The 60948-nt window shown below is 43.2% G+C and overlaps 2 protein-coding genes across 2 annotated transcripts; one reads left to right on the forward strand and one right to left on the reverse strand.

Moving 5' to 3' along the window:
* The first annotated feature begins 19854 nt into the window (after window positions 1-19854).
* Window positions 19855-32468, forward strand: Krr1 (KRR1 small subunit processome component homolog). Its single transcript, XM_051139655.1, has 10 exons — window positions 19855-20006; window positions 22805-22977; window positions 24019-24153; window positions 24405-24530; window positions 24612-24695; window positions 25792-25848; window positions 26635-26805; window positions 30667-30744; window positions 30832-30925; window positions 31904-32468. Exons 1-10 carry the CDS (start codon window positions 19922-19924, stop codon window positions 32044-32046), a joined length of 1146 nt encoding a protein of 381 aa, XP_050995612.1. The 5' UTR covers window positions 19855-19921; the 3' UTR covers window positions 32047-32468.
* Window positions 32469-32923: 455 nt separating this feature from the next.
* Window positions 32924-52928, reverse strand: Glipr1 (GLI pathogenesis related 1). The gene is made up of 6 exons (XM_051139699.1): window positions 52667-52928; window positions 48362-48601; window positions 40455-40564; window positions 35309-35394; window positions 33198-33224; window positions 32924-33103 (listed from the first exon to the last, which is right to left on the reverse strand). The coding sequence occupies exons 1-6, from the start codon at window positions 52838-52840 to the stop codon at window positions 32949-32951; spliced, it is 792 nt and encodes a 263-aa protein (XP_050995656.1). The 5' UTR covers window positions 52841-52928; the 3' UTR covers window positions 32924-32948.
* Between the last annotated feature and the right edge of the window lie 8020 nt (window positions 52929-60948).

Below are 60948 nucleotides of genomic sequence, written 5' to 3' on the forward strand. Positions count from 1 at the left end.
CTGCCATCTAAAAGTTCTTAATTGTATTTTTGCTTCGCACTGAAATAGGAGGACTCAAAACTCCCCAAACAAGTTCCTTTCCTAAGCGTGTAAGAGAAACAACAGGAGCTTAGTTCTTGCATGCTCTCCCTCCGTCTCGTTCCTCTTAGTCTTTTTATTTTATTTTTTATTTTATTTTATGCTTTAACCTTAAAAGCAAAACAAAACAACAGCTGCTTCCCTCTCTTACGAACTCCTTGCACTGGTTTCATTTCTGTTTTCTGTCAATTCTCATCTAATTTTGCATGAATCTCCTCTGGCCACTTAGGATGCGAGTCCGGCGTCTAGTCTATGTCTACTCCTGCCATGTAAGTTTAGTACAGCAGCTCAAATGCAGGAACTCAACGTTTAGAAAGAAAATCAGATGAGGATAGAGCATTTTTAAGTGGACGGAGTCTCTTCTTGAGAGTGGACAAATGAAGTCAAGGCATTTTGTCTCTGCAAGATGACCCCTGGTTACAAATATGATCAAGTAGGTTAAAACTCAAGCTGGGGCCTGGCGGTGGTGCACACCTGTAATACCAGCACTTGGGAGGCAGAGGCAGGCAGACGGTTGTGAGTTTGAGGCCAGCCTAGTCCACAAAGCAAGAGAAACCCTGTCTCAAAAAAAAACCAAACCAAACAAACAAACAATAACTCAAGCTGGGCCCCTGGATCATACAATCTGCCCTCAGAAATCCTTGCCTTGGCTCGGAATTTCAAGATCAACTTCAGTCTCTTCCAGAGTCCATCTTGCTCACTCTGGTCCTCATGAGCAATTTTAAGTTTCCTGAGAAACATCATGTATAAGAATGCATGAGGAAGAAATCTGTCTTGATATATCCTTTTTTTTTTTTTTTCTGTTTCTTTTTAATAAAAAAAAAAAAAGCAGAAAAAAACTTAACCCCATACATATCTATGTATATATAGGTATTTATTATTCAAATATATTATTGGACTCAATGAATCTTTAATTTAAAAGTTCAGTTTATGAGACATAAAGATAACAAAGCTAAGAATCAAGTTGAAGTCTGATACATAGTTGAACTCCAAAAATAGTACTTTCTTTAAATTTTTAAAAAAGATTTATTTTATGTGTATGAGCGTTTTGTTTGCCTGAATGTATTTATGTGTACTGTGCGCATGCCTGGTGTTCATCAAGGTAAGAAGAAGGCATCAAGTGACTGGGAACTAGAGTTATAGATGTTTGTGAGCCACCCTGTGGGTGCTGGGAACTGAACCTGGGTCCTCCTCAAAAGGAGCAAGTGCTACTAATTGCTGATCCATCTCTCCAGCTCTGTATTAGTTACTATGGCTGCAATGAAACACCATGACCGAAAGCAACATGGGGAGAAAAGGGGCTTATTTCACTGTAGTTCCATATAATGGTTCATCCTCAAAAGCAGTGAGGGCAGGAACTCAGCCAGGACAGGAACCTGAGGGCAGGAGCTGATGCAGAGGCCATGGAGGGTGCTGCTTACTGGGCAATGGCTTGCTCAGCCTGCTTTCTAATAGAACCTAGGAGCACCACCAAGGCTGGCACCACCCACAATGGCCTGGGCCCTCCCCCATCAGTCACTAATTAAAATGCTCTCCAGGCTTGTATACAGCCAGATCAGTTTGGAGACATTTTCTCAATTGATGCTCTCTTCTCTCTGATGGCTCTAGCTTGTGTGGAGTTGACATAAATGCAGCCAGTATAAGCCTCCAAATAGTAATTTCTATCAAGAGGAATCTGGAAATAGTTTTTTTTATAAAGAATTGCACCAAAGGAATTCTGGACACATTGAAAACTGATGAGACTGTTTCTGGGTACTTCTGGATCTTTGGTCTGTTGATAAGGTTTAAGTTTTAGTTGTGTTGAATTTTTATTTTGTTTGTTTGTTTGTTTGCTTGTTTGTTTCTGTCTGATCAACAAAACAAAAAACAAGCAAAAAGCTGAAATTTGTGTTGACTCAGTAATGTTCTATACTCGTGAGCAAGATGTGTTCAAGATGCCGATGTGTCCCTTTGAACAGGGTCCCTTCGAAAAAATCATCCCCTTAGTTCCCCCCTCCCCCCTCCTCTCCTTTATTGTCTTTATCCTGTAAGTGTTCTTATGGTCTAAAATGAATAAGTTAGGGAAGAAGACGGAGACACTTTAAGGGAATAAGAGAGAACCTTCTAAGAATAATTCATCAAGTCACAGGGTAGTTCTTTTAAAAACCATCACACTAAAGAATTCTTTACCAGTACGGACTACATCGCACACGGGCACTAATAAAACCGTCCCCTGCCTAATGACCAGCTGTTACCATCAGTAAGCTGATTGGAATGGACAACTCTGCGCAGCTGCAGAGTGCATTCAGGAGTGGTGAGCTAAACTGGCAGCTGCTATCTGAATTCTATAAATATTTTTAATTAAAATTTGCCTCCTGGATTTCAATTTGTATAATAGCAAGGAATTTCAGTTGGTAACTTTAGGGGTAAAAGGATAGCTTTCTCTTCAAAGGAGCCTCTTAACTCTTCCATTAACGATGACTATTAACGATAATGGTGGCATCTTGTCACCTGATGGGAAAACAGGCCACCTAAGGAGACACTTCCATGTACCCAGCCATTTCAAAGGTTCTTTGCTTTTTTTTTTTTTTTTTTAAATATCTGTATATTTAGACAAAAGTTCTGATTTTTCCATCAGAAATTCTTGGGAAAGTTGAAGATAGTGGATGGAATTATCTTTGATGTTTCTAAATGAGCTGGGCAAGTAAACACCCACCCCGACACACACACACACACACACACACACACACACACACACACACATGCACATGCCACACATACACACATACACACACCCTGACACACACACACACCACATACATACACACATACACACACCCTGACACACACACACATACACAGACACACCCTGACACACACACACATACACACCCTGACACATACACATAGACACACCCTGACACACACACATACCACACACATATACACATACACACACCCTGACACACACACAGACACACCCTGACACACACACACCCTGACACACACACATACACACCCTGACACACACACACGGACACACCCTGACACACACACCCTGACACATACACATACCACACACATATACACATACACACACCCTGACACACACACAGACACACCCTGACACACACACAGACACACCCTGACACACACACAGACACACACCCTGACACACACACCACACACCCCCTGACACACACACACACACCACATATACACATATACACACCCTGACACACACCTTGACATACACACACACACACACACACCCGCCATGCATTTTCTCACTTGAACTCCCCACTTCTGACTCATCAGACTCTTCCCGTGGATGATCCCCTTTTCACCTCATCAACCATGTGCTCTCGTGCTCTCTACAGAATAAATTTTAGTCCCTTCTCTGCACTCTGCCCTTCCATACACTCAATTTCTTTTTGTGGTTTTATAATAATGATGCAAAAATACCCTTTTATTGCCCTGCCTCTCACCTAAGGACGGGATCTATCTGAATTGCCCTAGGCACTTAAAGCTCTTTAGGGTGCACATACCTGCTTTCAGTCTTGCTAATCTCAGCTAATGGCCCCTACAAGCTCATTACAGAGTCTCACTTAAGACTTCTTTTGAGAAACCAAAAAGAAAAGACTTTTTCCATCTCACTTCTTGACTAAATCCTATCAGTTTCCAAGTCCTCTTCCTTTTACCTCCTGTTTCTCAATGCTATCACCTCTATTTTCATTTCTACTGCTAACCCCTTGAAGCGAGCAGGAAACAAGAACCTGTCTCTAGGTTCAGCCCTTCAACCTGACCATATTGCTCCTCAATTAAGACGTCGGTGGCTACCCTCTCTGGAGTAATGTTCAAATTTTTAGCATGGGTTGCAAGGTTCCTGAGTGAGCCGTGACCTCCAAGTTTCAATGCCAGGAAAGGAGAGTCACAGCAGGCTGGGAAAAGATTTCGAGGAACCACTGACAAATATAGCATGCTTGATTTACCAGCACACAGACCACCAGGCAGGCAGATGAAGTGTCACCCAGGCACATGGCAGCACATACAAGCTGCACACAGATGGGCACATGCACACATGTAGACTAGCACGCAGGCTACACGGATGAAGGTACACTGACCCATGGATTGACACACACAGGAAAATGAGCAAAGCAGGCACTTACCTCTGACCTCAAGGCCATATATGTAAAGAATCACACCAAACTGGCATATTGCCACAACTCTTGTGAGGAACAGTTATGTAACGGATTACAACTCTGTTTAGGTTGGGGGTCCCTGGACATCCAGTGTCAGCCATTTTGTGCTGATTCATCGTTCTCCTGGATGTCCTGCATTACCCATCTTGGCCCATGCAGGATAGCCATATCAGTATTGTGTTGTCTAAACATAAACTCATCTACATAGTTTCCTGTTCCCTCCAGGCCTGGTTTCGTTGGCCACTCCCCGCTATGGTTTGTGCCCAATGGCAGTGTATGTTAGTAGTTCCTTATATGCTAGCTAGCCTTTGAAAAATGGCTTAAAGTTCACATTAAGTGAAGTCTGCCTTGGATGCACCCTTCGTACCTTCAGGCAGAGGTGAGTGGCATCTTCTCTAAGACTATGAATTTTTTTGTCGGTGGTGGTGTGTGTGTGTGTGTGTGTGTGTGTGTGTGTGTGTGTGTGTGTGTGTTATGCTGAGGACACAGAACGATATGGTGGGGGGTGTGTGTGTGTGTGTGTGTTATGCTGAGGACACAGAACGATATGGTGGGATGTGTGTGTGTGTGTGTGTGTGTGTGTGTGTTATGCTGAGGACACAGAATGATATGGTGGGGTGTGTGTGTGTGTGTGTGTGTGTGTGTGTGTGTTATGCTGAGGACACAGAACGATATGGTGGGATGTATGTGTGTGTGTGTGTTATGCTGAGGATACAGAACGATATGGTGGGGTGTGTGTGTGTGTGTGTGTGTGTGTGTGTGTGTGTGTGTGTGTGTATGTTATGCTGAGGACACAGAACGATATGTTAGATGTCTTCCTGTATTGCTCCTTTTTTTTTTTTTTTTTTTGATACTGGGTTTCTCACTGAACCCAGAACTCATCGTTTCAACTAGACTCGCTGCCCCAGGGTTGACTTGTCTTTATCCTGCAGCACTGGAGGATGTTGCACAGCACAGGCAGCCATGCCTGAGCTTTGCGTGGATGCTGAGTGTGCTCAAACTCAGGCCACCTTGCTTCTATAGCAAGCATCCTTACCCACTGAGCCATCTCTGTGACCCTTAATCGTGTATAATCATTGTAACATTTACCAAAGACTCTTATAACCATTTTTATGAGCTCATGTCTCTAATTGTGATACTCCTTGAGCAAAAGCCAAGTCTAGCTTACTGCTGTTTCTCACAGTTACCATCATAGGGACAATTAAATGCAAAATTAAAACAAAGAAAGAGTTTCAAATATTAAAATTAAATCAGCAATTTGTAGAAGTCTTACCATTGAATAGGCAATTAAAGAGCATTAGACATTAGAATTTGTTTTAAAGTAGCCATTAGTTTTATTTAATGAGATAAACACTTCACTGAAGGCTAGAAAGGATTTGTGTGTCTTTTATTTACAGATGATATTCAGTCAAATTCATTTATCCTTGTGTAGGATGATGGTACACTGAACACATCTCTTATCCATCTAATTAGTTCCTCTCTCATGGTTGAAGATTTATGCTTTAAATATCTCCATAACATGGATGCGTTTTATAACATATCACTTAATATGCCTATTGTTGCAATATCAATAACATTTCCAATGCATTATTTGTGAAGAATTTTTATTTAAGCCGTTCTTCACCAAGGGACAAGACTTAGGTGCAAATTTAAGTAACTGGATATATATTTTAATAAGTACATAGCAGAGAATCTGCTTGCTTATACACTGGTCGGAGGTGCTTGCAGGCAGAAAAACAAAGGACCACGTGAAATGACACTCAGTCCAGTTTTCTGTATTCCAGTCATAATCAAACCTAATTCAGTAAGGGATGCCAAGTGTTCATCAGCCTACGACAGAATCTTCTCAGCACAAGGGGTGTGTCGGTGTTCTCCAGAGGAGTGCCAGTAAGGCTAGCATGCCATGAGGGGTTGCCTGATGGAGTCATCTCAAAAAGCCCATGAAGTAAGTGTGCTTAGTGTGCGTAGGAGATAATAGAAGGAATACATGAAGAACAAAGAACAGAGTGCTAAAAAGAGAGAAGTACAAAAGGGGGGAGCCAAATAAGGCTTCCAGAAATCAAGAGCATTTAGCCACCCTCAAGTGTGGGAGCCTGTTAGACAGACACAGATCTTTGGGGGTTTCCATATTCTGCCTGGGCTGTAATGAGACAATATGAAACCATCCTCACCGCCTCCTTTTGCACTTTCTGGTAAGCTTCTAGGATGCCTATGGCAGCTGGGGACACCTATTGGGCTCACGTTGCCTGGAGATTTACATTCCCATCAATAACGATAGTTATTTTGCCTTTATGGGTTAATTATAGTCAATTACAGCCTAAAAGTTCCAAGTATTGCCTGCTTATAAAGAACATTTTTTTGCTTTTTGGAAGATGAACATATTGATACAGTGTCACATTAGAACCCAGGCTCTATTTGTGGAATTAGCAGAAACACTTGAGACTTGGTGAAATGTATTGCTTGCTCTGGCTGTTTATCTTCCTGCTACAGTAATGTTAATTTTAATAAATAATTCAGTGGTTTAAATTTAAACCTGACACCACTGCTAACAGTCTTGAGAAAAACTAGTAAATAAATAAATCAGGCAATTTAAGGTCCCCTCCCCCAAAATGCGAACAATACTATAAACAAAACAAGACCCAGGAGATCTGGGTGGGCGTACAAAGCTGCTGGGGACCTTATGGTCTTAAAATAGCGCTTCCATTAGGATTAAGAAGGTGGGGGCTTAACTATGCCCTTTAGGCATAGGGTTGTAGGGAAGTGATTAAGTCATTAGGATGATGCCCCTATGGCTGGGTTCTGGTGCCTGTATGAGAAAGGGGAGAGAGAGGGGGCGGAGGGAGGGAGGAGGGGAGGGAGGGAGGGAGAGAGACAGAGACAGAGAGATACAGAAAGAGAGAGACAGACAGACAGACAGACAGACAGACAGAGACAGAGACAGGCGGCGCTATATAGATATGAACCGTCATGTGACGCCTCAAGGTCTCTGCCCCAGGGAAGCCAAAACCTTGAACCTGAACCTCCAAAATAGAAACTATTTTCTTTATAAAGTTATCCTGCATGTTGTAATTCGTTATACTGATAATCTAAAACAAAGAAATACACGAAGAAAATAAAGTGCTAAGGTTACATTGCTAAATGTGTTTTAGCCACAGATTGAGGTGGAGCCTCGGTTTCATACGAAAGAAAGAATCTCAGGGATAATACACATATCTAAATGTCCAAGAGCTGTTTTCTCCAAAGTAGAAATTACGTTCCATGATAGGCAGCTTTAAGCAGCATTATACTTTTTTCCATGTGTAGGTGATGTGTGTGTATGCATGTGGGTAGGCATGCATGCATGTGTACGTGTCCGTGGTGGAGACCGGAAGTTGACGGATCCTGACTTTTCTTTCTCAATTGCTCTCCATCTTAGGTGTTGAGTCAGAGCCTCTCTCCGAACCCAGAGCTTGCCACTTCCGCTAGTTTCGCTAGCCTGCTTGCTACAGGTTCCTCGGTCTCTGTCTCCTCTGAGCTGGCACCGCAGACAGGCACCATCCCAATCCAGCTCCGGGAATTCAAAGTCCTGTCGTCCCTGAGTGCTTAACCTGATGAACATCTCCCCAGCCGCTAACTTTACATCTAAAGATGACGTCATCTCAGCTTTAGACTCTATCTCTGAACCAGATCTAGCTTTTCACCGTTAACTTTCCAGAGGTCACAGTTCTGGGCCCCCGGGATCGTGTTTCTGTCAGATGTGTGGTTACGACAGTGCAAAGGGACCACGTGACGTTTGAACAGGGTCCCATCACCTCGGCACTGGACAGAACCTGCCAAGTCACTTCAAGCCCTGCTAGTTGTATGTGAGAAAAACCATTAAAACCTAGGCAATCAAATCATTCACTCCAGCGTGTCGCGGAGTGAGTCACCTGCTGCCCTCTTTTCCTCTACCAGTTGGAAGAGGCGGGTGCACACGACGTGTGTTTCTGTTGTAGTGTGTGCTCACCACGCGGAACGTGGGACTAAAGAGCTAACACCAGACTCTTCGGTTTAGGCTGGTTCAGTTTCTGCCTCTTCACAACATGCTCATGTGCAGGTAGGAGCTCTATGGGTCTCCTTAAAGGCTAGTGCCATTTGGGTGAGAAAGTTGTCATCAGATATATTTTTACAAAACGAATACATGACAGAACCGGTGGTTCCAAATGTGTCACCCAGGCCCTGGTTAAATGCAGGGGGCCACAGAGAGGGGACCAAAGCAAGAGAGAAGGACATGAGGGCAGGAGCGGGTGTTGTGTAAGGAGTGGAAGGCAGCTGGTGGAGAGAGGCTGACAAGACACCGTGGGGGGGACAAGCGTGGCTGGAATACATTATGCCCATGTGTGAAATCACTAACAAATAAATTAATAATAAGTAATTCTCCAAAAACTGTATTAAAATTTTTAAATGCTAACCAATGCCATGTAGAGATTGTATTTTTTCCCCCTCAAGTTACCAGTGTGTCCAAGGCTGTGTGTCACTGTGGTCACCAATAAAAGCTGGGTAAAGAGCCAACACCACACTAGTCTATGGAGGAGTCTCCCACTTGCCCCGTTTCTGACGTTCTCCCCACCTGTTTTCTCCACCACTTAGGAGCATCACAGTCCATCCTGCTGGTGTATCTACGAGTGAGGGAAGGAGATATTTCTAGGAAAATGTACCAGCATGAGTGGAGACATTGGTAGCTGGGAATGCTGTAAAGCCGGGAATCTTGGGTGGGAACTGAACCACCCTGACGTTCTAACTGGAGAGCTAGAAGGAGTAAGGCAGGGCCTGTTGGCATCATCCTCTGAGGAATCTCCACTGAGCTGTCCGGCTGGTGCGGCATGTGTAGCTAGTTTGCATAGTCTCCTGTCTCCAGACCGTAGCCAACTGGAGTCCACCGAGGGGGCGGAAAAGCGTTATTTCTGTCCCAGCTATCTTTGGGCTCTGCTGTCCGCCTTACATTTTTCAATGCCTTACTTTTCAGGTGCCATTTCAACGGCTACAGAGTTAAATTTCTGATTTCATCGCAAATAGAGACGTTGCTTAGGATCCAGAGGGTTGGAGAATGCCCGTGGACGACAGACTTGCCTGGGGAGAAAAGCAAGTGGCGAAGGCGACCAATGGCAGGGAGTACTTTGTTACCCAAGGTAAGACTGCGCTTTCCTAAATCTAATTGGAAACCCCGTGTTTAGTGCAGGATGAGTCACCACAGTTATTTCAGCGTCTATTTACAACACGTAAGGGCTCCCCCAAGTGGTGATAAAGAGAAAAGTCTAAATCCTCCCTCCCAGAGACAGACCTGTGAAAGGAGCATAGTAATTTTTAAATTTTAAAAATTGAAAAGTTTCCTTTTAAATTAAAGTCTAAGTAGGTGGAGCTTGACCTTAAGGCATAGGTTCACAACCTGTGTGTCTCGATCCCCAAAGACCGTCGGAAAACACAGATATATGCATTACAGTTCATAACAGTAGCAAAATTAGTTATGAAGTAGCAAAAGAAAAAAAATAGTTTTATGGTTGAGGGTCACCACAACACAAGAAACTGTGCTAAAGGTTCTCAGCATTAGGAAGGTGGAGAATTGTCCTAATCATATTATTGCATTGGTGTCATTCATTTCAAAATAACAGTCAGTCAAGCTTAGTCACTATATGCTCTGCTCAAGCCAAATAAAGTTTATACTTTCAAAATCATAACATCTCATTGAATATCTGTTGAGTTAGTCACCTAAGGATTTCTCATTTTTCTTTTTTAGAAAATATTTATATATTTATTTATTATGTATACAGTGCTCTGCCTGCATGTACACCTACCTGCAGGCCAGAAGAAGGCATCAGATCACATTATAGATGATTTTGAGCCACTGTGTGGTTGCTGGGAATTGAACTCAGAACCTTTGGAAGAGCAGGCAACACTCTTAACCTCTGAGCGATCTGTCCAGTCCCATTTCTCATTTTTCCAGTCTACAAACATGTCATAAACATAATGACACAATTGACCCACTTGTGATTTTTTTTATCGAATATTATCTTTTGTTGATTTTTATTTTTCAAAGTTTCCACTAGGTTTGTTTCAAGCCAGATCTCACCACATAACTTCTTGATAGTGTGAGATTTTTTTGGACAAGTTTTCCATAATAGACATTGCAAGACTGGCAAGTATATCTATATAATCATGTATGTGTCTATGCAGTATTGAACATTACATCTATAGGTTGTAAAAATAGCCTAAGATTTGTGGTTCCTTTGTTTTGTTTTGTTTTTCGAGACAGGGTTTCTCTGTGTAGCCTTGGCTTTCCTGGACTCGCTTTGTGGACCAGGCTGGCCTCGAACTCACAGCGATCCACCTGCCTCTGCCTCCTGAGTGCTGGGATTAAAGGCCTGCGCCACCACCACCCAGTATCTTAATCAAGGTCACATTACACTGAGTTGCATAGCTGGGATTCAGTTGCAGTTATCGGCCTATTTGCCGAGCATTTGCTCATTCAGCAAACACTTACTAAGCATGTGTCAAGGACGCGAACTGTCTGAGAAGATGAAGAAATGGGGAAAGGGAAACAGAATTCGTTCTTTCAAAGTCACTGATAACTTTAAAAGAATATGGGAGGACCTGAGCCCCATTGTGCGTGCCTATGACCCCTGCACTTGGAAGGCTGAGGTACGAATAGCCTGAGGTCAAGATCGGCCTGAGCTAAGTAGCCCGATGCTGCCAAAACAAAACAAGCAAACAACAAAACCCCAGCAAGCAGCAACACCACCAACCCAAACAATAAGACCAACAACCTCCCACCATGATGGAAGGACCACCATGAAAGACTCTTTGAGTGGGAGCCACTTTACTTATGAAAGAGGAATGAGTTTGGGGACTTTGCTCTGGCTTTTAAGAGATGGGTCTTGCTAAGTTGCCTGTGTTGGCTTCGTACTCCAGGGTTCAAACTCCTGGATTCACTCTCTCCTTTTGCCTCAGCTTCCCAAGTAGCTGCTGTCCCAGGTGTACCCCACTGCGTTTGCCTAGCGGAGTGGGTCTCCACTTAGAATTTTATCATGCCCTTTGGCTCAGAGGAAATGAGCACCAGCAACTCATTTACACCGTGAAACCAAACATTGGTCACATTTGGCGTAGAAGTTTACACTGTGACTGAAGGTGTCTGGCTCCTGGTCATCTTTCCTAGTTGAGGCTTCCTTTCTTTAAGCACAGCAACAGCCATCCCTCTCAGGAACTGTATTAATAATAGATAGCATGGGCCAACATTTCCCAATATGTCACCTCCAATCTTTACATGCCAAAGCTAAGAAGGTAGGGAAAAAAATCACGTTGTCAAATCAATTTCATCATCACTACAGCTACAAAACACAGAGTGGGAGGACACCGCTCACACCATGACTCATGAGTGTTTAACTAAAGTGCATACCAACCAGGGGTTATGACTTCTGCTTTTCTGCTTATTGGATTACTGTTGAGACCAGGAAGGCTCTCTTCTCCAATTCTCCAATGCCCTATGCTTGGCTGACTCTCTCTCTCCCCCTACCCCTGCTCTGTGTGTGTGTGTGTGTGTGTGTGTGTGTGTGTGTGTGTGTGTGTGTGTTTGTGTTATAACTGAATCCTGCCTACACTCTATTTTTTGGTACAGTAAACTTGTACTATAAGTGCCTGAGGCACAGTAGGCAATACATTTATCCAACAGATACTTTACTAGGCGTAAGTGACGTAGAGAAGAAGGATGACATAAATGCTCATTTTCTCACCAGAGATCTTAAGTTAGCATTCGTATATTCTAAAATGGACCCACTACTCCAAGTTACCAAAGTGTTAGCTTTTTTTCTCATTCCATTTCTCTGAAAGAGAAATTCGGTAATGAGAAGGGGCCGAGAGAAGTATTTCCCTACTGTAAACAGCAGTGTTTACAATAGACATTCTTATGTAACAAATATCCCATAATACAATGTTAAGACATTATTATGAGTCTTTACCATGTGAACTGGTTTAACACTGTGAACTAGACAGTTCCGCGTGGAGTCTACCAAAGTCATTGCCACCACAGTAAGGATGCATGGCAGCAGGCAGGCACGACGACTGAATCAGCAGCTGACAGCTCACATCTCAAACCATACCACAATCCAGGGGTGCAGAGAAGAAACTCGGAGTGGTATGTGACTCTGGATATGTCCAAACCAAGCCTCCCCCCCCCCCCCCCCCCCCCGCCACCCACCTGCACAACTGACACACATCTTCCAGCAAGGCCACACCACCTAATCCCACCCAAACAGTCAAACAGTGCCACAGACTGGGGACCATGCACTCAAATGACAGATGGCTCATACAAAATACCACCCATGGGCTGGAGAGATGGCTCAGCCATTAAAGCCTAGGCTCACAACCAAACCACCACCCACGCTATGCTTGTTAGTGTTTGTTGCCAACTTGGCATATCCTCTTGACGAGGGAGCCTCAACTGAAGAACTGCCCCAACCAAACTGGCTGGTGGCTGTATCTGAGAGAAATTGTCTTCCCTCACAACTGGCGTGAATGTCACTAGTCCTTTGCAGATGGGCCCAGGCTTTATGAGAAAGGTCGCTGAGCAAGCCAGAGGGAGAAACCTTACAAGCGTGCCCCTTGTGGTTTCTGCTCCAAAGCTCCTGCCTTGAGCACCTCTCCTGATTTTGTTTAGTGATGGATTCTGACCTGGAAGTTTAAGATGATGAAAACCCTCCCCTCCCAACTTGCTTTGGCCGTGGTGTTTATTACAACAGAGAAGCACACTAACACAATTACCAGGTTATCTTGTGGCTTCTATTCCAGTGTTGTATAGCTGACTATTTAAATATCTGAGCATGCTGAAATATTTCCAGTAGAAAACAAAATCATCTGGTATAATGAAAGACTATGATTTGCACCCCTATGAGCCCCCGGGGAAGGGGAAGACACTGTAATAAAATTTAGATTGCCCCAGAATTAAGCTGGTTCTTACTTCTTTTAAGCTTTGTCTTTGCATAAGCCATGGACTCTCATGCATTGATGTGAAAAAGTGTCAAAGGCACGTTGTGTACGTTGAGTGTGATGCCACACAGCAATACAGTAGTGGCTTGTGACAGGATAGGAAAATGGTTATCTTCATAAGTCCTGTGGTATCGGAAATGTTAAATCTGTGAGTTGAATTAGAGAACAAAAAGGATTAACAACACGCTTTTACCTTTTATTCTTTTTTTTTTCTTTCCTTAAGATTTATTTATTTAGTATGTATAGTGTTCTGCCTGCATGTGTGCTGCAGGCCAGAAGAGGGCACCAGATCTCATTATAGATGGTTGTGAGCCACTATGTGGTTGCTGGGAACTGAACTCAGGACCTCAGCAAGAGCAGCCAGTGCTGTTAACCTCTGAGCCATCTCTCCAGCCCCTTACCCTTTATTCTACACTAGCATTAAAACAACAACAACAACAGATCTGATCAATATTAGGAGGTAGCTAGGTAGCTGGTCACTATGTTGTTAGGTGTTGCTGAGTTTGTTTATGTAGATCTGGCCTGCATGAGTTAGTGTCTCTGTGTATTTTCACTCTCATGTGTAACTTAACAGCTGACCCTAATGAACATTTTTTTGCACCTTATCTTTAGGGTACCATGGATAGAGGCAAAGCCTTTCAGCTTTTAGCTAATGCCATCATTGTGCCCACTTGCCCTCTAGTGGCAAGAACCAGAGAGAGACATTGTTTGGGGGGTGGGGGAAGTTTCTCCCTCCACACACCCATCCAACGATGAGAAAGGTTTCAACGAATTCCTGTGCTTTCTTCAATGTTACATTCATTGTGTTTGCCTAAAAATTTATTAATTCTCACCCCCAAATTAACTGCTTAAAACAACAAACAGTCATAGAGGGAAGCTTTTGTCAGCTGTCTGGAGTAGTTTAGTGGAGAACTTGTTCCTGGAGGTTTCTCATAGGGCGCTGTAAGGGGCAGCTAAGGATGCTGCAGCCTGAAGGCTCCCATCGAGCGGCAGCATTGCGTCTAAGCTGTTGCACAGCATGGCTGACGTGACACTTTGGCTTCTCAGCTGTGAACCTCTCTACGGGGCTGCTGCTCACTCCTGTGGGTAGCTGGCTTTGCAAACTTGAGAGGAAGGAGGAAGAGAGACACAGAGAGAAGAGGTTGAGAAAGGGGAGGAAAGTCTGTATGTCACGGTGCCTCCGAAAGCCAGTCCGTAGGTTCATAGGCTAGCCATAGGGCCTCCTATTTACCCCTATGACTTTAAGTTAAGTTTTTTTGAAGGAGCCTCAAGAAGGATTGCTACGTGCAGTATCTAAGTCACACTGAAGTTCTAACTGTAGGATGTTGTGATTGTTCATCGAGGTTAAGAAGTCCCCCATTCTTTCCCGCAGAGCTCTAATCTCAGAGCACTTAGTGCTCATGAGACCAGATGTAGGCCCTGGACCACTCTTCCCACGATGCTTTAAGGAAGCAGTAAGTTGACACCTGATTGATTGGGGCCTCTTGAGAAGGATGCTTTTATGTGTTCTCAAATGTGTGCTTTTCTGGGGGAACAATCTGGAGACTTATCAGATCAGAAAAGGGACTAGTAAGCAAAAGTGGGTTACAACCACCATGTGCTTATAGGGTGTCAGGGTGACAAGCCTGAGTCTTCATGTCTCCCGGTGGGTTTTGGGCAACCAGACTTTTTAAGTGGAGAATTTGCAATAATGAAGTTGCACTGTTTACTAATACCATGAAGTGGCTTGCTTAAATGTGAATTCATTAAGTGTTTAAAATACATTCTGTAAAAATTTCATTTTCCTCCCAGCCATCTGTGAATACTCCCATCAAGGATGGAAGATGCAAATAAATGTAACAAATGATTAAAGATCTGCTTTCCCAAATGCTTAAATATTCCTCTCATGTAGTGTGTAGAAATAAAATACTGTAGTTTGTTCTTCTTGCATAAAACAATTCTCAGCAATATCAATACATCTCCTATGTTGCTGATTAAATCTTGAATATTCATGTAGGCATTTAAAAACCTTCTGCTGCTATGCTGCAACCTAATATTTAAAAATGTATTCCAGCTCTCCTTTAGGGAGAACGAATATTATAACTGCAAATGAAATAAAAGCTAGTGCTCATCAATAAGAACAAGCATAAAGAGAAAGAAAAACCTACTCTGAAGAAGTAGGCAGGGGTGTACTACATTTTCAAAGCAACATGAATGTTTTCTTGGTCGTAGAGCCTAGAGAGGCTAATATTCAAGCAGTGATGACTATCTTAAGATGCCAAGCATCTCCTGTACTTATAAGTCCCATTGGGTGGGCCAACAGAAAACTGAATCCCGTAAGATGGAAGCCAAGTGGAAAGAAATGGTGCAAGGTTGTCCACCAAGAAGCCCACCAGATGGATAGACATGTCAAACTGCCTTCTGAAATATGGACAGCTATTGCATAGATTAGTGCTGCTCTCAGCTGGCCGGATAAGGCTCTGTATAGTAGGCTGCAGCGGAGCTACTCATAGCTGGTCAAAGTGCCGAGACTGTTGAGTGTTCAGCCCTAAATAGGACACCTGTACCAATCCCCTCAAAGCCTGGGGGACGTCACAGAGGAGAAGCAGAAAGAGAAGAGCTGGAAGATAAGCAAGAGCCCTGTGAAAATTCTGTCTTTCAGATAGAACGTGGCCCTTTAACTCATGCACTCACTGCGGTTATAGTTTCCTCACACAATGCTTGCACAAGGTAAAGCCAAAATTGGTCAACATCCTAGCATGAAGCAATAATCGACATCAGATTAAAAAAAAAAAGTAAGGACATAAAGGTGGGAGGGGAACATGTTGGGGATGTCCAGGGAGAAGCTGGGGTTGGGTCTATTGGAGATACATTGTCAGTGTGTGAAATTGTCAAGGAAGAAATAAGAGGCTTTTTGAAAAGAAACCCAGCACAGTAATGAACAACTAATCCGGCAACTTGCTTTTGATACATGTTCTCCCTATGCAGATAGAAGACTGGGCACTGACTCTGACTGCATGGCGTTGCTTGCTTGAGATTAAAGCATTTACTGGCCATTTGTGATGGAATCCTACAAATCCAAAACCACAGAGATGCAGATCTCTATGACATTTGACATTGGAGATTAGTAGTTACTTGTTGTTGAGGGTTTGCAACTGGTCTTTCTTCTAGCAGTATTAATGTTGTTATTCTTCCTTTTTTGCCAGTCTGGTGGGCAGGAAGTGGTTTTTTTCATTGTGAAGTCTGGACATGTTTCCAGTAGTAGTGGAGATGAGACTCATTCATGAAACAGTTGCTCAGGTGCCTTCTTCTACCCAAGAAATGTAGATATACACACAGGAAGAATTGTAAAACCCTAAAATAGTCACGGAGAGATGGCTGGCTGACCCCAAGAAAACCAGGTGTAGTTCAAGCTTGAGGGCAGCACTCCTGCTTGCTAAGGAGTGGTCTCTTTGCTTGTTCTAGTCAGTTCTACTCACCGCTTTAACTGTAAACGCCATCCAGAGATACACTTACAGATGTTATGCCCAAATATTGAGAGACTCCCCGAACAGACCACTCAAGAGCTGAGTCCAAATGCAATGGCAAGGAAGCCTTTATTGCAGGTTCGAACCCGGACCACACCTCCTATGCACTGCTGACACAGCAGATGTTGGGAAGTGGCATTGAGTCTCAGTTGAGAAGGTTTTTTTTTTTTTAATAGATTTTTAGACAAAGAAATGGGTTTTACAGTATATAATTAGATGACATTTGGGCAGAAAAGCTGCAAGCAGGGAGTTACAAGCCTTGGCGTTTCGTGGTTGGATAATAGGTGTAGGGGCAAGTTGGCCTATAGAAAAGATTGGTTGAAGAAGTCATGGGAGTGTTAGGAACTTTGGCCTGGCTTCTCCTAATTGGTTGTTGCTATGTGCCAGACCACCTGCTGGTGAGCTTGACCAGCAGAGAGCATATTTGGACTTTCTCAAGGTGAGCTGATAGTGTTGCTAAGGAATATTTTTCTGTTTAGACTACTTTGTGGTTTTTCTGGAATCTGGGTTCAGCCCTTGGCTAGGTTTAACACAAAATGGAGTTTCTTTTTCAAAATGGAGTTTGTCTGGTCCTTACAGAGAGACATCTCAAGTAGTATTTGACTACAGATATGAGCATGTTTGGCCCAATTAAGTTGCCTGTTAATTTTTTTTTTTCTGTTGAATGGTCTATATCGCTTTATTCATTTTCAAACTAGTGATATCAAATCAGTGTGTTGCAGATGTTTTCTCAAATTTCACATCCTTTAATTTTGTTAAATGATTTGCTCTGATATAAACTCCCTTTGGGTGCCTGTTTGCATGTGAAAATCATTATGTAGACCTGGTTGGCCTCAAACTGAGACACTCCTCCTGCCTCACGCTCTCAAACGCTGAGACTGTCGACCACCATGGTCAGCAGCATTTTCCCTTTTTGTTTGTTTGTTTTATTTTGATTCTTTACATGTGTTACATTCTGAGGAGTTTCCCCTGTATCCACTCCTCCCAGCCCTCCCACCTCCTCTCTCCCCCAGATCCACTCTTCCCTCATTTCTTTTCAAAAGAAAGACCAGGCCTCCCAGAGATATGAGGGGAACCTGGCATAACATGCCATTTTCCCTTTCAAATTATTGATTTAAATGCTTTCTGATCAATGAATAACAGACTCACTGAATTTTAGATGAAAATTACACAAAACATGTGGATGCCATCAATCCTCATCATTTTGAATTTCTAATTTTCTTCTAAGTTGACCTTAGAAGACTTTTTAGTGTTTTTTGAAATACTGTTATGCTTCCATCTTTTAAACACAGTGTTTGGCAGAAGCTGAAGCCAAACCATCAGCCCTTTTCCAGGGAAAGGAACCCAGACCTACGTCCCCATATGTGAAAAACACTGATGAGAACGGCTCAAAGATCACTAATGATATTTGACTCAAAACTAGCGGAATGCATTTCAGAGGTTAATGATATAAGGGTTGACCATTATGAGGCATCAGTTTTTTTTTTCTTTCAAATTTGTTTAAAACTTAGTCTAAACCTTCCTAATGCTGCAACCCTTTAATACAGTTCCTCATGTTTTGGAACAAAAATAACATTATTTTTTGTTGCTACTTCATAACTGTAATTTTGCTACTGTTGTGAATCATAATGTAAAAATCTGTGTTTTCCCATGGTCTTAGGCGAAAAGGTTGCTTGGCCACTCCCAATGGGTCGAGACCCACAGGTTGAGAACACTGGCCTAAGCACGTGACCTACTATTCTCAGCGTCTCAGTTTTACTAAGCATATGCCAGCACTCTTCTTTCCTTTATCTGGCCTAGTGGCCCATGTGCTTACTAAATGTTCTTCGGAGACTGAGAAGAGCTTGGGTCATAAGAGGATATCCTATGGTGTTTTCAGACCCTGGTTACAGCTGTATTGCATGTCTCCACATCTTAGGATCTAATTTATTGAGTATATTTTGTGCATATATATATATATATATACATATATATATATATATATATATATATATATATATATATATATATTTTACTGACTTTATCCTAAGTCTTTTAAAGTTGAGATGTAAGAATAGTAAGCAATAAAGGACAATTTTAGTACCCGTGCCGCCCCTCCCCCCAATTTTGAATGTTGAAACTGGGTGTGTTAGTGCACACCTTTAATCCCAGTATTTTGGAGTCAGAGGCAGGCAGATCACTATGACTCTGAGGCCATTAAGGTCCACTTAGCAAGTTCCAGGACACCGAAGGCTATTGTGCTGAGAGACTTTGTCTCATAAAACCAAAATAAATAAAGTTGAAACGGTCCCTAAAATCAGTCTGGAAGGTGAGAGCGTTAAAATACAAAACACAAGGTAGGTTTTCAAATGGGCTAAAGAGTGGCAACAACGCATGCGTAGATTTTTCATTACTTTTTAATGTTTATTTTATTTTATTTTTTAATGTAAGAGTGCATGCCAGAAGAGGGCATCAAATCCTTTTATAGGAAGTCGGGAGCCACCATGTGGTTGCTGAGAATTGAACTCAGGACCTCTAGAAGAGGAGACAGTATTGTTAACCACTGAGCAATCTCAGTGTTTTGTTTTGTTTTGTTTTTAAGTAATTTTTTATTACTTCAATTTACCATTTCTATTAGATTCCTAACGTTTCTCAAACAAGAATTTTAAGCCGGGAGTGGTGGCACACGCCTTTAATCCCTACACTCTGGGAGGCAGAAGCAGGCGGATCTCTGAGAGCCCAGGCCAGCCTGGTTTATAAAGCGAGTCCAGGACAACCAGGGCCACACATAGAAGCCCTGTCTCGAAAATATAAATAAATAAATAAATAAATAAATAAATAAATAAATAAATAAATAAATCTCTCTTTTTTCTCTCCTTCTCTCTCCCCACTTCTCACCCCTCCCATCTGCTCTCAAGAAAGAACTTCTGTGCTGTTACAAGTAACTACGATTTAGAGCTTGATACAACAAAACTACAATTCCCAACTTGCTATCTACCTCGGCGGTTGCAATGCACCCTGGGAAGGAAGTGTCCCGTTTCCCCATTGGCTACTCATCCGTGTGCACAGAGACTGCGCAGATTTCGTCGGGATTTCACCGGAACTCATTTTGCACCTTAGACATTGTAGCCGGCGGGATTAAGGAACAGTTCCACTTCCTGTGCCACCGGAAGCAATTTTGCGATGGCATCTTCTTCTGTGGACGCGCCCGCCAAAGCAGCTCGAAAAAGCGACTCTCAGCAGCCGAAGCAAAAGCGTGAGAACCAAGGTGAGGCGGTGCGAGACCCGAAGCCTGGAGTTGGTAGATCTTGAAACGTCATTTTTATTTCCTTGGCTGCGCACTTGTGCTAAGCCTCCCTTAGACTGTTAAGTGCCTGCAGCGGCAGTTGCCGATCGGTGGGTGTTGACTTGTGCCGGCCACGTGTTTCCTAACTCAGTGCTTTTGCCAGGGGCTGACCCTGCCAAGTATAGCTGATGTGCGTTTTGTAAAAATACGAGGATTCAGAAACGGAGGAAGGCGCGGCAGTGCTTTGCTGCGCGCTGCGGAGGGAAAGTTGTTGAGAAGATGCGGATCAGGTGGGCTAGATAATCCTTAGGTTTCAATGAGGGAGAATGATGAAGAGGGAGGCACGCAGAAAGATGGGGGCTGAGCTAAGTGGGAAGTTTGCCAGAACTTTTATCTGATTGCTCTATTACTAGTTGACACAGCTTGGTCTTTAGTTTTGATTGCTAGTTTGATTTTTGCTGCCCTACTTTGATTGCTCTCTTGCGTTATAATGATAGTTTTGGGTTTTTTTTTAAAAAAAATCCACCATCATTATGGAAATGGGAATAGACCGTAAAGAAATGTATGTACGGTTTTGTTTTAGTTGTTGCGTAAAGTACGGCAGGGACTGTAGACAGACTTTTAGGAAGAGTTAACTGTGTTCCACAAGTTTCCCATGTGCCAGTCACAGATGATAGTTTCCTATCTGAAATCCGGAGTAACTAGTCCGAATCATTCAAGTTTTCTGTTACCCAGCGTCATCGGCCATTATCATATCGTTAGTTTTCAAGAGAATGCTTCGATTTTTGACTCTTTTCGAATCACAGAAGAATGAAAGGACCTTTATGCATGCTGTGTCTTTAGTTTCTCATTGGCTACTTAACCAAAGTGATATTTGTAGGTGTGATTTTATTCTTTCTGCTGCGATGTAATGTTGTTGCCTTGTATGAAACATCTTTAAATTCTCCCGTTGGTGGATGTTTGAGTTCTGCCCTCTGTTTGCTATTGTAAGCACCTTTGCGGCTGTCTTCTGATAATGTCTAAGACTTTCTGTAGGAACATAGGATTGGAATTGCAGGGTATCTTCAAGTGTCACGCTACCGGAAGGAGCTGTGCCAGTCTGACTAATAGATGAGGTTTCTCATTGTTCCACATCTATGAGTTTTGGAAATGTGCTGTTTCGGAGATAAAAAATTGCATCTGGTGGGGTGTGGTGGCGCTTGCCTTTCACTTGGGAGGCAGAGGCAGGCGGATAGCTATGAGTTCGAGACCAGCCTGGTCTACAAAGTGAGTCCAGGACAGCCAAAGCTACACAGAGAAACTCTCAAAAAACAAACAAACAAACAAAAAACAAAAGAAAGAAAGAAAAAGAAATTGCATCTGACTGTGTTTTTAATTGGACTTCCGGGGTGACTAGTAAAGTTGCACAGTTTCACATGTTTTGGGGGCCAATTGTGCTTCCTCGACTGGGAAAGAATCCTTTTCCTTTTGTCTGTTTCTGTGCTTTGGAAGGTGGTCCCAGAAACTTTACTGACTGATAGCACTTGAAGTGTTTACATTGGACAGTGACTCACTCATAATGAAATTGGAGTGACTGGTGTTTGCAGGATTTTAGTTTGCACTTTTAAAAAGTAGATATTGGAGAATGGATGGTTTATGAGACCTAATTCTTAGTCTTTTGAGCCAGAAATAGCAAAGTGGATGTGAGTGAAAGTAGAAAGCAAGTTTTTTTTTTTTTAAACAGGGATGATAACAAGGGCCAAAGACCTGCTTTGCAGACTGTCCACGTGGTGCCAGATGAGGCCTGTTTAAGCACAGATTTCTGGCCCACACCCCAGAGATTCTGATTCATTTGCTGGGATGGACCCCCATACAGCATTTCCAACAAACTCCCACCGGTGTGCTGACGCCACAAGTTCATAGATGGTATATTTGAGTAGAATCGATGTCTAGCTATTAGATTTGAGTGCTTTTTAAAGATCTGGGAAAAGAGCCGGGTGTGGTGGCACATGCCTTTAATCCCAGCACTCAAGAGGCAGAAGCAGGTGGATCTCTCTGAGTTCGAGGCCAGCCTGGTCTACAAAGTGAGTCCAGGACAGCCAAGGCTACACAGAGAGACCCTGTCTCAAAAAAGCAAAAAAAAAAAAAAAAAAAAAAAAAAAAAAAAAGATCTGGGACGAGGAGTTTTAAGAAGTGACACGGGCTCTACCGAGGTTTTTTTTTTCATTTAGGCTATTTCAGCTTTTGTCCCTTGGGCCTGTTCGTCCTTTTGGGTCGACTATCTTCTGTAAAGTAGAAATAATAACAGTGGTTCTTTTACTCATGAAAGATGTATAGCGGGGTCTTTGTAAAACTGACATCCTATCACAGAGATTGTTAATTGGCATTATACACCAGATCTACTTTTTAAAGTTTTAACACACAGGTTCTGTACCACAAAAGTCAGAAAGGTTATTAATATTAAAATGATAAAAGTTTGAACCATAATATAGTACATTAAACGTGTCTTAATAATTGCTGTCTACTAATACATCTGAGAGTGGATAAAAGGAGGTGCCCTTGTCCTTCAAGAACTTGTTCAGATGAGGCGCCTGCAGTGCATCCAGATGGTCCTCTATGGCATATATAGGCATAAGGACAATGGTGGTGCCAGAGGCATGGCGGCCATGATGCTCAGTAATGTAAGACCGGGGAAGAGGATATGAAAGCGTGCATTGGACCGCTTAGGAAGATGTGCACAGAGTGTGCACCCAGCGTGTGGAGGACCATAACACGTGATGTGTAAGTCCTTTCTTCTGTAGATGAAGCAGAACTCCTCACTGTTCCTGATGGTTGGAAGGAGCCAGCCTTTTCCAAAGAGGACAATCCCAGAGGACTCTTGGAGGAAAGCAGCTTCGCAACCCTGTTCCCCAAATACAGAGAGGCTTACCTGAAAGAGTGCTGGCCGCTGGTGCAGAAAGCCCTGCATGAGCATGTAAGCTTGTTCTAAACAGTCCGTGGGGGAGTTTGCTCTTGCTTATGCCTTTACTTGTAATGAACTGTGTGGGCGCTGGTTCAGGAATGCCAATGTCACTGGGTAGTTTGGCATTGAAATTATTGAAAAGAATTTAGGTAAGCTTTATCCTTACAGTTCATTCCTTTTTCATTTTGTGCACAATAAAGTCCTTTGGGAAATTCTTATGCTCTGAATATTTTAGAGGTTTCTCAAAGTGTCTGATGTCACCTGTGTCATCCACATTTCCAAATGCCTTTTGGAGGCAGTGATGGTGACCGTGTACTTGGCCAGTTCAAGCCAAGCCATGTTTCAGTTCTTATATTAAACCAAACGTAGCGACTCGCACATGTTTGCCTGTTTGTTCCCTGCCGACAAGTCTCTAGAGTGCTGTCGTTTTTATTCACCATAAAGCAGAATTCTTCTGAGCATGTCACGAGCCATAGAGGAGCATTTCGCTTTGCTCTGTTACAATCTAGCTCTTGGGGTTGTTAAAGTGCTTGCCCCAGAACCCACGTAAACAGCCAAGCATGGGGCAGAAGACCTAAAACTCACTGGCCGGCAGCGACAGCTCAGTTGGTGAACTGCAGGCATCCTGGGGAGCAACCGGATGACCTCTGGCCTCTGTATGCGCATAAATATGCTCCCACCTACACACAAGGAATTATGCTTTAAACATCTGGGTCTTGTTATGGAGAGTCAGTGCCCACCTTTGCTAGTTATTGTTTCTCTATGAACCTGTGAAGATTGTTTTGTATTTAGTCCCTTAACCAGGTAGAAAGAAATCTGAAAGGAAAATTCATTTCTCAGTCTTGGTTTCAGTTGCTTCAGTTTCTTACATCCTGCCAAGAATGAAGTTAATCAAATATTCATTGCTTGTGTTTAACTGGCCAGCTTACTGGGGGAGGCAGTTGAGAGGCTTTGGTGGTTAGCTTACCGGCACAGAGGCTCCCTGTTCGCTTGGGATCGGCTCTATAGGATCTAAAACAGAACCCACCTTTGCTTCTCTCTGTCTTGTTGTAGCACGTTAAAGCAACGCTGGACTTGATAGAGGGCAGCATGACGGTGTGTACAACCAAGAAGACCTTCGACCCTTACATCATCATCAGGGCCAGGGACCTGATAAAGCTCTTGGCGAGGAGCGTTTCCTTTGAGCAGGTGTGTGCCTGCGACATGGGGTTTGTGTTGTGTGCAGTTAATTTGGTGAGCTCTGGGCCAGTGAGAGACTGTTCAGAAAAAAAGGTGGGCACGGCCTGAGGGAAACTTGGGCACTTGTAACACTGTGACTTTCCATCTCTGCCGTCTTCCTTCCCACCCCCCACCCCCAGGTTTTCATGTTTGTGCTTATATTTTATTAGCCTAGGCTTAGAAAATTAGAATGTTGATGCATTTTTTTTCTCTTATAAAAGGCAGTACGGATACTTCAGGATGATGTTGCATGTGACATCATTAAAATCGGTTCTCTAGTGAGAAACAAAGAGAGATTTGTCAAAAGAAGACAGCGGCTTATTGGACCCAAAGGATCTACACTGAAGGTACTTGTCACTAGTGGGCTGTGAGCGTCTCTTTCAGTGGTCTTTCAGGACACTGAATTTGAATTTGCTGTTTTTGTGCAGGCACTGGAACTCCTAACAAACTGCTACGTTATGGTTCAGGGCAATACTGTCTCAGCCATCGGACCTTTCAGCGGCCTGAAAGAGGTGAGAACTATGATATTTTCACCATACAAAAGTGATATAACTTGGTTGTAGTCTAAGTGATCATTGGGTAATGTCTTATAATCAAAATTTGTAATTTTAGAATGTGCTTTGATTTCTCATTTGTATATTGTGTGCCACATAGCCTGAGGGTGTGCGTCATCACTCCTGGAACCTATGGTGACAACTGTGGAGACATCCACTTCTGAGTTAGGTCTGTTCCTTATCATCCTTCCCATGAAAAGGTTTAAAAGGGCAGTTCAGAAGCTGCCTCTCACCTAAGAGGCCTGCTGTCTATCCATTTGGGCAAGTGCTCTGTACTGGATTCTGAGCAGAGGCCTGCTGTTGTAGTACCGCATGCAACCAGCAGAGGTCAGGCTCAAGCCACCTTTTCTTTTAGTGTTTCCATGAACAACTGTTTGGAGATTCCTGAGGAGCATGTTTTCCTGTCAGGCCGTCTTCTGTTTTGAGCTGGATCTGGCCTGTGGCGTTTGCTTCCTTCTTGGGATGTCTTTTGTAGCACTTCTGTTGCCTCTTTCTCATAAATTGCCTACTCTTTTCTAATGGAGCAATAATAAATATACTATATACTTTAGAATTAAAAAATATTTTACTTATTTCTTACAGTAGATCTGAAATACAGTTTTAGTTCCATCTTACAGATATAAAGCTGAGATGGGAACATTAATTGACTCTTAAATGACGTGGCACTCCCAGGATTATTATTATAATAATACTCACTATTACATTGCAGTGCCGGAAACCAAACGCAGGCCTTGTGCACTATAGACAAGCACTCTGCTACTGAGCACAGCCCCTGTGGCAGGATTTGAACCCTCATCTTTTGACTTGACATCCAGCTGTCTTCCCCTAAATCAGTACCTCTAGGGCACCGAGTATTATGTTAATTGTTCACCGTGGAGGCGCAGTCATGAGGCTGTCTTTGTCTGAAGAGGTTGGCTGCTGCTACAGAACTCCTGAAGGAGCTATACTCAGTGTGGCGATCGTCTCTGACTCGGAAGTTTACAGTGGCTTACTCCTCTTCTGTCCTGCTTGCTGAAATCTTTGTGACCGCTTCCTTTTTCTTTGTAAATTTCAGGTTCGAAAAGTCGTCCTCGACACCATGAAGAATATCCACCCGATTTATAACATTAAAGTGAGTGCTGAGTGTGCGTTATTAATCGTGACTGTCAGGCTTCTAACCTCACAGACTGTCTGAAAAGTAAATGCTGTGTGAGAGCATACTGTGCAGCGAGCTAGAGCAGAGCCGGCTTGGGTGAATTGGGAGTAGAGTCCGCCCCACCCAACTCCACCCCAGTCCTTCTTTGGTGCTTGTAAACTATGGGAAGAGACACTGTCGCTTACTGCAGAGTTCCAGTACAGTGGAGACAAGCCTCCCAAAACGGTAGCAGGCAGAGCAGCAGGGTTCTGTCTGTTTGTGAGGGTCTGGGCTCTGGGGTTGCACTAGAGCTTCGTTTGGGGTTAAGGCTTGCACTGTAGGCCCTTTGGGAGAGGCCTGTGGTGTGCCTGTGTACAGAGCCACTGGCTGGCGGGACGTAGCTACAGTACAGTGTGCTGTTTGGTGCTGGCGGCTTGTGGGGAAGTGCACTTACACTTGAGGGCCTTTTCCCTGGACCCCTCATTTGGTACCAAAAGCTTCTTACTCCCAGGAAGCACCGGCGGGTTGAGTGCCAACTCTGGCATTAAGTTGAATTTTAAAGTGTGGCGGCAGGGAAGCCGAGCTTCATTTTCATATCATATCTACATTTGATCTAGTGTCTTAGAAGCCAGTTGTGCAGGTTTAATTTAATTTAATTTAATCACATTTGATTTCACTCTCCTGAATTTACAAGGAGCTCATCCCTTACGTTTTAGAAGCAACATGTTAACAAATGTGTAAATTTTAATATTTTGAATTTTATTTGTATGTATGTGCCTAAAGACCTTGATGATTAAACGGGAGTTGGCAAAAGATTCCGAGTTGCGATCACAGAGTTGGGAAAGATTTTTGCCACAGTTCAAGCACAAAAATGTGAATAAACGCAAGGAACCCAAGAAGAAGAGCGTCAAGAAGGAGTACACGCCGTTCCCGCCGCCACAGCCGGAGAGCCAGGTCAGTGTGGCACGTGTCAGTGCGGTGTGCAGACGACACTGCCTTACAGTGATTGCTCTTGGAAGTGTTACTGAGAGTCTGGCTGTGTGTGGATGGGGAACGTGGTGGTAAGGGTCTGGGAGCGGGCGTCACATTGTGAATAACCTGTGTTGGGGGTGCTGTCGGGCAGCCAGTGGTCTGTAGGGAGAAGCTGCCCGTGATTTAACAGCTTCTGATTGTTCATTGCTTTGATAGTCTTATCTCTAACATCCACTTTTTTCTGAGTTATGGATCCCTTCCGTTTTGTCAGCTGTCTTCTGGTTCTTTCCCTTTACCGGCATGGCCAGAATTTCCTTTCCTTTCTTGCCCATCTTTTTTTCATGCATCTTTTTCTTTACCCACACCCTCCCAGGGAAACTCAAAAATTTGAGGTAGGCCAAAAAAAAATTAAAGTGCAGAAAAGTACTATCTTTGGATTAAATTCACCTCTGCTAGGCCTAACAGTGTGGCAGTCCTTTGTAGTCTGCCCCATTCCCCTCCCCTGCCAACCTGACAGATAGCAGCATTCTATAGACTGGGAATATGTGAGGCCATCAGAAAAGAATTCCTTTAACTTCCTCTTTTCTCCCCGCCTCTCCTTCATGCTTGAATCTGATCTATACTTAGCTAGGGTCTTGTTTTACTATTTCCTTCTTTGCCTGCATCTTAAAATACTCAGTCTTTACTAGGTCGTCTCTGTAGCTGGCATTTGCTGCTTTGTGGGTTCTTCCTCTTACACTTGTCCACCCTTTCAGTCCTCTAACTTTAGATGAGAGGGAAAGAGAGGCAGGGGTGGAGAGCAGGCAGCGCTGGCCTTAGACTGCTTCCTGGTGACGGGCACCGAGCTCCTTGGGGCATGGTTGATCTCTGCCATCATGATCTCTACGTTCTTGTTTCTTCTTTGGGCATGACTACTTAATAAACTGCAATCAACCCACAACCTACCCTGCCTCTCGGGGCCCGAGCACTTATGTACTCTCTGAAAAGTCCCCAAAATTAACTTCAAATGATACACAATCGCAGAAAAACTATCTGAAGCTGGAAAAACCATGCCTCTGCCAGAGCTCGAAGCAAATCAGTCAGCTACTGCGAAGCAGTCCTGTGTCCCCACACCTGGGATTAAAACGAAAACACATTCTTAAAATATTTCTGTGTTTTTAAAGAAACTAAAATTCACACTACAATTTTCTGGCCACTCTTCTATTCCTCACAGTCCTGTGTTTGGAGTTTTCAGGGAAAGTCTTAAGGCCAGAGGTTAGGGGCAGTGTTTGTAAGAGTGCTGATCACGGTGAGAGAACAGTAGGAATGCCAGGCAGTGGCCTTTACTAAGGAAAGTGAGAGCAAAAGGGAAATTATAGCAGCGGTGGGGGTGCCAATGTACCATGCTGTTTACACTTTTTTTCTGAGTTCACACATCAGTTTTAAGTGTTTGGATGGAGTCCTTAGCTGCTTCTACGTAATTACATCTGTAAACAGATCACTGTGTGCCTATTTGTCTGCTCATTTGCTCTGGCTGAAACCTCTGGTGCAGTGCTGAAAGAAAGTGTTCAGAGTGCATGTCTTTAATTCTTGGTCTTAGCAGACACTCTGGGGTTTTCCACAGGGTAATGTAGACTCTGGGCTTCACACTTACAGCGCTTATTACCTACTGTAATGCCTACTATAGGACACATGGGTTAAGGTGTACTGGTTTGTGTGTTTTGAACATCTTTGCAAATCTTGAGTGAAAACAGCATGCTCAAAGTCCCATGTTTTATGGGCAGTTAGGATTTTGTGTCTGTTTCTCAGGGATATTAGTGTACAGTTTTGTTGTGTCTTTGGTGTGGTTATCACAGTAATACTGCCCGTATAGGATGAATTTGTTAAGAATTCTTTACTTACTTGGAATGGCTTAAGAATTGACATCAGTTTGGTGCTTTTTTTCTTCATCAGGACACCCGTTTCTTTTTTCTTTTTTTTTAAGATTTAATTTTATGTATATGAGTGCTCTGTTTTCATGCACACCAGACGAGGGCATCAGATCACATTCAGATGGTTGTGAGCCACCATGTGGTTGCTGGGAATTGAACTCAGGACCTCTAGAAGAGCAGCCAGTGCTCTTAACCATTGGCATTTCTCTTCAGCTTGGAGACTTGTTTCTTAATCCTTTTGTTATTGACAGGTTTTTAAATTATTGTGTAATAACTGCTAGTCAATTCTTGTATTAATACCGGTTTTAATATCCCGTTCTTTCCTAATTGTTTTATTTGGGTCTTCCCCCAACTTTCTTGGTGAGTATAGCTGTTTGATCATTGCTCTGTTCTTCTTCCGTCTTTATTTCTGACTGGTCAGTGGTGTTGGCCCAGAGGCTCCAAGAAAGCTGTTAGGAACCTTAGCACCCGCTCTGTGACACTCACACTCACACCGAGTCCACCAGAGGACTGCACAGTCAGTCAGGTGGAGGGACAGTGCAGGTAAGCAGACCATTAGGTTGCTCGTCTCCTTTGTCGGCAGCGTGTAGCTAAGAGTCCAGCAAAGCTTTAGACTCTTTCAGCATGGATAGCTCAAGGTGTGATGCTCAAGCCACAGCTGCTCTGTGGTCCCTTTGTATACCCATCCCTATGGGAAGGACCGCAGGAGCCACTTAGGTACCCGCTTCCAGCCCTAGCACAGGTTTAAATTCATACATTTGACCATCCCCTTGGTTTCACAGGGAAAGCACCTTGAAGGGGGTGCGTCCTTGTCACAACACTCATTCCTCACGGCACAGTTCACCCAGCAAGAGTCATTATCACTGTGTTGGGCCAAGTCAGGTTCATAGACAGCTAAATGCAGTCGAGTGCCCGTGGGTTGGCAGACATAGCAGTATGCAGTGTTTGTGGCCCCTAGGACATAATGTCAGGTCCTTGTTATTGCTGGGCTGATGTGCAAATTGCAGGTTATTGACCTTAGTGGGTTGCTAGCCTGTAGCGAGGACTGCCAGCACCTCAACTAGTCTGCTGGCTGTTCCTCCTCTCACCCATAGCCTTGTAGAGCAGCAGCAGTGTCTCCAAGGTGCTTGGGGTCCTGTGTTTCCTTGTGCCACTGCTGTGGGCTTTTTAATATTAGAATACTTGAGTCCCTCTTGCTGGTACCCCATGTTCTCATGCTCATTCACCCCAAAACAGTTATACACCTGTTACTTTGGCTCCTCTTTGTAGAGGGGAGAGTGGTGTGCAAGGTACCCAGTAGCCGCTTGGTAAGTGTCTTGATGCAGCAGTGCCACCCCTGACTTGTCCTCACCCCTCTTCCTGTGACTGAGCTGTTTTATCTGCCTCATCCATGGGTTGCTGTCCTCATGCCTAAACCAATTTCAAGGTTAAGTGAGAAGTTACAAGAATTGACAGTGACTTTGGTTGGGACCCCTCTTCTTGTTGCCCCCCCCCCCCTTTTTTTTTTTTTTGAGAGGAGTCTAGTCCCAGTAGCTGGCGTTGAGCTTCGTCCTCCTCCCTCAGCCTCCCTGGGTGCCTGGACAAAGGTGTGCTCAACCACACCTGCCTTCTGGCCTTTCATGGTTCTTTTGTGCCTAGCTTCTGTTCTAAGTCACGTTTCACCGTCTCGGAGTCTCAAGGTTTCCCCGACCTCGTCTGATTCCTTTTCACAGTTTGTGAACCCCTGACCTTTGATCGGACCTGAACTGTCAGCTTTGTGTTTTACAAGCAGCTCCTGTTCTTCTAGCTCCATGTTTGTGTTACGTCTCTCTCTTATGTGGCAGCTAATTAGAGCACTGAGTCCACAGCTTTTACCCCAAGGCCACTGTGCCTTTCACAGGAAGTTCCCTGTCTGCGTTATTTCTGATCTAGCTGTAAATACTGTTTCTAATAGGTTGATAAAGAATTGGCTAGTGGTGAATACTTCTTGAAGGCAAATCAGAAGAAGCGGCAGAAAATGGAAGCAATAAAGGTAAGGCTTTGTAGAGCGCACACACCATTCGCAGCACAGCGCAGCTGGGTATCATGTGTTTTACTAAGGCGTTTCTCACTGACGTAGGCTAAGCAAGCAGAGGCTCTTACGAAGAGGCAGGAAGAACGAAACAAAGCCTTTGTTCCACCTAAAGAGAAGCCAGCTGTGAAGCCAAAGCAAGGTAAGAGATCTGTGACCTCTGACAAGGGACTGCATACCAGTCTCTAAGAAACAGCTGCTTTCCTCAGGCTTTTTAAAATCTGGGGATGGCTTCAGGGTCCTACCCGGCAGCCTCCGCCCTGTGCTGGGGTTGGGTTCTTTATTGGGAAAGATGCAAGCCCAGAGCCATGTGTTATCTCTGAAGGCACCTAAACAGTGCTGCCACACCTCAAAGACCTTTCCCATCTGTGGCTTAAAGCTCACTTCTGTGTTAACATGCAGTTCCCATCAGCTTAAAGCAAAGAGTGAAGTTAATATAAGGTGTCAAGAGGAAAAACTTCATGTCACCCCTTAATCACATATGGCCTCATTTTGATCCGGTCTCATTTTCTGTGTCTGGTGACACTTGTCAGAGTAGCCCCTGGAAGCCGACACTGGCACGTGGCGGGGACATGATTGTTTAAAAATAAGTTTCAGTAGTTAAGTTCTTTGGTAGCTGGGAAACCATCACTTACGATTAAAGGTGTAGCTGCCCCATAGAGTGGAGATTGGAAATGTATAGACATCCAGTGTTTGGGCTGTTTGATGGTAAGAAAAATTTGCATCCTTTAAAAATTGGCCTGTTATGACCACTAGATGATCTTACATTAGTTTTTATTAACAAAGTTCATGTTAAATAAAATACTAGATATACCTAATGTTTTTTCATTCAGTGTAATTTAAAAATGTCTTTGTGTGCAATGTGGAAAATTGGCTTACTAGTGACTACTCTTATTTAAATTTCCAAAATACAAATGACTTTGCATTTTGTAATTTGTTAGTATTAATCGAGTGACACATGTAGAGAACAGAGTTTGACTGTGACTGAGTTCAGGGTACTGTCATGTCATCTGTGTGATTTGTTTTTTCAGTTTGAAAGTTCCTAAACAGGTCTTGTATGCTTCATAGATGACCTCTTAAAAATAGAATCTGAAATGCTCATATATTAAATTTTTTGCAGCTTCTATTGAAACTAAGATTGATGTAGCTGCTATCAAGGAAAAGGCTAAGAAAGCAAAGACCAAGAAACTGGGCGCTCTTACAGCGGAGGAAGTGAAGCTTAAGATGGAGGCTGACGAAAAGAAACAGAAGAGAAAAAAGTAACACTGGAAAAAAAAATTTAAAATCCCGAACTGAACTTTCAAGGTATTTCCTTTTGTAAAGGATTTTGAGATACGAAGGCTTTAGCTGCCTCACCTGGAGTCGTCAAACTCAGTCATGAGCAGGTTTTCTTCTGTTCATGGATGTGCCCTTTGTAAAGACGTTCTGCATATATATTCTAAAGTTTGTGTGGGACGGTGGTAGATACGTTAGTGCACATTGTACCCAACCAGTTCCAGCTAGGTTTTGCCCACTTGTTTTAGGAATACCATTTTTTGTTTTAATTATATCGCTCTTTGGAACAGACTGTTGTTCATCAAGTCCAGTGTTTGTGGCCACTGGGTAGTCTTTAAATACACATTTTTCAGTGCTTTCTTTCTCTTTTGCTAATGGCAATATTCTGGCTTACTTCTTTTGTAATTTTATTCCAGGATTTAAATAAAATCTCTCAGTCACTATTATTCTATTCTGACTCGGAGGAAATGGTACCAGAAAAATGTACGTAGCTATCTCCCCTGCCTGTGCATGCATGAGCGCTGCCCGCTGAAGCCAGAAGAGGGCGCTGGATTTGCAGGAACTGGAGGTAGAGGGCTAGTGAGACACCAAGTGAGTGCTGGAGGCCAAACGCCACCAGTCCTTTGCAAGAGGAGCAAATGTTCTTAACCCTGAACCATCACTTAGAGTCATCAAAATGCATTTTACAGATCTAGAACTCTGAAACCTTGGGAGAAAGCACTTGCTGAAAGCCTCGCTGTGGCAGTCTGGACAGTCTGAGTCATAAAGCAGAGAGATGAGTTTACCCTGTAGACTTTGGAAACTAAGCCCTTCTTTTGACCAAGGCTTTATTGAAACATTTTTCTCAAACACTGTAAAATAACCCCTCTCTCCCATCCCCAACCATGGCATTAGTCCAAAAGAACTAAATTGGGGTATTTGTGCTTTACCCAAATGGTAATGAGGACAGACAGTAGTAGTAGAACTGACTTGGCAATGAGAAAGAGAGATGTGTATCTGTTTCGCGGAGTTATGACCCGATCTGGATCGTCTACAGAGTAGTAACCTGTGGAATAAACAAGAGTGGGCTCTTAGTTTCTCCCCGTGTGCTAACCCAGCCACACAGTACCCAGTGAAAAGCTGAAGGTTTGCATACGTACGTGAGACCTGGTCTCGTTGTTGGTTAACTGTGAAGCCAGAATTAAGAAAAGGTTGGTTAGATATAGGTAGTATGTAGGCACATACACATATATGTTTCCAATTACAGCTTTCTACGTATGGACTTGACTTACCCTTTAAGTACAGTGATTTTCAAAGATCAATAAAGGTTTTGCTACTAGGTCAACTTAGTATTGTTTAGTTGCCCCTCCACCCTGCCCCAGACTGGGTTTCTCTGTGTAGCCTTGCCTGTCCTGGACTCGCTTTGTAGACCAGGCTGGCCTCAAACTCACAGAAATCTGCCAGCCTCCCGAGTGCTGGGATTAAAGGCATGTGCTACCACGCCCAGCCCTTTTCAGTTTTTTTTTTTATACAGACTTAATATGTGAATTTTTGTACAAAAGAAATTCTGCCATAATGAATGGAAATGTCATTTAATATGCCACAACTACCAGATGAATCTTATTTTGTGCTGTGGTTGAAACTAAAGATTAAATTAAATTATTTGTTTTAAGTAATAAAATTAAAGTATTTTCTAAGCTCCTCATGTAGAGTGGTACTGTTTATAGTGAATGAGGCAGCAGTTTCTCTCCCAGCCCAGGACAACATCAGAGCCTCCGCGGGGCATCCGGCTTATCTAAAGTCAAAATTCTGTCTCTTTTTCTGACTTCAGATTTTGATATTCAGAGCACTGGGAAAGGAGAGTTCCTGGACCACTTTTGGCCTTCTAGCTTGCTTTTACATGGGCTGCTGTGGAGTGCCTAGGATGGACCATTTAGGAGCTGGTTCTGGGCACTTGTGAGCATCTCTGGTCATTGTACCCGAGCCCAGGCCGAGTGCCATGATCCTAACTTCTTTTGACAGTTATATCAGTGACTTTGAAGGCATGGTGTTTGTTTTTCCCACGTGTACCTGCAGAGTCATACAGCCACGATTCACGTAGGGAAACAAATGGACATCCATGTACCAGCTAAAACTACCTCATGTACCACTCGCATGTCCATCGTTTGCACAGTAGTGTTGCATAGTGATACTGTGTGCTTAACGGATGATAAACAAGAGATGGGGGGATTTTAGGTTTTCATCTTACGGTGTAATTTGTCAGTTAGGTTCTGTTAAATAAAAGCTTTTATCTTACAGTGTTTACTGCCTGAACCTCACCATAAAAGGTGGGGTGGTTATGCTTCAACTGGAAACCTGATTTTTCAGTATTGGTACAAAAGTAAGATGCTTTCAAGTAGGCCAACATATTTAAGAAGCGTGTAAGTTGAGCTTTATAAGTAGAAAATTAGTGACACTCTAGAGGGTATTAAAGTCATCTAAAGTAAATGTCTTATGAGTACCATGCAAGTTTGTGTCCAGAGAGTCCAGAGAGCTCAGGGGTTTTCATTATTGCCCTGCAGCCATCAAGTGTGGACACCATCCCATGTTAGCGCTCTAAAGGGCGACAGCTAAAGCACTGCTAGCACTTTCATGCTGTGGCAGATACTATTAACTGAGATAGTTCATTGGATGACTTCACTCCCTGTATGATGTAGTGCTGGTGTACGCATTCTATTGAGGAAATGGGTACAGAGTGATGGCCAGGGTCACAGGTACAACTCTTCATTAGTTAGCATGTTGGCTCTGAGAAGAAGTTACTGCATTTCCTGATTCATGGATTGAGAGGAAAAAATGGGTCAGGTATGATTTCATACCTGGAAAAAAAGTTTGTTTAAATGGAGGAAAGTGCACAGCTTCCGGGGATTTATGTCTAGAAGGGACTTTGGGAATGATGTGTACAGCCGACACTTCCTAACAGGGTTCATACAGTGAAACCTGGACTACTGCCCCCCTTCTTTTCTAAGCCCCCCTTCTCCCAGCCTCAATGCTATGAGGTAGTTTATCACAGGGATGGCACAGAGGAACCATGGGGTCGGAGTAACCACAGTAGCTCTGGTTTCCCTTCGCACCATGGGAAGTTAGGGAGACATCTTAAAGGACACGCTGTTAAGCTTAAGTCTGGGCCTAGAACAGTGAGCTATTATGTCACAGCTTTCTAGAAAATAGCTACTGGATAAGACAAGTACTTATTATGCCCTAGTTCTGTGGAAAGTATTGTTATCTTACTTACTGCAGAGATTGTTCAGACACTTGTCATCTGTTGGGCAGTCACTGCAAGTGGCACCTTGTTTGTATGGCTGCGTTGGGTAATTTCCTCTGTAAAGCAGATGACCGTTAGTAGAAGCCCCCAACACAGTTGTTCCTTACACCAAATGCCTGCCCAGATCCAGAATGATGATGGGATGGATGAAGATTCAGGAGGCTAATAAAACGCATGGAGATGGAAGCAAGTACAAGGTTGCCAGTGTCTGAGGGGATCGTGTAATGTGCCTGTGTCTAGGGACCTTGTATAATGTATGCCATTGCATTGAATTCTGAGATGACTCTGAGAATGAATTATTTTTGTTTCTGTTTAGCAGGTAAGGAAACTGAAGACTTGAGATTAATAACTTGCCAAGGATCTCAGTGTGTGTGTGTGTGTATCAGGAAGAAATGTAGAAATACCTTATGTTGGGCTCTACTTAACCCATAGCCTATGTGATTACTTTCAAACACTACCTAGGGTAGAAAAGCTATTATACTTTATATGTATTGTCAACATACCAGCCATCATAGTTTTTACTGGACACACTACTGGGCTGTGGTAATGATCTCCAGAAGAAAAAGATGGGGAAATTAGAAACAATTCATTTGCATATAAATGTGATAGCAACTAATAATTGTTATATAATTAAAAATCTAAGGGTCAGAGAGAGCTCAGTAATTGCTATCAAACATGTTTGGACTATTTTCTATGATTTCATCCATGGTAGGCAAATAAATACTCAGCCTCAACCCCCAAAAATATTAATTTCTGAAACAGCTTGAAGCCAAATGAGATTAGAAGACGCAGGTGTACATGTATGGAATGAAATGAAACGTGCTTGGGGTGTCCTTCATCGTTAGAAAGCACAGCACACAGTGAGCAGCCCAAGTTGTAGAAGGGTTTTGATTAAATTATTGTTACCTTATTTTTAAACTGGGCATTCCAAACTAAAATATAAGGGAAAAATGCCACTTAAGAAATTGGCAGATTAATTTTGCGAAAAACATGAAACCAGAAAGACCTGGATTTGTTTGGGTGGGTGTGCTTAAGATAAAGATTTTACCATATTCTGCCTAGTGAAGAAGCAAAATGTTTTTGTTATTGTCCTAGAAACCTGAGAGTAAGAGGTTTGGTACCCTGGGGAAGAGGAGAGACAAGAAGAATGTGCATAAAGGCCCTCAAGGGGATGGCCTAAGGCAGTGGTGCCAGAAGAACACTGGCCTATCTTAGTGGTTAAACCTTACTCCCTCCTTGGTTCTGTGAGCCCCTCTTCCACCCTACTCTGTACCGTGAAGAGAGACACCATGACTAAGGTGGCATTTAATTGGGTTGCTTACAACTTCAGAGCCCTGAGCCTGTTACTATCACGCTGGCAGCATGGCACGAAGGCAGGCAGAGTGCTAGAAAAGCAGCTGAGGTCTATATCCCGATCCAGAGCTCGGCACGGCATGGGCCTTTGAAACCTCAGAGCTACCCCAGTGACACACTTCCTCCATCAAGGCCACAGTGCCTCATCCTTTTATGTACACACACCTCATGAATACAACTTTCAAGATAAGACTGGCTGGCTCGTTTGAAGGCCAGTAAAGGCTATTTATTAAAAAGAAGATCTATGAAGTTATTTTATACAAGCCTAATAATCTAGTTCAAAATTTGATACAGTTCTGAAGATAGCATGGATCCATACTAGAATTCATATTTAGACTTAATGTTATAAAAATAAATATTTTAATCAATAACTGCTAGGTACTGTCTATACTTCTTATTTCTAGATCGTTCTCCTATGTAACTTTTACAGCTATAGGAACTAATTGGTATTGCTGTCATTGTTGACTTTTTGGGTACAACAGATTCAGAGACCAATGTGAGGCCACACAGTATTCCAATGGCCCTAACCTACCCTTCTAAGGTCATGAAAAATTGTCACTGGTTCAGTTACAATTTTGGCCACTTTTTCTGTTGTTTCCCTTTCCAGATGAGATTTTTAAGTCAAAACTATTCTAAGAGACACTTGACTTTAGTTCCTCCCTCTGGTTTGCACACAATCAGATTATTGACTACCTCCCCAGAACAATAATTCTGAAAAAAAAAAAAAAAATGAGTTTGTTCCAGTTCAGGAATCCAAGCAAAACTCAGGGCAGCAAATATAAGGAAAATGGTTACACATGACAAGGGTTTAAAGCCCTAAAATATACACAACTGTAAATCTCACTAAGAGAATCACCACAATAGAAGAATGGGGCAGGCAATATAATTCACAAAAGAAGATTTAAATGAACAGTCTGGTAAAGTGATTTTTAATAACTAGTCAGCAAAGAGATGGAAAGGAAAAACAGTATTTTTCTGCCATCTGCCTTTCCACCACCTACTGACTTGGTTATGAAGCCCAGCCATGACCTTGAGAGCCCCCACCAGGGACTAATCAGAGCCTGACTGAGAACCCCATTTAGGGGACCTCATTGCCTTTCGGACACATGAGCCACTGTTGGGTTTGGAACACTGGGACCTCCAGAGCCAGACCCCTCTCCATAGCCCATTCACCTGTCAGCACCCACTGACCATGCCAGTCACACTGTGGAGTCTAAACCAGAACTCCAGGTCAGGCAAGTCACCCTCCCGACCATCAGCCACCCAACATCTGAGCTCTAGAACTACCTGGAGCACCACAGGTGATTCCACCTATGGGCCTCTGAACTGGTTTTTCCTCCTGCCTACACAGCTATCCACCACCCCACCCACTGCTCAGCAGAACCAGGACCCCAAAGTGGCCCCAAGACTGAAACTAAGCATCATACAGAGGTCCATAGCCTGACAAGATTCGAACAGCCAGTCAACACAGGTGAACTTAGATATCCATCCATACAGACAGCACCAACTAACTGAGTGCACAAGTCCCCATTGCAACAACACAACATGAGTTATTAGTATGTCTTCTCAAGAATCCAACACCCCCATATAATATTTCCTGAGAAAAGCAACTTAGCCCAAGATAAGGACTTTAACATAGGAATTACAGGTGGGTTCAGTATATCAGGGGGAATGAGTAAATGCGTGAACAGAGACACTGAAAAGACTTGAATAAGATGATGGAAACAACTCACGATGTGAAAGAAGATTCAATAAGGAGATTCTCTGAAGAAACGCTAAACTGCAATAAAACTTTAATTGAAAAACCCAGGAAGTCAAACAAAAAGCTCAGAGGAAAACCTCACCCATGGACTGCAGCGAGAGAGAGAGAGAGAGAGAGAGAGAGAGAGAGAGAGAGAGAGAGAGAGAGAGAGAGAGAGAGAGAGAGAGAGAGAGAATTAGTTAAAGATAATGTTACACACACACACACAACCCAGGAAGAAAATACCCAGGATATCTGGTATACTATGAAAAGACCTACAAATAATAGGTATTGAAGGAAAAGAAATGCAAGTCAAAAGCAGAGAAAATGTGTTTTTGTTTTCATTTTAACTAAAAAAAAAAAATTTTTTTTTTTTTCCTAATCTAAAGAAAGAGAACTCTGTTATTCTGTTATCAAGGTGCAGGAGTCATACAGAACACCATATAGACACAGAAGAAACTCCTCATGACATAGTGATTAACACAAGCCCTTCAAAATAATACCTGACTTCACTGGTGACTTTACAGGTTCCGAAAGAGCAGAGATGCTAACCAAGACTACTATACCCAACAAAACTGTCGGTTCGAATCAAAGGAGGAAATCTTGGCATGAATGTGCACTAAGATGCTTCACATAGGATGCTGGAAGGTATATGTCAGTCTGAAGAGAAGATTAAACATACCTGAGAGAACGAACACAAGGAATAAACAATCCTAGAGCAGATAACCAAGAGAGAGTTGAGAAACCACCACAACAAATTAACAGGGATTAATAAACATTGTTAAGTAATCAATAATTATCATCTCAATTGCTAAGAAAAAGTCAAAGACTACCAGGTTGGAGTAGAAATCAAGATCCAGTGTTTTGCTCCCTCCAAGAAACACCTCAGCATGAAAAACATAGCACCTTAAGTTAAAGGGTGGGAAAAGGTATTCTAAGTGAACATAACTAAAAACCCAGCAGACAGCTGTTTTAACACACGACTTAATAGACTTCAAACCAAAGCTTATCAGGACAGGGAAGGACACTTCATATTTATTCACTAAGGGAAAAGTCCACCAAGAGGACATTACAGTTCTAAACATTTAAACTCCCAATACCACCAAATTTTACAAAAGAAAACATGTTTAGCGCTAAAATGACATTGACCCTAACACAGTGGTAATGGGTGGCTTTATACCCCACTCTTATCCCTAGGTCGTACAGACAAAAACTAAATAGACACAGCCTGGAGTTAAATGGGATATAACGGATGTTTATAGAACATCGCATCCAGACACTAAATGTTCTTTCTTCTCAGCAGCCCATGGCACTTTCCCCAAATTGACTCCATACTAGGACACAAAGCAACTCTCGAGAAACATAGGAACAACTGAAAACACGTGCATTCTGTACAGAAGGAAGATAGCAAGAACGAGCCAGCACATGAAACCTATGGAACATTCACACACAGAATGAGTCAGCATCACCAGCCATTGTGTTTATAATTTTTGAAAGCAAGCTTCAAAACCTTGATTTCTGATCTGACCACAGTTTTCCAAGTATGTGATTTGTGAGCAAAGTAGAATCACTTTTCTCATCTCCAGGAGGGAGAAACTGTTTCTAGCTGACAAATTCAATGGTCTAATGTAATGAAGTAATTAGTGTGAACAGAGCAATTCTGCATTAGTTCTTTGTTTTGAAGTCCAGAAACAATATTGCCTGACAAAGCAATAAGCCAATGTCAACCCTCCTTCCTTGTATTATCAATATATCAATATATGTCCCTGGTGAGCATTTTAGTCTTGCTACCCTTAAGAGATGAATGCTCTTGTAGCGTTTTAAAGCACGTGTGTACACGTGTCCGTATGTGTGTGCACGTGCACACACATTCACACAGTGTATGAGAACATCAATGGAGTGAGTCTCTGGACAAGGGATTTAGAGGCCTTCAGATTCCTCCCTTATGCCTTTTCTAGATTTTCTATATTCAAAATGAATACCTATGTTAGTATATTTTTAGAACTTAATTCAGGCACTTACCCTGGTCCATAGTTGCATACAAAATGGGCTGCATCAGGATAATTAAAGCCAGACACTCTAGGGCAAAACTGCACTGCACAGCCAATCTTGTAACTATCTGCCCAAACAACCTGAAAGTACAAGAAGACTTACCATAGAAATGATGAAATGAACAGTTAGTTATGATCCTTCCCATTATGGGAAGACATATCTGCTCTTAGTTGTACCAACAACCTCTACCTAAGGAAATTTTAGGCATTCAAAATTCAGCTAGAAACAAGTCTTGAATTACAATCCCAGTACAGTGTGCATGGGCGCATGCGTAAAATGAACATGTTCGTGATGAGATGACAGTGTGGAAGGCTGCTGTAGGGTCCCTGCAGGTGTCACTGCTGGCAGGGGAACGAACCACGGAGAGGTGAAAATGAAAACCAGAGACAGCTGGACTTGGTCAGATTGGATTAAAACTTGGAGACTCTGATGCCCATGGTTTAATTCTCATGCACATTTCAACACAAAGCAGGGGGGGGGGGAGGAGAGGAAGGGGGGGTCTCCACATGATAATTCTCAAAACAAAGCCTCAGGATAGCGACACTGAGATTCCCTTGGGAAGTAGCAAATCACCCGTGACCTTTACAATAAGAATGAATTCTATTGGCTGATAAGCAGTGCTCACAGTTAGGGCCTTGAGTAGAAATGGGTCTGTAAGAAGCATACACATGGTTCTTTATATATTTTGGATATTAGACCTTTGTCAGAAGTAGGGTTGGTGAAGATTTTTTCCCAGTCTGTAGGCTGTCGCTTTGTTCTCTTGACAGTGTCTCCTGCCTTACAGAAGCTTCTCAGCCTCATGAGGTCCCAAGAACTCAAGAAATTAAACACCACCAAACCGAATAACCCAATAGAGAAATGGGGCTTGGAACTAAACAGAGAATTCTCAACAGAGGAGTATCAAATGGCTGAGAAACACTTAAAGAAATGCTCAACCTCCTTAGTCATCAGGGAAATGCAAATCAAAACAACTCTGAGATTCCATCTTACACCCATCAGAATGGCTAAGATCAAAAATTCAAGCGACACCACATGCTGGTGAGGATGTGGGGAGAGAGGAACACTCCTTCATTGCTGGTGGGAATGCAAACTAGTACAGCCACTTTGGAAATCTATCTGGTGCTATCTCAGAAAACTGGGAAGAGGGCTTCCTCAAGATCCAGCTATTCCACTCCTTGGAATATACCCAGAAGATGCTCCAGCACACAACAAGAAAATTTGCTCAACCATGTTCATAGCAGCCTTATTCATAATAGCCAGAACATGGAAACAGCCTAAGTGTCCCTCAGTAGAAGAGTGGATAAAGAAACTGTGGTACATATACACTATGGAATACTACTCAGCTATTAAAAACAAGGAATTCCTGAAATTTGTGGATAAATGGATTGAGCTAGAAATGATCATAATGAGTGAGTTAACCCAGAAGCAGAAAGACTCAAATGGTATATACTCACTTATATCTGCATACTAGCCCAAGGGGCATGTCCCACGAAAGCCTTCACTTACCAGGAAACTGGGACAGAGGGGAGGGCATCCTATTGGGACTCTAAATGAGAGACGCATGGGAGAATAGCAAAATGAAAGGATACAGAGGGTCCTAGAAATCTACAAGTAGAACAATATGATAGGCAGATTTGGGCCCAGGGGTCCCGCTCAAACTAAGGCACCAGGCAAGGACAATACAGGCGGTAAACTTTAAACCCCTTCCCAGATCTAGCCAATGATCAGAATATTCTCCACAGTTGAGTGGAGAGTGTGATATGACTTTCTCACGTACTCTGGTGCCTCACATTTGACCATGTCCCCTGGAGGGGGAGACCTGGTGGCACTCAGAGGAAGGACAGCAGGTAGCCAAGAAGAGACTTGATACCCTATGAGCATATACAGGGGGAGGTAATCCCCCTCAGGAACAGTCATAGGGGAGGGGAATAATGGGAAAATGGGGGGGGGAATGGGAGGATACAAGGGATGGAATAAACATTGAGATGTAACAAGAATAAATTAATTAAAAAAAAAAAAAGAAGCATACATGGATTCTAGTGATGGAGGATGCCAAGGTACATGGGATCTCTTTGGTAAGGATGAGTTAAGAGACAAAGCCCAGGATGAGAGGCCAAACAATTCTCAGGATTCGGGGGAAATTGAAGTGGAAGCTGGTTCCTAATAGAATAGCAAAAGATCACCAGGGTTGTTTGCCCACTTTCATGCCAGCATTCTAGGTGACCAGACATCGTTCTTCCTTCCACTGAAGGAAGCAAGCCTGTGTGGTCGACAATCCTGCTTTCTCCAATGCTTACTCTAAGCCGCACTTCCCATGGAGAGCTAGTACAATGGAATAAAACTGGGTAACTTGGCGGAGTGTCTGAAGGGAAGAAAGCAGCAGATGATTCAAAGGCTTGCTTAGGGAAGACATAGCTGAAGTGACCTTTGAACTGAGATGTGAGCAATGAGGATGTAGATTGGGAATAAACATCACAAGACTTGGACAATGGACAAGATCCATTCTCAGGGATAAAGGATCCCGGAGTACAAATTGTTTGACATGTTAAGAGTGGCAGAAAAAAAAAAGACAAGTGGGGGCACAATCTGATTGGGGGACAGTCATAGACAATCTGATCAAAGGCAGCAGACTGAAGGAGTTCTGTTAGGTAAGGAAAACACACTTTCTGGGTTCACTTGGGACTTATTAGATGACTGAGATGATTGGGGGAGGGGGAGGCAACTCTGGAAGTTGTTTCCAAATGAATACATGGTGACTCACTCTTGGGTGATGGAATTCCTGGAAACCGATGGAGGTCATGACTCACAAGAATTGCTGAAAACACTATTTTGTTCTGAGTCTTGGGGGAGCATTTGGGCTTGGGACTCAAGTGCCTTTTTTTTTTTTTTTTTTTTTTTTTTTTTTTTGAGACAGACTAGGGAATAAGCAAGGTGAATAGGACCGTGGGCACAAAGTCCTGTTCAAACATGTTCACTTTGAGCTGCCTTCTATATATTCCATAGCTGCTGGGCTTAACCATCTGCAGTTCAGAGGATGGGGTGACACCAGAGATGGAACTCTTGAGGGCACACAGCTAAATAAGACGGCAGAGGGAGTAGAAACAAAGAATAATTGCAAACTTGGCTTAAGAAACTATTGTAGCTGTCAGTAAAACAGATGTAAAACGCGGTCCCTGATATTGAGGAAACGGACAACAGAACTGGTTCCCAAGAAGGCAGCTGTGCTGTCAGACTGGGCCCAATGCTCAAGGGAGCTCCAAGCTTAGTCTAAATCAGTATGTGGCTGCGTATTCAGCAACTCCAATGGTTTTCTCCTTTCTCTCTTTGTTTTTGTTTTTGTTTTTTGTTTTGTCTTTGGAAAGACATATGTGGACAAAAGGGAATCTTTATTCACTGTTGGTGGGAGTGCAAACTAACCCAGACACTGTGGAAATCGGTGTGGAGGTTTCTCAGAAAACTCAAGTAGATCCACCATGTGCTCTAGCTGTGCAGCATTCCCAATGGGCTCGAGTCATTGTATTACAGACACACTTGCTCATTGGTATTTATCATAGCACTGTTCACAATAGCTATGCTATGGAGCAAATGGAGGCGTTTAACAATAAAGGATTGTTTGTTTGTTTTGAGACAGGCTTTTCTCTGGGTAGCCTTGGATCTCCTGGAACTCACTCTGTAGACCATGCTGGCCTCAAACTTAGAGATTCACATACCTCTGCCTCCTGAGTGCTAGGATTAAGGGTGTGCACCACCACTACCACCCAGCTACGATCTCCTTTTTTCAGTGAAGCATCCTACATCCTACCTCTTTACTTCCCTGATTCCCATAAATGATGTCTCATCTCTACTAAAAATGATTAGTATCAAAGACTACAGAAAACCTTTGAGGAGCTAATGAGTTTGTCTTGAAGACAAACCAACCACCAAACATCTTTTACAGTGATAGAGAAATCACATTTTATTTTTTAAATATATTTTATTAATTTATTCATGTTACATCTCAATTGTTATCCCATCTCTTGTATCCTCCTATTCCTCCCTTACACCCATCAGAATGGCTAAGACCAAAAACTCAAGCGACACCACATGCTGGCGAGGATGTGGAGAGAGAGGAACACCCCTTCATTGCTGGTGGGAATGCAAACTAGTACAGCCACTTTGGAAATCTATCTGGTGCTATCTCAGAAAATTGGGAATAAGGCTTCCTCAAGACTCAGCTATTCCACTCCTTGGAATATACCCAGAAGATGCTCCAGCACACAACAAGAAAATTTGTTCAACCATGTTCATAGCAGCCTTATTCATAATAGCCAGAACATGGAAACGGCCTAAGTGTCCCTCAGTAGAAGAATGGATAAAGAAACTGTGGTACATTTACACTATTAAAAACAAGGAATTCAGCCGGGCGTGGTGGCGCACGCCTTTAATCCCAGCACTCGGGAGGCAGAGGCAGGTGGATCACTGTGAGTTTGAGGCCAGCCTGGACTACAAAATGAGTCCAGGACAGTCAAGGCTACACAGGGAAACCCTGTCTCGAAAAACCAAACCAAAACAAAACAAAACCCAAAGAATTCCTGAAATTTGTAGACAAATGAATTGAACTAGAAATGTTCAAAATGAGTGAGTTAACACAGAAGCAGAAAGTGTCAGATGATATATACTCACTTACATCTGGACACTAGCCCAAGGGGCATGTCCCATGAAAGTCTTCACATACCAGGAAAGTGGGACAGAGGGGAAGACTTCCTATTGGGACTCTAGGTGAGAGAAGCAAGGGAGAATGGGGAAATGGAAGGATCCAGAGGGTCCTAGAAACCTATAAGAAGAACATTATGATGGGCAGATCTGTGCTCGGGGTGTCTGCTCAAACTATGGCACCAGCCAAGGACAATACATGCAGTAAACTTTGAATCCCTACCCAGATCTAGCCAATGGACAGGACATTCTCCATAGTCGAGTAAAGAGTGGGGACCAACTTTCACACGAACTCTGGTGCCCCATATTTGACCATGTTCCCTTGATGGGGAGACCTGGTGGCACTCAGAGGAAGAATAGCAGACTACCAAGAAGAGACTTGATACTCTAAGAGCATATACAGGGGGAGGAGGTCCCCCTCAGTCACAGACATAGGGGAGGGGAGTAGGGGGAAAGTGGGAGAGAAATCACATTTTAAAATGAAATTTTTTACCATAATCATCAAGCCATTTTGTGCCAAGAATTGGGCTAAGTATGTGGGCACAATGGTGAGTGATCTGGAGGGTAGCAGGAATCTTCAAAATGTAGACAGAGGTGGTCATTGTTACATGAAGCTCTGATCACTCTCAATGGTTCTAAGACATGGCATAGGACCATTCTCTGGGAAGGGAGGTTGAGCTGGAGCTGTATCTGTCTTTGAAGCATCATCTGTTTGAACTCAAGGGGGAGAAGACACATTCACAGAACTGCAACAATAGCCAGTCTGGCTGCAGCAAAGAAGTCAAGCTTACTGTAGAAAAATTATCACACTGTGTGGTTTGAAAGAAAAAATGGCCCCAGTAACTCCTAGGACTGATGCTCTTAGGAGGTGTGTTTTTGTTGAGGTTGCTGTGGCCTGCGGGTGGGTTCTAGGGTTTCAAATGCTCAATCCAGGCCCAGTGTCACTCTTTTCCTGCTGCCTCACAATCCTGATGCAGAGCTCTCAGCTCCTTCTCCAGCACCGTGTCTACTGCACACTGCCATGCTTCCTGCCATGCCAAAGGAAGCTAAGCCAGCCCCAGTGAAATGCCCTCCATCATAAGAGTTGCTGTGCTCACTGCATCTGTTCACAGCAATAAAACCCTACCTGAGACACACTCACTGAGGAGAGTGTAGAGGGCGGGGGAGAGTGAGTGGTGGATGGAATCTGAGCTTCCCTCAGGCCTTCTGCTGGGACAAGGGACATGGTGACATGGGAAGGGACATGGTGACATGGGTAGGAGCACCTGCCTTATGCAGACTGACTTTACTTGGTTTGGGAGCTGGAAGAGTCTACAAAGGTTGTTCCTAGAATCTCAGAGACAAGGAGTAGTGCCTTTCTTTAGCTAGAGATAGATTTTTCTCCATGACTAAAAAGGACTGTTACCCAAGGACCAGCTCTCTAAATATATTGTCAAGAATCTCAAGCAGGGGACTCAACTCTAGTCTAGACGGGCAGTGGAAGTGGCTTGGGCCAGTGTTTTGTTGAGACACTGAATATTGTAGGGCCAATATGACACTTGTACTTTAACTTTCCAACTTTTGCTTCATCTTGAAATTTTTATTTTTTTCATTTTACTTGTGACTGATTTTACCCAGAATATTCTCCATAAGATGCAGAATTCTGAGCCCATGTCAGACTTACTAAATGAGAAACAGTGGTGGTATTCTTTTTAAAGATTTATTTATTTTATGTCTATTAGTGCTCTATTTGCAATGTATACCTCCATGCCAGAAGAGGGCACCAGATCACATTACAGATAGTTGTGAGCCACCAGGTGGTTACTGGGAATTGAACTCAGGACCTCTGGAAGAACGGACAGTGCTCTTAACCACTGAGCCATCTTCCTCAGTCCCAGTGGTGGCGGTGTTCTTATACCTCCATTTCAATAACTCCCTCCACATGCTGCAACTTCCATGCCACCAGTTCCACTTGCCTTAGCTCACTTAGCGTTTGTTCACTCTCTTGGTTTTTCAGCACTTCGATAACGTTGTCAAGTTTCTTAATTCTTGTGTCTCCTGTACTTTTTCAGAAATGTGCAAATGTTGGCTAGCATCCATTGTATGCTATAGGTGTTGTGTTAGCTTATTAGTCATTTGTTAAGGACAGCAGGACACAGTTGGGAATGGCTTCTGGTTCTCAGAAGAGCTCTCCCTGATTTGGGGAGTCACGTGTGTGCATGGCTGGCACAATTAAGAGTTTCTCTGAGCAAGGATGATACATAAACTATCCAGTCAAGGGTTCACACTTTGTCCCACACAGTAAGTGATGTGGCAGGTAGTTCTTGAAAATGGAGTTTGTTGAATTTGAAAAGAAAGAGACTCCAGTATAAATTAACCAGGCATAGGTGTACAGTGGATATGAACGAGCCTGGTATTTTAATTGATTTTAAGTACCTGAGCATGCAAAAATAGGTAGCAGTCAGAACACAATTCACTTTATAACAGACTTGTTACCCATACTTGTATCCCTCACCCCAGGGAGTCAAACCCAGAAGAGTAAATTCAACTTCATGTCACGCAGACTTCAGACCACAGAAACAAATTTGTAAATCCCCCTTTACATCTAGGAAAAATAGGAAGGCGAATCCCTGGGTCATGAGAAAGCGAATTTTCAAAATCATATCTATCTCCCATATAGACATGGAACTGAATTAGTGGTCCTAACCTCTTCAGTAGACTACCATGTTCTGTCTTCCCCGCAGAAGAGGGACCTCGTCACGGGAGAACATCCGGGAACTCCCACTTGGTCAGTGAGCACGGCGGTTACCTTTCTAAACTGTAAGACTCATTTAGGTCCTTACCACAAACATGTCAGGGAGCTTGTACCATCTATCCGTCAACAAACTGAGTTAGGGAGATGACCGTAAATGTTCCCCTAGAGCCACGTAGTTAGTGAGAAGAGAGTTCAGTTCACTTTGTCAGATATACTGCGAGGCTTTAATGAATGTAATGTATGCAGGTTATCTCGCGCGAGTATCTCGTACGGCCTAGACTGATGGCTCTTGCATATGGTAACTAATGACTATGTTACCAATGACTCCAAGTGTGTTTTCCTCTCATAACTAACATACTAGCTCACTATTTTCCCAACACCGAGTTCAGTTCTTTCTTCACCTTTAAATGGCGGTTTCAAGAGACTCTATAAGGACACCATACTTACTTACCTGAGTGTAATGGCCACAGACATTGGTGCATCTCATAGTGCTGAAGTCATAGTATTTGATTTCATCGTACCAGGATTTGATGGCTGAAGATGCTGAAAAGAGGGATAAAGATCCGGTCCAGATATTTTCTCCCAGTACGGTGAAGTTTGGGTGTAGCCGCGACATCAGCTCTGGGTTGTGTTGAAACCGACAAGACTGCGTCCATGCTTTTGCAATCTGGGCTAGTTTTGGGTCCCAAGACTGAAACATAAACAACATAGGAGTCAAGGAAGAAATCTCTTACTCAAAATTGTAAGAGTGTTATTAATAACACAAGGCTGTCCCTCGCCCTCCTGCCCACATTCAGATCTGTAGGCCTCACTGGCTTACTACTTTAGGGCCAGGTCCCGGTCCCTTTCGGAGTGGGAGTGAAAGTGGCAAAAGGCATGATGACAAGAATCCAGAAGGGAGCTGTTGTCTATTATGCTAACTAGTCTCTACCTGCTAACTAGGTCGAGACGATGTCTTCCATTTCTGTTGCTGTGAAATACCATGAAGAAAATGCAAGTTGAGGAGGAAAAGGGCTTATTCAGTGTACACTTCCACACTGCTGTTCATCACCAAAGGAAGTCAGGACAGGAACTCAAACAGGGCAGGATCCTGGAGGCAAGAGCTGATGCAGAGACCATGGAGGGGTGCTGCTGACTGGCTTTGCTCCCAGAACAAGCTTGCTTTCTTATAGAACCCAGGACCACCAGCCCAAGGATGGAATCACCTGCACTGGGAAGAGCTCCCCCCCCTCCCCAGTTGATCACTAATTGAGAAAATGCCTTACAGCTGGATCTCGTGGAGGCATTTTCCCCTCCTGAGACTCTTTCCTCTCTGACGACTCTAGAGTGTGTCGAGCTGGCACAGAATCAGCCAGTACAAATAAGAAGAGTCAGGTCAGAGAGTGACCAGGAGAGAAGCAGAAATGCCCGCATCTGCAGGTGATGCCCTGGGAGACAAGCAAGTCCAGTGATGCAGTAGGGCAATTAAAAAAATCAGCATCCTACCAAGATGAGACTTGATAGCCTATGACCATATAATGGGGGAGGAGGTCCACTGGGTCATAGACCTAGGGGAGGGGATAGGGTGAAAGCGGGAGGGAGGGAGGAACGGGAGCATATACAAGTGATGGAATAACAACTGAGTTGTAATCTGAATAAATTAAGAAAATAAAAATATAAATAAATACTCAAGATGCTTTTATAAAAAAAAATTAGCATCCAATACATGCTAGCCTTTGTGTAAAGTAGTAGTGGGAAAAAAGAAGAAGAAGAAGAAAAAAAGAATCTCCAGAATTCCATTCCTCCGGCTATAGGATATGCAGGAATAATCCTTACCAAGGGGATGAAAAATGTCTACAAAGAAAACTGTGAAAGTCACAAGTAGGTTATAGAAAAGATAAAGTTGGGCTAATAATGTTTATTATTAAACATCCTATAATTATGGCAGTATTACCTAACCTCCTGTCATAATCAATAAAAGACATAAACACCAGTTTCATTTTATAATAATACTTATTTTACTTGGGGCTGGGGCAGATAGTTCCACCTATGCTATTTCATTATTTCCTTGCCCCCATTCACATGCCATCTGCTTTATTAATCATTTCTGTCTGGGCTACCTCCCATGCATAATTCCATAAAATACTGGCTTATACTCTCATCCTGGCCGCTTTTCTCCATGAGGATCAATTCTTGCAGGATACATGGTTCTTTACCTATACCATGGCTCCTAGTACCCACCCCCTCATGATCTTTCTGCCTCCAAAGTCTGAGAACCTCAGCTCTGCCCCCACACTGCTACTCTGTCCAGGTGAAGCCTTTTATCCAGTCAATCAGGAATAATTTCTCAGGCAAGGTTACAAATGTCATTTTGGGGTACATGTCTGCTCATAAAAGACCGCAAGCCAACCTCGGGGAGTAAAATAACTTAACAATCAAATACAAGGCACCAGACCATGCTGTTATGACACACTAGAGACATACTGGGGACAATGCTAGAGCAGAGCAATGGTTCTCAACCTGTGGGGCGTGACCCTCCCTTGGCAAACCTCTCTCTTTATATATTAACATTACGATTCATAACGTAGCAACATTACAGTTATGAAGTAGCAATGAAAATATGGCCGGGATCATGACAACATGAAGAGCTGTATTAAAGGGTTGCAGCATTAGGAAGTTTGAGACCTGCTGATGGAAGAAGCCGTTCATACTCATGGACTTGGGGTTGTGAAATGGCAGGACCACTGAAAGATGCTGACAGACTCATTTCACTCCGAACCCTTTCTTCTTAGAGCTACAGAAAAGCATCTGACAGTTCACACAGAAGCACAAAGGCTCCATAGGCCGAAGGGCTTCTGAGCAAAAAATAACAGTGCTAGAGGAACTGTCAACCTGGACTTCAAAAATCGGGTGCGGGTCAGAAAAGAGAAGAGTGGTATTGGCATCAAGACAGACAAAGGACACTAATGGAAGAGGACTTTAGAAAAATGGTGCTGAGGAAACTGGCTGTGTGCACACAGAAGCACAGAACCAGGTTCTTGCAACGTATAAGAGACAAGTCAGGATGTATTACAAATCCTAATATGAGACCTGAAACCACCATAGCCAAATGTCTCAATTTTACCTCACCTTTTTCTATCTGTAGCTTTTATTTTGTTCTCTTCTGCCCGATTACTTTGGCTAAGATTTCAGTATATGGAGCATAGGCAACATTTAAGAACTGGCAGGTGAGACTGCTCCAACTCTAAACCATGGGCACAGCAAAAGCTAACATTTCTGGAGTGAAGGTACAGCCTGAAGAATGGGAGAGAAATTGGGAGCGATAATACACGTCTCTTTAATCCAACACCAAAGGTGCAGTCAGGCAGATCTTTTGAGTTCGAGGCCAGCCTCACCTACATATCAAGTTCCAGGTTAGCCAGGACTGGTGAGACTCTCTCAGGTGACACACACCTGTAATCCCAGCACTCGGCAGGCAGAGGCAGACAGATCTCTGTCAGTTTGAGGCCAGCCTGGTCCTCAGAGTGAGTTCCAAGACAGCCAAGGCTACACAGAGAAACCCTATCTTCAGAAAAGAAAGAAAAAAAAAAAAAAAGAAGGAAAGAGAGAGAGAGAAAGAGAAAGAGAAACACAGAGAGAGAGAGAGAGAAAGGAAAAAAAAAAAAGATGTCCTAGCTACTCATCCATCCACAGATTAATACCCAAAATATATGAAGAGCTAAAAGAGCTAAACGCTAACAGGATAACAAATCCAATAACCAACAAACGAGCTGAACAGAGTCCTTCAGAGAAGCATAGCTCAATATCCTTAGCCATTAGGGAAATGCAAATAAAAAGTACATTAATATGTGGCTGGAGAAAAGGCCCTTACATGCTGCTGATAGGAATGTAAATTAGTTCAGCCACTTTGGAAACCAATATCACACACACACACACACAAAAAAAACCCCACACACAAGACTATCACGTGATTCAGCTATAACATTTTTGGGCATGCACTTACAGGGATGGAAGCCAGCACCCTCTGAAGATATCTACATACCCCTCATTTTTATTGTGGTACTATTTATAATCTCCGAGCTGTGGAGTACATCCAGTGGTCCACAAACAGACTTATGTGGATGGGTGTGTATGTGTGTACATAAGCATACTATGGAGTATTGTTCAGCACAGAGAATAATGACACCATCTGCAGGAAAATAGATGGGACTGGAGATCATCACGGAAGTCAAAGAAAGCAGATGAAGAGAGATGAAGATCACATAAAAGCAGAACAACAAAGGGAGCAGAGAGAGAGGGCCGAAAGGGCAATGCTATGAGTGTCATCAAAGCACTTGGGTGACATTATCATGAGTCACCATAATTGTGTACAGAACACAACAATTAAAAAGAAAAAACAACTTAAGGCACAAAAAGAAACCTCACAAATATTAGCAGGGGGAAAAAAAGTGACAAAGGGAAGTCTGCTTGCTGCTCCCGGCTGGGGAGAGGCGTGTACAGAAATAACTGATTAACGCCTGTGGCATTGCTTAAGGCAGTGTTGGGACGGGGCTTCACTGTGTGGGCTCCGAGCGCACTCTCAGTTTATTGCACACACGAATTACAAGCAAAACCAAACCCACCAAAAAGCCTAAACAAAACAACAACAAACCCCCTCCCAAACAAAACAAAACAAACAACAAAAAAACCAAACCCAGTCAGGAGTACCTAGAATTCACACTCAAATTAAAGCAATGTCTGACTGACATGCGCTATGGATACTGCTTAGTGCACTCACCATGTACAGCATGTTCCTGGCCCTCGGGTTCACTTTGGACCGAAGTAAGTTGTGAATGTGAACACATTCCTTGATGAATTCCTCAGCTGTTATATCTGGCAAAGTACTTGCGGTATACGAAGAACTGGAAACAGAAGAAGCCATCCAGATTGTCACAGCAAGGACGACCAGCATGACCCCTCTGGCTGGACCCAGACTCCAGAGCCTCAGGATTCTGACCGAGCGCTTGGTTCTCTCAGGCTACGGACTGTTTCTTCCGTGTTGGAGATTGAATCCAGGGTCACTTGTGCCAGGCAAGTGCTCTGCCACTGAACTACCTCTTCAGCACGGGCTTCATTTAGGTTTTTTTCTTTCTTTCTTTCTTTCTTTCTTGTGTGGCCAGCTTCACAAAAGCACAGTCAACTTCAGCTTGGGAAGCCTGAAAGCAGAACATGAAATCGTCATGAAATGTACTCCCTGGGGTTTCACCATATATGGATTACAGCTCATTTTATTCTTAACCCTGTCTTGTCGGTGCCTCTCAGCGACGCTGCACCTAGAAACCAGGAATTCTTCTTAGGCGACATCAGGCTCTGAGCTGAGAGGTATCCCCGGTGGGATTTCTGCATTCTTTCAAAGTAAGAGTATTAGTCAGCGTTCTCTAAAAGGAAAAGAACGGGCATGACATAAAATATATATTAAAGGGGGATTTATTAGATTGGCTTACAGGATGTGGTCTCAGTGGACCAACAAAGGCGAGGCCGAATTGTTCAGTTCCCTGAGGCAGGGTGTCTCATCAATCTAACGCAGGAGTTGGAGCCTGGTCTCCGCTTTACGCTTGAATCCCGCGGAAGCAGAGTGTCTACTCCTAACCAAGCAACAGGATGAGGAGCATCCTAGCAAGAGTGAGGTAGCAGGCAGGCAAAAGCCCCCCTTCTCCCCGATCCTTTGCTGTGGGGGGGGGGTGCGGGGGGCCACCAGAAGGTGTGGCTCAGACTTAGGGTGGGTCGCCCAGCTTCGAAAGATCTGATGAAGAGCCTCCCCGAGCCCCCCCCCCCCCCGCCGCCCCCACCCAGGAATGAGCACAGCTGGGTTTTTTTTGTTTTGTTTTGTTTTGTTTTGTTTTCTGATTCCAGATGTAGCCAATTTGACAGCTGAGATGACCACTGCAAGTCTCCACCCACAAGATTTGCATATGTTTTTGTAAAACCTTTTTGTTGGGATCATGTGTGCCAGCTGTGGTGGAGACATGACAATCCCTCATTTATCAGTCGGTGCCTGAGTGAGCGCCCTGCACAGGCTAATTTCCTGTCCAGACAGGAGTGGGAAAGTTGAAATTACAACCTACACACATTGATAATAATCAACTCAATCGACCAGGGTATTTGCTAATAAACTTGCCAGAATCCGCACTATATGCATTGGGTCCATTATTAACTAAAATAAAGAGTTCTAGAGCACAGAAAGTGCTAGTTTTATTTGAAGAGAAACAATTATTAAGTTATTAAAACAGTTGATAACTGATCAATGACTAATGACCAAAATACAACTGGACAAAGGTGGGGTGACTTCCAGGGCAGAATAATTAACAGTGGCGGTGCAAGATGTCCACAATGTTTAGCATAGTGCCCAATTTAAAACCTATGAATTGTTTAATTCTACAAGTTTCTATGTAATACGTACAGGCCGTGCTTGATCACAAATAATTGAAGCTGCAGAAAGTAATGCCACGAGTAAGAGGTGGCTGCTATGTGGTTAAACAGCATGACTTTATGCACATTTCAAAGGTGGAAGTGTGTGACATATGGACACAGGCCTGCATGGTGAAGGACAGAGGGTTGTTTTAGTTTAATTTCTGTTTGTGACTAGCAACTAGCTGTGAGACTTTGGGCGGCTTAGCATACTCTCTAAGTTCTTAGAAGCCTATTAAGTGAGGCCAGTGGGGTGTTCTCTCTGTCTCCTGGATCACAGAGGTTTGGGAGGATCAAGTGAACCTTAACTAAGTACCTTAAGCCCCGACTGTGTATATTAGGCTTAATGATATAAAGCTAAAAGCTATCAAGGGTCTAGCCATAAACGGAGCAAAAAGAATGAGATTAAGAGCGATTCCAGGAAAGGCTGTGACCTGAATGGCATGCGCAGAAAGGTGCGGGAGAGGGTAAGCACGGTGGTTCTCAGCCTTCCTAACTCTGCGACCCTTTAATACAGCTCCATATGCTGTCGTGACCCCCAAAGTAACATCATTGCCATTGCTTCTTCATGACTGTAACTTTGTTACTATTATGAATTGTAAATATTTTTCGAGATAGACGTTTGTCAGAGGGGTCAGGACACACAGGCTGAGAAATTATGATCTAGCATGTAAGGTTTTTTTTGTTTTGTGTGTGTGTGTGTGTGTGTGTGTGTGTGTGTGTGTGAGAGAGAGAGAGAGAGAGAGAGAGAGAGAGAGAGAGAGAGAGAGAGAGAGAGAGAGAGAGACTAGAGTCAGATAGGTGAGGAGTAAGTGAAAAACAGGAAGCTTGCGGCAGCCCTGCGACTGCTATATAGCAAACGGCTTTGCTAGACACTCCGGTATAATCTCAAATTTTGTCTAGGAGGCTGTTTCTAGTAGCATGGCTTTCTAACATATCAATAAAGGCGAAGCGTTTTCTAGGCTGAGGCTTGGGCAATGTTTGAATCTCTGTGGTAACACCACCAGTGAGGCAGTTCTTCCTCATACACAGGCCTGGACCTGTCTGTCATCTTCCATCTTCTTGACCTGCTAGCTACACTATCTGGGATTTGAACATAGAACAAGAAATAAAAGCCCACAAGGGAGCAAATTTAGTGCTCGAGCACCTGGGTTGTACATGCAACTCCCAAGAGTGAACATTATCATCGTGACATTTGCCCTAGTTTTCATTATATTGCCGTGATAAAACGTGGAGGGAGCTGGGTATGGTGGCGCACGCCTTTGATCCCAGCACTCGAGAGGCAGAAGCAGGCGGATCGCTGTGAGTTCAAGACCAGCCTGGTCTACAAAGCGAGTCCAGGACAGCCAAGGCTACACAGAGAGATTCTGTCTCAAAACAAACAAACAAACACCCAAAAAAACAAAACAAAACAACCAAAATTGGAGGGAAAACAACTTGGGGAAGGGAAGACAGGCCTATTTAGTTTATAATTTCACACCACACCCATCAGGTCGGGAAGGAAGGGCGGTAACTCAAAAAGAGAACCAGGAGACAGGAACCAAAGCTGAGTCCAGAACCCCCAGGCCAACCCAGTGCCCAGGGCTGCACTGTCCACAGCAGGATGGACCATCCCACAGAAATTAGGAATCAAAAATAAGCTCCCACAGACCTGCCAACAGACCAATCTGATGCATGCGACTTCTTAAGGCTCTCTCTTCGCAGGCGACTCTAGTATGTCTCAAATTGACACAAATCTAGCTAGCACAATGCCAACTCGATCAACTGATGCTTTCTCTGGTCTCCTAGGACTAGTCTTCACAAAGGAAATGGCCAGCAGAGACCTTTTTTTTGAACATACAGAGCAATTTAACGCCTCAGACCCCCACCCCCATGCTCTCAATTCAAACTACATTTCTGCAGCCAAAGCCCAGAGGTGGTTTACCACAGAACAGCGGAAATGAACGCCCTCAGTTTCACTTCTCAGAAGAGTTACAAGTGTTTGAGTAACTTCTCCACTCTGTCTTCAGTCTTTGCCACAGTAGCATTTTAGCAATTTCTTTTTTCTTTTTCTCTCTCTCTTTAAAGAGTGGAGATACACTACCTTCTGTAATAAGAAAATAAACACTGCTTTAGAGGATCATATGCAAATTAGCACACGGACACAGCATGATAACCCTGTACACAGACACAAGGGTATCAGGACTACCGGTATTGTTATTTTCACTGTGTGAGAGGGTTACCGTCTCTGAGTCTGGGAACATTTAGACTTTAAAAGGCAGATCTCTGTGAGTTTGAGGCCAGCCTGGTCTACAAAGCGAGTCCAGGACAGCCAAGCCTACACAGAGAAACCCTGTCTTGAAAAACAAAAAAAAAAAAAAAAAGCAAAAGCCTCTTGTACAGAGCTTCTCAACCTGTGGGTCATGACCCAATTTGGAGTCAAATGACCCTTTCACAGGGGTCACCTAAGACCGTAGGAAATATTAAAGATTTACATTATGATTCAAGAGTAGCAAAAATATAGTTAATGAAGTAGCAACAAAAACAATGGTATTATGGTTGGGGATCACCACAGCACGAGGAACTGTGTTACAGGGGCAAGAAGGTTGAGCACCTCTGCCCTAAGACTGGTTTTTGTTTTTGTTTTTTTCCAGTTTCCACGACCATCTGCCAGCTCCCTATTCTCTTTTAACCAGTGCCATTTCAACGTGGCTAGCTCATCTTGTTTATAAGCAAGAATTTTGGCTTTGGAGTTTTTCATTTGATAGGGGTCCTTACTCTTCTATCCTAGGCTGGCCACAGATTTGTAATCCTCCTGCCTCAGCCTCTCAAGTGCTGAGATGATAGGCATCAGCTACCTCACCTGGCTTCTAACTGTTGTTTTGAGACAAGGGTTCTGTATTTAGTAGCCTCGGTTGTCCTATAACTTGCTAAACAGACTAGGCTGGTCTCGAACTCACAGAGATCCACCTCCTGCCTGCTTCCCAGTGCTGGGATTGAAGGCGTGCTACCATGCCCAGCAAGATTCTCTAGCATGCTGCTGTTGTTTTACCCATGAGTACATGCACATTTGAACATACATGTATGTGTTCTAAAAAATAGAGACTGTACATTTCAAGATCTGATTGAGGCCATAATTTTAAAAGTTTTGTATCATTTTTCTATAACCACAACTTCATAAGAATGCTATTAGTTATATGATTTCATAAATACTTCATGGGTTATATTTTCTACAAGTGAATGCACCATAATTTGCATACAATTACATATATATTAATATTCAGATTTCTTTAATTTTTTTCCTAAATAATGCTGTGGAAATCTTTAGAGAGAATTATGTGTGATTATCTTTAGAAATTATGCTAATTTATATTATTAGCAGCATATTCCTATCAGGATGACTTTTTTTATTTAATTAATTTATTCAGATTACATCTCAATTGTTATCCCATCCCTTGTATCTTCCTGTTCCTCCCTCCCTCCCTCCCGCTTTCACTCTATTTCCCTCCCTTATGTCTGTGACTGAGGGGGACCTCCTCCCCTACTATATGGTCATAGCCTATCAAGTGTCATCCTGGTAACCTGCTTATCCCTTCTCTGAGTGCCACCAGGCCTCCCCAACAAGGGGAAGTGGTCAAATATGGGATCAGGATGACTTTTTACAACTTTATTTTCATTTATGTGCATTAGTGTTTTGCCTGCATGTATGTCTATGTGAGGCTGTCAGATCTTGCAGTTACAGACTGTTGTGAGCTGCCATGTAGGTGCTGGAAATTAAGGTCGAGACCTCTGGAAGAGCAGTCAGTGCTCTTAACTGCTGAGCCATGTCTCCAGCCCCAGGATGACTTCTCATCTTAATAATAGACAATAACGGCACTTAAGCATATGTCTGATTTTTCATATTGTTAGATAACATTGGAGTAAGATGATGCTGACAGAGGCCAGGACAGATTCTTATTCGGCAGCAACTAGAGGAAAAGAAATCTCAGTACAGAACTGGGCTCAATTCCAAATATAATACAGATAGTTATGAAGTGGAAGACATGGGGGTGTGTGGCAGCAGATTACTGTTAAGACTGAGTTAACACTGCTAATGACAAGATAGGAGGTTCAGATATCAAGATAGGAGAGATGAGACACCCTCTAAGCTGCCACAAGAGCAGTTTTGCTAAAATTGGTCTATGCTAGTCTAACAAAGGGTCAAAGGTCAAGGCCTGTGCAGAAGAGTGCTCAGAGTGTCCTCACTAGTTTAGTCATAGTCTCCTCAATATTCTGTGCTTCCTCCTTCTTTCCTTTTACATGCCAGGTTTTTAGCTTACCACTTCCTCAACTTTAGCTCATCTTGGGGTATAGTTTTTTTTCCCCAAAGCTGCATCTGAACTGGAACCTCCATACTTGCCCTTAACAACCCATGCCAGGAGCAACTCTGCCCACACAGTAATGGCTTTAAAAACTGACTTTTGAAGATAATTGTTATCAGCCAGGTTTTTCATTGCAGTGACAAATTTCCCAGGAGGATACTTCAAGGAAGGAGAGGCTTGTTTTAGTTTAGGTTTTCAGTCCTTGGTGGTTTCTAGGCTGGGGTAAGGCACCGCAGGGTGTATAAAGTATAGAGAAGCAGTGCTGCATAGGTCATCGCAATGAGCAGCAGAAAACAAGGAGGGAGGTCAGGAGACAAAATGTACCCTTCCCGAACATGGCACCAATGACCTCCTTCCTTCCTCTAACTAGGCCACCTCCTATTTTTTATATTCTAATGATTTCTTATGAACTACTAAGTTTCCCAGAGCCTATCAACTGGCAGTCACACACATCCCTCACCCCCTAGTGCATGAGCCTGCAGGGACATTTCTTTTTGAAACTATCATAATGTTGAGGTGGAATACTTCTGCACCCCTAAACTCTCAAACGTGTCTATAATTATTGCAAATGTATTTTAGACTTTCCGTAGCACTGGTGTGTTTCAGATATTTACAGAGAGTTCATATCCTCTTGGCACCATTTGAAGCTGAAATATGAGGAACTCAGTTTCACATAAACATCAGAGGTTTCCCATCTTTCGGTATGAAGAGATTGTGCCTGTGTGCTCTGCCAAGCTTCTCCAGAGAGTCTGCTGGGGAGACATACGCCTCAGCAGCTACATTAGCAGACCCTACAAAAAGAGCACTGCACAGATGGAAAACTGTACAGGAAAATCAGCTCTCCTATGGAATGGCTGAGAGCTGTTGTAACGTTACCATGGTAAAAAAACTTCCTCTCTGGCTCTTAAAACTTGCATCTTACACACTTGCATCTTTTCAGATGTTTGGATTTGACCCTGAGACTAACAGGTGTATGGTAGAATTCCTGACTGACTTAAAAGGGGCAAGTAAAAAAAAGGGGGCGGGAGTGACAGGTCACTGTGACCCATGACCATATAGTTTTTTCATGACACTACAGCCTAGCATATTCTGTTATTGTTTACTTCCCTATGTCCCTGGAATTGCATAGGCGCATTACATTTTGGTGCTTCTTGCTGCTATCTTGCTAAGCTTAATTTTTTTTTTTTTTTACTTTTCTCTTCAGCAATTTAAAAAAAATTATTTATGTATTATTATGTATACAGTGCTCTGCCTGCATGTACATCTACAGACCAGAGGAAGGCATCAGATCACATTATAGATGGTTGTGAGCCACCATGTGGTTGCTAGGAATTGAACTCAGGACCTCTAGAAAAGTAATCAGTGCACTTAACCTCTAAGCCATCTCTCCAGCTCCTAAGCTTAATTTTTAATTTTATTTTACTTTATTGAGATGTGGTCTCCCATAGCTTAAACTGGCCTTGAACCTGGTCTGTAGCCAAGGGTTTCCCTGCCTCTTTCTCCAAGTGCTGGTATTTCAGGTGCACACCACCACAATTCAAGGGCCAGAGTTAGAAAACTAGCTCAAGTTCACACAAAATATGAAAAAAGGGAAGTCAGGTTGCCTCTTTTCATAGTGGCAGTGGCTTCCAGACTTTGGTGTCAACATAGTGACTGATTTTACTTTGTTCTTCCTAGTGTTTCTTGGCTATGACATAGTGGGACAGCCACTACCTGATACCACAGTGCATTGTTTTCCTTGATGACATATTCTCCCTACTAAGGAGTTTGGGCTGAATCATGCAATCTCATTTCCTGTATTTTGGAATGTTGACATCCAAATCTTCCAGCTTCTCACCTCAGCTTCCAGACTTTGATTAGCAGGCCTTCCTTTAGTAATTTTTGAGATATGTAAAATTCATTTTATACCAAATTTCACACTTAACACCATCATCCTAAGACCTCTTTTATAGTCCTGGGAGACCTTAGCATGACCTATAAAATCTTCATCTCTATTTGTATTATCTAGTGCTCTCCTGAACCAACTTTGTTCTATTGGTTTTTAACAAACAAGTTGTGGAGATGTAACCTGGGCCTTACCAACCAGAGTTGCTTCACCTCCAAATTCATATCCTTTGGTTACAACACTGGTTTCCTTGGTTCCTAATGTCTGCACTGTCTGCAGCTATATGGATGGTTGCTTCAGGCTTACTTCTCATATTTCTTTTTCATCCTATCATCACCAACTTTAACCTGTTTTTCTCACAAAAGACCAAGAGGCAGCATGCAATAG

Source organism: Acomys russatus, chromosome 31 (genome assembly GCF_903995435.1).
Source record: "Acomys russatus chromosome 31, mAcoRus1.1, whole genome shotgun sequence".
NCBI lineage: Eukaryota > Metazoa > Chordata > Mammalia > Rodentia > Muridae > Acomys > Acomys russatus.

Bases quoted from the DNA above. Each gene is read 5' to 3' on its own strand.
- Glipr1 (XM_051139699.1), bottom strand. From the start codon at position 52,840: ATGCTGGTCGTCCTTGCTGTGACAATCTGGATGGCTTCTTCTGTTTCC. The intron at 40,565-48,361 runs GTAAGTAAGTAT...TTGTACTTTCAG, and splicing joins TCTGTGGCCATTACACTCAG to GTTGTTTGGGCAGATAGTTA. The intron at 33,104-33,197 runs GTACGTATGCAA...TTTATTCCACAG, and splicing joins ACAACGAGACCAGGTCTCAC to GTTACTACTCTGTAGACGAT.
- Krr1 (XM_051139655.1), top strand. From the start codon at position 19,922: ATGGCATCTTCTTCTGTGGACGCGCCCGCCAAAGCAGCTCGAAAAAGC. The intron at 24,154-24,404 runs GTGTGTGCCTGC...CTCTTATAAAAG, and splicing joins GGAGCGTTTCCTTTGAGCAG to GCAGTACGGATACTTCAGGA. The intron at 26,806-30,666 runs GTCAGTGTGGCA...TGTTTCTAATAG, and splicing joins CGCCACAGCCGGAGAGCCAG to GTTGATAAAGAATTGGCTAG.